Raw genomic sequence first — 63,967 nt, forward strand, 5'->3', positions numbered from 1 at the left:
CAGCTGAACTACAGAACTTCTAATGAAAACCAGGAAAGCTCTTAACTGGCTTATCGGTTAATCCCAGATCTGACGAATGCCAGATCACTTTGCATTTCACTGCTAACTTCATGTGTAAAGCAACCATACGACACTTTTTATTTCTTTACTTGAAATGTTGGTTCATTAGCTAATAGGCAGATCTTAAATTGTACATATTTGGTAACTTTGTCTATTTAACAACTTTTCTTTTTTAAATTGTTCTGTACAGTTTAGGTATTGTTTTGTATTGTTTGTTAACACACTTACTTCTGTAAACTAGTGCTTAGAGAAACAGGAAAGATTTTACAGCTGAAAAAGTAGTAATGGCCAATAATCCACTGACTTCTTCTTGTGCAGTGAGGAGTTAAGCCTGCTATTTTGAATTTTTTTGAATTTTTATTGCTGATACCAATATATACTTTAAATGTGTCACTTGACAGGTTTGTATATATTGTAGGGTTGCTGTCTGATTTGACAAAAGGGGAAAATAATAAAATCTCTTTTGTGGTGAATTTCCAGCATTTTTTTTATCTCGACAGTTACTATATGAGTGGTATAATAATAAACCAGGTGTTTTTATGCTGAATGCCATAAAAAGATCATATCTACACAAGAAATTATCATTTTTCTTGTTGGTTGTACGTATTTGGGATGTTCCATGCCAGCTAACCTAACCCCTAATACGCTCAAGTAAGCCCTAAATGTTTTTAAAGGATCTTGCAAAATCCAGAGGCTCTTCCCCAATCAATTATTATCATTATTTTTATTTCTAGGCAGAACAAACTCACTCATTGCTCATTTTTCCCAAGGTTATGTTGAAATATGCCAAAAATCTGAGGATAATTTTCAACTAGGCAGTTGTTACTTGATGTTTTACAATAATGAAACCAAAAAGCGGTTGCATAGTGGTGCGGTGGTTGGCACTGGGGCCTTAAGTCTTACTAGGGCCTATCTGTGTGGTGTTTGCATGTTCTCCCTGTGATTGGGTGGATTTTCTCTGGATACCCTAGTTTCCTCCCACAGTCCAAAGACATGCATGTTAGGCTAAATAGTGATTCTAAACTGACCATAAGAGTGTGTCTGTGTGTGGGCATGCATGGTTGTTTTTCTCTGTGTTGGCCCTGTGATCGAATGTCAACGTATCCAGGGTGTAACATGCCTCTTATAGGCTTCAGCCCCCCCTACCCTGAATTAGACAGAGCAGGTGTGGAAGATGATGGATGGAAATTAAAAAGTGGGCATGGAATTACCCCTCTAAACCTATTTGCAAGTTGCATTAAATGACTCTGTGTCCATGCCTGTGTGTGTGATAACCCAACACAAAAGAATATTTATTTTAGATCAAAGTAAGTAACAACTTCAATAGAGGACAACATGATTATTATGTTTATTGCAGACATTTTGACTTGTCATGAAGGATAAAATTGGCCGGTATGCTCCCTTGACACAGAGTAGCAGTAAAATAGACCCGTCTTGGTAAAATAAATTATGTGAGTTTGAGTGTGCACAATGGCCGCCTTGTAAATCGCAAGGCTGATTGGCTGTCAAAGTTGATTGGTCAGTAAACCAAGAACACACGTGCCCACAGGAGCGTTTCGTTTAATAGATGGGTCACCTGACACAGCCCAAACCTGACACCATATCATAATTGAAACATTAAAAAAAAAAAAAAAAAAAACAGAATTACATGTTGTTACACTAAGATATATTTCCTGACTGTGGCAGTAATTTTACCACCGAGAAAATGTCAAGAAACGGGTTTATATCTGTAATCCAGAGGACGCTAAACGATGATGAACGGCTGATATCGAGCACGCTGGTAGGTCACCATGTTAGTTTTCGGTTTAGCTAGCTTAGCTCTCTGATGAAATGAGGACTGTTTTGGTGCTAAATGTTAAGACCTTTTAAAAGTGGGTGCCAACAGAGTAGAAATGACGTTAACTCTCTTTGTCAACGGTATGTAAGGTAGAAACATTGCCTGTAATTGCACCGTGGTTAGTTTAGATAATAAAGTTTTCATAAAAAGTTCCCAAATCTGTTAAGTCAGCGGGAACTTTAGAGAGGTGAATTAATTATTTTTTTTATCAGGCTTGTAGTTTCCCCCGTCAGTAGATTCATCTTACTAGCCAGTCGGTTTGCTTTAACAGCATAATATCCCTTTAAACATGTCGTTTAAATAACACACAGTGGTTACATGGGCTCAAAAAGCTACTGAAGTGTACAAGTTTGTGTAGCAGGTAGGCTAAATATTGTAATGTTGAACAGTTGTCAACCAATGCAGCCTCAGGCTTTTCATGCAAATGCCAAAACAAATCGCCAATAAAAGTCAACATTTTTGATTAAAAGAATAATGATGCCATTTGAATTACTGCAAGCAGAGTAAACATGTACTGCTGTGATTCCTAATATTCACTAAACCCTTTTAATAAAAAAAATAGGGTCACCTGACTTTTGAAATATAGGAGAGGTAAGGCCAAACGAAGCAATTGAGATTGTTCATCAGCATCCACATGTTTTGAGACTGAAGGATTTGACTTGACAAACACTGGTATCTGTTGCACTGACCAGCACCTACAGTGTGAGCTCCTAGACTGACTTGAAATTATCCTGGAGTCATTTTCTTGCCATTGTAGAGTCCATTTGAGCAGCTACACCAGCGGATGAATGACGTCTTGGGAGATGGAGGGATCCTGAAGGAGGTGATCCAACCAGGAGAGGGTCCACCTGTGCCTCACAATGCTTCAGTCATAAGTATCTATAAAAACGGATCCCTTACTCAAGCCTTTTTATGACATTCCAAATAGTGTTAAGGATCTCTATTTTTATTATCGTCTGCAGTTCATTACTCTGGTTTCCTGGAGTATTCTGACCAGCCTTTTGAAACCACCGTTAACTTCAAGTATCCCCGGATGATGAAGTTGGGGAGAGGTGAGAATTTAACATTTTTCAGGCTACACAGTCAATTTCCTCTTTTTCCTGACTGGAAAAATCCCCCTTCAAACAGATGTGACGCTAGCTGGACTGGATCTGGGTCTGTTGACCATGAAGAAAGGAGAGTTCTCTCGTTTCCTCCTCCAGCCCCAGTACGCGTACGGAGAGATGGGCTGTCCTCCGTTCATTCCCTCTGCAGCCACAGTTCTGTATGAGGTTCAGATCATTGACTACCTCGACTCGGGACAAGTGGATGACTTTGTTGCAATGAGTCCGGTAGGGAAAGCAGGCCAGAGGGCATTAAAAATCCTGAGCTTGACACATGGCTGTCTCACTTGACAGCAGGAGCTGTGTGTTTATGCTAAGCTTTTAACTTTAGCATGATGTATGTGGTCACAGAAAACCCAATGAATCTTACTTTTTTTTTTTTTCTTTAAATTTACAATAAAATTAGCCTCTGAGAGATTTTGTTTTTATTATTTCCTGCCAGCTTTCTCACTTTTTCTGTCCTCAGGAGGAGCAGAACACCGTTCCTCTGTCCACGCTTCTGGAGGTCGTTGGCACGCTACGCAGCTTTGGCAACCGCTGCTTCAACCAGAGCCGATATGACAATGCCAAAGATCGCTATAAACAGGTACATCTTAAGAGCTTTGAGAGTATGCACTCATTGTATCAGTTAATGGGGTGCCATGCCTCTTTTTTTTTTTTTTTTAATTTCTATGTGCTGGTGAAGGTGAGAGTGCGTTTTGTGACGGTCCCTCTTGTTTTCAAACAGGCGGTAATCCTCCTTGGAAACAGGGAAACCCAGTGCGAGCCAGAGACGGAGAAGATCAAGACGGCTCTGCTTCCTCTCTATCTGAACCTGTCTCTGACTGAGCTCCGTCTGGACAGCCCACACAAAGCCCTGAAATATGGCAGCAAAGCCCTGGAGATGGACTCCACCAACACAAAGGCTCTTTTCCGCTGTGGGCAGGTCAGGCCAGGCTTTTGTTTGTAAGCTGTCGGATAAGAATGCTCACGGGCCTTCGAGTGCAAGAGATTAAATGTTTTTTTTTTTCAACGGATGCTGCAAACAACTCTTCACACTAAAGTCATTTCTCTTAGGCTTACCTGGAGCTGCGTGAGTACGAAAGTGCTCAGGAATGCCTCATAAATGCTCAAGCAAAGAAGCCGTTTGACAGTGACATCAACAACCTCCTGAGAAAAGTGGCCATGTAAGAAGATGATGCGTTTTTAAACTGAGTGTGGTCGAGTTGCCTTTTTTTTATTTTTTTTTGGTGCCCGTTGGAAGTAGAATGCCAGCAACACCTCTTTAAATGTATGCTTGTCTGAAAATTTCCCTAGTTGGAAAGTCGTGCCTGTGTTTTCAGTTGGAGGCAGTTCTTATAAGGGGTATTCATGTATGCAATTTTCTTGTTCCAGATCCTATAAAGACAGCTTAGAGAAAGAGAGAGACATGTACTCAAAGATGTTCCGAGAGCTGAAGGGCCAGTGAAGGACTTGTGTGCATTAACTGTTGATCTCTGTCTGTCTGGAAGGTAAATATAATAAAAGCTCTGCTCAGTCTCTATCATGCAGCATATTGTGCACAGATAAACATTGTTATTGTTATTATTATTGTATGTCAGCTGCATTGTCCTCAGTTTATTTTAAAAGCCATGAAATGACTTCTTCTTCTTCAGGCTTAGTTTCTCACCTGTGTAAATATTCAATGATAGAATTAGTTGTTTAGTGCTGGTTGTTAATCATTTGATACTAACTAGATTTTTGGATTTAAGACTCATGCAGCGTAGTTTATTTATCTGACTAACAGTTTTGATATTTTTTTTTAATTTTTTTTAACATAAATACTTTGCCATTTTGGGATTGATAGTTTTATTCAGCTGAATCTGAGTCACATTATGACTAAACCCAGTCTGACTCAACTGATTACACCCTAACAGTTTAGTTTTTTTTTATTAACACACAGGGCAAAGCTTCAGTTCAGGCAGGCAAAAATAGGCAAAATGATAAATGGATTTAGTATGTAAGATAATGTTTCTCACTTACCTGTCATTGCTGATTAATCAGAACATGATTAACTTGAGTGTTTAGTAGAGCTGACACTTTTTCTTTGATGTTCACAGGTAAACCTGCAGCATTAGTAACCTGTTTAAATAATAATAAAAAAAGACAACTGTAACTGCTTGGGTTCATATGCTACATATACAGATGCCTCAGACAGTTAGATGCAGTTTTCTCCGTGATTAGGGAGGGGAATCCCTAATTCTCAAAGGGAACCGGCTCCAAGTAGTAGTCCGCCTGCCTAACGATCCCGTTTATAGGTTCTGCTAACGTCTGACGCATTTGCGCAATCATGTCATGTGTGCGCTTCGTATTTTGGCTCAGAACGTTTCCAACTTGGCGTCGAGGGAGAAGCGCTCCAAAGTTTGGTTACAATTAACCAAAAAGGACAATACATGGGCCAGTTGCAACACGTGCAGAGCTTTGATCACATCATAGGGGGAAAATACCTTCAACATTTGACCACACAGCATGCAATTACTTTGCTCGAATGTAAAGTCTGTGACGACTCCTCGCGGCTACTCTCGCGAGGGAGCTTGTGGAACAGCGTCTTCCGTCTCAAAAGGGTAGCGTAAAACTTCCAGGTCCTGTTGATTGTAGCAGGGCTCTCAAGTCTCACGCATTGAGCGTGACAGCCACGCTTTTGGGTCTTGTGTCACGCACTCCCGCCACACATTGTATTTCTCACGCTGAAAAAAATTATTATACAAATTTCTCTGGCGCAGCACTATCGCTATGGAAACGGCAGGAAACAAGCATGTCTCCCATGAGTCTGAGCAGAGCAGTTATTAATAACAACAACACAAATAATAATATTATTCATGAAAGACTCCTATTCCTGCGACCCGTCCAACCGGCCCGCCCAAAGAGGAAGGGGTGGGGTATCACATTTGCCTGCGTTCAAAACTTGAGAGCCCTTTTTAACGTAAAACTTCCAGGTCCTGTTGATTGTAATATTACAATACTACATACTTTATAAATAATTTCCATCTGATATTAACATTGAGTTGACAAGGACTGGAAGAGTGAGGCAGGCTCCCGCATACCTGTAGCTACCCCTTTCATCGAGGCAGGGAAAAGTAAAATGACGGAGGCGAAAATAGATCAAATGTTGGTGCATACTTGAAATTAAAGTGTTACTGCAACCAAAACCATTGGTACTATATTTGTACTATATATAAATGGATGAGAATCAATAAGAGAACTGATAAGGAACCGAATCGATATCAATAATGGAATGCTAAATTCTTAACAATTCCCATCCTTATCCGTGATCCAGCAGAGGGCGCTCTACTGTGAGCTGGACCTAATGCATGCCCCGATAATCTCTTGGTTGAAAAAAAAAAAAAAAAAAAAGCTTATGTTTGCTATGTTTCAACAAAAGTTGCATTTATTTTTAAATACATATTGGTTTTAGTTTTTAATTATGGCAAAGTGACGAGGAGCAGCAAAATATCCCCAAAACCACGATGCTCCCTCCACCATGCTTCACAGCTGGGACTCAGAGTAGCTTTCAGAGAAGTCGTTGATGGAGAGCTTCACATAGGATGTAAATTATTATCTCTAGTTGTACAATAAAAATGTAAGCATTTATTTTCTGTTTGTTTGTTTCTGTAGTTTTAGAATTAAATCATTAATTTCAAAGGGTTCACAAACTTTTTTCCATTGAATAATTGAAATGGTTTTAACTTAGTTTGAAAGAAATCCTCAGTGTTATGATTTTAATGATCAAATCTTTGTTTTGCAGGTTTCAAGATCCAACAGCTTATTTTCTTTCTATTGCTGCCAATGTTGAAAGTGTTTTGGTTTTTTTTTTGTTTGTTTTTTTTTGCTCATTTTCTGAAGGGAAACAATTGATGTATTCTTAATTTCTTTAAAAACTATTTTTCCGATGTTTAATGATGTTGCTCAGTGGTTTCCGTTCTCTCCTTGGATTCTCTTTGTAGCTTCTGTGTTTGCATGATTCAAACATGGGCTCTGATCACTCGTCAGGAGGAGATGATGATGAAAATGCAAAGGTTTTAACTTAATATTATCTTTGTTGTTGGCAGACTGGAAAATGTTTGTGATTTTGAATTTGAGTTCGTCTCTATGGTAAAATATTCTATGGTTCGCTGTTTAGTCATTGTTGACCACTGTTGCTGTATCCGTCTCCAGATAAGAACTGATTCCAACCATTTAAATTGGCATCAGAGGGAATTATTTGATTGAGTAAATCTTTATTTCTTTTGTTTTTCTGTCAATAATGTACCTTTTTCATTGGGGTTATAAGATACGAAAATGTTATGTCTTACATTTAATGTTTGAAAATGCACAATTGTTGGAGAATTGTTAAAATATGTGGTTTAATCCTCAAACTGCCAATGGACTTTGTGTCTTTTCTCACAACAAACCAGCCTGCACTCATTCAATCTAATCTTTACAGATGGATGGGGGGAAGTTTGTACCGTAGTAAGTTTGTTTCACTTGACCTAATTACCCTGGAATCAAGCCCTACCGACAGTAGGCGGTGCACTTGAAGATGAGTGTCACAAGTTGTTTAGTGTGCTAACAAACACCAGAGCCGTACACATTAACTACAGCAGCCTGCTCGTTTACAGAATGGTACTCCTGAGTACCTTAGATATTGGTGTTTTTCAAAACTAAACTGGGAAAATGAGAAAAGCCACTGTGAATAATCTCCTTTTAATTTGGATTTATCCTGAGCCACGGATAGCAGCCGTCAGTCTTGTGCTGCAAGCCTGCTGTCCTCTTATTTACAATGTGCAATAAAGATCCGTTGGTGCAGCGTGAACTCTACTGGAAGGTACGTAACTGACTGAGAGCTGATCAAAAGCAGGAGGCCACGTATGGGATCCAGTGAAGCTGGAGAAAGGGAACAGATAGAGGAGTGGGATGACGGGGAAGCAGAGGTGGGGAGGAGCAGGGAAAAAAAACAAAATCTTATTGACCTCACTGGCTAATCCACTTGTCCCAGTGTGTTAGTGTTTCACCATGATCTCCCAGCACATGGCCAGCAGGTCATGCACTGGGAGAGACGGTTACCTGGACACGATGGTCTCCAGAATAGCGGAGTACCTTCATCTCTGGTGAGGAAGTGGGAGGGTGAGAGCTGAACTGTAATTTTGTGCTTTAAAGATGGTGTCATCATATCGTTAGGCATGGAAGTCTTTCACTTTAGGAACTGTGCTCTTTCTGACCCACGTGCTGTGTGTTGCTGTTATTTAGTCCTTTTAGGATTACAGACTATTTGGAAATTTTGTCACAAAGTGTCGATACTGGAGCCATTTCATTTGAAGCCAACATTCCTCTGCTGTGATCATTCGTGTCGAACACTCTAGAGCTGTAATTTCTATGATTATCGTCTTATTTTTCGTTTTGCCTTTTCCTCCCTTCTGAGATTGTCCATAGCCGTACAAGGTAAACATTGTTTTCTGATTCTGTTTGGTATGAAGCATGTTCAAAACTTGAAGACAATTGCCACCTGTGGCATCAACTTCTTCACTGCGAGAGGTTATTCCAGTTAGAAACTTTTTTGTTTAGAAATGGCAGCTCTTTAATATCTACAGTCCTCAATTTTAGGGGCTCGGATGGAACTGGATACTGTTTGTATTTTGGTATAGAACAATGCCCGTAATGCTTTGCCGGGGCTTCACTGCAGCTGCCCTCATATATTGTGAGTTTATGATGTGGCCTTTGCAGGTCATTCCACTAATTTGCCTTCAAAAACACGTCGGTTGCTTTTACAGTATATTTTGGGTCTGTCTGTGCAATGAAATCCCTTGAATTGACTGCCTTAATCTGAGCAGATGGTGTATCCCTGTGTAGCAATCCACTTGCGCCTGTTTTCTGTAAATTAATCCGTACACATGGCTTTGTTTTTGGGGGTTTATAAGAAGAGATGTAACTGCAGTGGTTTTCAAAAAGCTTTTTTTTTTCCCTCATACCTCTGCAGCACATCCCGTCCCTTTCTGTCAGAAATTCTTTACTTGAGCTCTTCTCTCTTCAAGTCTTCCTTCCTGACAGGCCCTGCCAACTCTGAGTGGGCAGCTAATTGGTCGAAAATGGCAGAGTGAGAGGCAGGTGCTCATTCTCTGTTTCAGTCGCACCAAACTAGCTACCAGACAGGCACTACAGTATTGGAAAAGTGTGACATGGGGGTGTTAGGAAGAAGCTGTACTACAGATGAAGTGTTTCAGGCAGTTAAGGGGCTGCATCTTCATTGAAGGAGAACATCACTTGGTTTTGAGGTGTTGACTTCAGGCTTTGTAACTCTGCAGAAGCAACTGGCTTAATCTGCTCTTTTTATTCTTGACACTGATTAATAGTTTGCACCTTGTGGTAAACTTTCTGTATTTGTGCTTGCCTAAAGTCATTCGCTTTATGCTAGACTTGAATAAAAAAAGTCTACCTAGTTCTACCATGAGAAGTTAGGTATACTTATCATTTCTAACATGATTTATTTAAGATAGATAGATAGATAGATAGATACTTTATTGATCCCGAAGGAAATTTAAGCATCCTGTAGCGAGACATAATAAAGCAATAAAAATGTTTATACAATTATAAACACTTTAAAAACAATCTAAGAATTTAAAAAAACAATTTAAAAATATAAAGTGACCAGTGAAATTCAAATTTAAGTGGTCTGTCCAACATTTAAGACTACTCTGCGATATTTAGTATACTCAAAAAAAGGCAGGTTGTATTTGCATGCGTGTAACTTCCCCTGTTTGATATCAGGAAGTCCACCCAACAACCTGTAAACAGCCAGAGGCAGAAATCAATGGGCCAATGTGATCAGAGGGGATTTAGATGTGGAAAATACTGAAAGCTGACCAAAGAATAAGTGGGTATACTCTGTGTACCTGCACTGTAACACTGTGTCTGCCTCCTGGAGGGTGTTCTTCACTTAGTAGGATGCTGTGAGTGGGTTTTTCTTTTCGATGAAAAAGAAGCTGTCACTTCCATCACCGTTACCTTCCTTGAATGTCCAGGTTATTTTAAGTTGACAAACTTGATTGCAGCCTAATAATGGCCTCGTTTGAGCCGAGGCTTCCTCTGACAACATGATTTGGGATTTCAAGAGTTTACAAATATATTAAAGATCTGTAATTCATAAAGTCACCCTTTACTACGGATCTAAATATTCTGACATTAAAGTTGGCAGTACGTATTTTGAAGCAATATTCATGATATTACTATACTGATATATTACAAATAGTCTGTGGCAGGTAGAAATGTACTGATCATCTTAGTAACTTGAGGGTTTTAAGGCCTCGAGCATTTTTAACCACCTATAATCAGTTTTTTAAAAAAATGCATTGTGCTGGAGTTCAAAACTAAAATCAAAGCCTCCATAAAGAAATGCATTTAACTGACATATCCGACAAATGACCCGACCTGCTTAGCTACTTGAAAATGTAGGCAAGGACTCTTTCATCATTTCTTCAGACTTTGGGCAAGGGATTTTTTTTTTTTTTTTTTTTTTTTGCGCCAGGAAATAGTCAGTACCGCTTTAAAACAGCTGAGGTCGCTGCCAGTTTGGAAACTTTGACCTGCGGTTTAGGCCAATCCCTGGGCTGCGTTCCGCGTGTAATCCAGCCCCTGTCCTGCAGTGTTGCGGCTCAGCACTCAGTCAAGCTGAAGAGAAGGACGAGAACGGGAGGAAGAGGGACGTGAGCGAAACTAGGGAGGAGAGTTTGATGCCAGCATGAGTCGGCAGCGTAGTAGTTCAGCGATGGACATAATCCGCAGGTAGGCGCGTGGACTGATAAACTGCCTGTCGATTAGTGTTTGGATGTCAGTCGCGAGTGAAAGAGAAGAAAGAAGAAAAGGAGGAGAAACATGAGCCGACAGCAGCAGTCCCAGGGAGTGGTTTTGACGGGTTACCACAGCAACGCGGAACTGTTGTCGCAAACGGGGCTGTGTGCTCCCAGCTGTCCGCCGGCCCCGGACCCCGAGGCCGCCGTGCCCAGGTGGGGAGTGTCGGGCTGTGTGTGCTCACTTGAACCTTTTTCACCTCTAAATATCTGATCAACAGGAACTAAACGAGGTGTGTGTGTGTGTGTGTGTGTGTGTGTGTGTGTGTGTGTGTGTGTGTGTGTGTGTGTGTGTGTGTGTGTGTGTGTGTGTTTATGAGCAAGGGGCAAAGGTCACAGTGACAGCTGACATAGCAGAAAAGTTGAATAAACCCACTGCTCAGAGTGTGAAAACGTATCTTGCAGTGGCAACAGCTGGCAGGAAGCTATATCTTATTGTGGGGTGAGCTCCACCCTCGGCCTTGGGTTAGGATTTCCTTTACCTCCTTTCTAATCAGCAGGTTCACCTTGCCTTTGTTACACTTGCTCAGATTTTGCAGTGGTGACTGAATCGTAAATCCTCTGCACCACTGGAGATCTAAGAATAAGCTCTTTTCTTTCTTTTGTTGCATAGAGTAACATCACTCCCATTCAGCGCCCAGCAGCTGATGTTAAAGGCAGAGACAGCACTGTTATTTCTCATTGGTGCGTGCTTTTGTATTATGGGAGACTGGATATGAGCTTTTGGACTTTGGCTTCTTTATTTCCTGACCGGCTGATGGATTTGCATCCCTGGAAAAAAAGCTGTCTGTTCAGAGGTGTCAGGGAAACAGCGAGTCTACTGGGTATTTGTTAGCTGTCACAGCTTCCTTTAGCAGAACGACACTATGCCTAATTTGGCTCGCAGAACACATGCAAGAGAAACACAGGGAACATCAAAACACAAGTGTCTGAGATGTTGTAACGTGCAGCCCCAAACATCCAGGACGGGTCCAGGTCTTGGAACAGATTCTCTCGTGTCTTGAGATCCACTGACTGGAAGAAGAACATGTTCAGTCCCAAAGAACTTCCTTGTTTGGGTGTTTTGATGATGGGTGTTGAGAGTGCCAGCAGACTGAAATCTTCCTAAGTTTAGCTAGCTTGAGATCAGGTGATTTATAAACTAAGTTTGTGAAGTTTGTCCATTCATTTTCTCAGTTTTTTTATTTTATTTATGCTTTATGCACCAAATGCCAAGAGACATTTTACCTGGATTACTTCATCAAAGTGAAAGAGTTGGCTTGCCGTCTTTGCATTTGTTTAAGACTCGTTGTTTTCTGTGGCATTACACCCTTGTTTTTAGGCTCTTATAATGTGGTGAAGATCCATTTTCTAAGTCACCATCACAGACACAGTGATGAATGCAAACTTACCTCAAAGTGGGGCCACTGTTTAGTTACACCCTTTTATTTATAACATAGTGGATTTGTGTATTCGTCCAGGCCCAGCTTGCTGTGAGGCCCGTGCAGCAGCAAACGGCTGTGGTGTGCCAAAGGTAAATAACCCATATTGCTTGGCGCTCAGATCTGTGTGTCTGTGTGTGTGTATGGTATGTTGATGCGTGTGTTCCAGATGGCTTGTCCAGCTAGCTAGAAAAGAAAAAAAAAAAGCTAGCATCATATTACAGTCTTCCTTTGTCTCACCTCCAAAAGCAGAGTGTGCATCCTGCCTAGGTTGACTTGTGCAGGCTCGATTTTGTGGACATTGTTCCCCCCGAGTCGGGAAAATGAGAGACACAGACAGATTAACAGACTGTACTCTGCTGGCCTCGTAACCAGAAGGGGACATCTGACCTCAGGAACCCTGGGTTGCGTGTTCGCTGGGAGTCTTGCACACTGCTGTCTTTATATTACAAATGGAAGGAGGTTCAGAGGTTCTGCGGTGTGGGTTTGTTTTCCACACTCCTGTTTGTTGAAAAAAAAAAAAAGAAAAAGCGGGGTTTATACGAAATTGAGCAAACTCACTCCTATTAATTCAGAGACTTTTAGAGCGAATGGGACTCGCAAAAGAAAACTGTCAATGAAATGATGAACAAGCGGACGCTCATGAAATAACATACTCAAGAGAGACGGATGAGGAACACTCCAGCAGACAGCGGCGTACTACATGTTGTTTATTCATAAGAAATAAAGGGCAGATGATATATTCAACCAGTGGGTCATTGTTGAGACCAGTAACTGTGAGAGGGGAAACAGAGGCAGTTTCTGTCTTCACATGGGCCAGCTGACATCTGTAGACCTGAATGGAAATACCACACACACACACATTCACACACATGCACAAACACCTCTCATCCCCTTCCTCCTTTTTTTCGTGATGATTTTAGATTTCTAAGTGGACCCCATTGTTCTCTGTTTTGTTTTAAATTATAGGAAAAATATCTCCATCCTCACCTCCTTGCGTCTTATCCCTCAGCAACGAAACACAGCTCCTAAAATTACTTCCTCACACCACCATGTAAAATGAATCTGAGAAGTCGCTAACGTAAAGAGTTTAATGAGATCTTTAATGTATCAGCTGCATTTTTTTATTGCAGCAAGCCTGGGATATATAACAATACATTATACAAAATTTATTTTCAGAAAGGTTGCTCCTTTTATACCCAATCCTGACACCCCAAAATCTGCACAGTGTAGAATCTTCAAGAATGGTTTTATATTCTGTAAACTTTTCTTCTACCAACTCTTTTTTTTTTCTTTTGAGTTGTGTTGCTGGTCTTTAAAGTGGTTTATATCTTCTAAATGCAGTGAAGATGGCCAGTGAAGACAGTGAAAATCACCTTCTCCTTGGACTTTTGTTTGTTAGAAGAAACGGTTTAAACCAATGAATGAGTCGCAGGTTTAATTTTTTTATTGCATTTTTTGCAAATTTTCCAACTTTTCTGGAAATTGGGTTCGATTTCATATTATGATTGTATGCTTTATGTGTCACATCTCAATCATGATAGGAATATCTGTGCAGGCGAACAGATTAAAGTGGAATGAAAACCATATGCCAACCATATTTCCCTCCTGAAATTGTGCGAATTAGAGAAATAAAGTAATAAGTATAGTTAGATAAAATCCAAGGATTTCCTCCCATGTAGTCTGATCAACAAAAAAATTAGTGCTAACGATTTTGGATGTAAATCCACACTGTCAGCCTATAGTTTGTGTTGTGAAAATGTGTTTTTTCGTCACTGGTGTCATACTCAATGAGCACACGCGCTTACACACGGATCATGTGAGCTCAAATGGTCGAGTCCACTTCCTCAGATGTTGACTCATGCTCACCTCATCTGTGCTGAACTTGCTCTTTGCTGGGTGATACTGTTTCCCTCCATTCCTGTTTGCTCCCTGCAGTGCTGGATTTCTTTTGAGAATCTGTTTTCCGTTCAGACACTCTCATGCTCGACCTCACACCTTCCATCGAGGGTACAAAGAGTAGAACAATTGCACACGACGCTGCCGCTCTCTTTTCCATTAAAAGGTCATCCGTGCCCGCTTGTAAGACGGTGTGTTTGTTTTACTCCTAAGGACAGCCCTCCGGTGTGTGTGGAAGACGGCACGGTCCCAATGTATGCATAAAGCTTTGAGCAAAGCGTTTGCATTATTGTCGTGTGGGTATTATAGCCTTGACTTTCACCATTAGAAACTGGGATAGAGACACGCCTGAACTCATGCTTTTCTCTGATTCTCAGTGAATGTCAGGTTACCTCGATGGTCAATAAAAAAAGACTAATCATTGATGCTGCAAAGCTTAATTTTTAACATGGTTGTAAATCTATTTTCTTACACCACTGGACTGGAATCTCTCTTTTAATCAGAGATCTTAGAACGGGTGACTGCGGCATCATAAGTTGGAAGAAATGTTGTCACATCCCAGCTGGCAACGTTCTGGTCCAAAAACCAGCAACACTGCGCATTGATGTGCTCGCTGAGTAGGCAAGCTGTTATTAGCCAGACGAGTAAACAGTGGTAACAAGCCTTTACTCTGTAATCTCTACCATTTTTGGGTCATTCCATACCAGCTCAGCTGGGCTTCTTGTCCCAACAAACGAAGAAAACACTTAGAACAGCAGTTGTTAGAACCACGGGTCACAGTCTAGGCTTTTGTGGCTTTAAAAGCCCATTTTTCTAAAATGATCATTGAACATTAACACTTAACACAACATTTTGCAACTTTAGACACTATGAACACTGAAGACACACATGCCTTGCGTTGTCCAGAGAGAGGAGTGAGTCGTTACTGATCACCATTAGCTGAGCTTGACTCATGAGCTCCGTTTCTTTAACAAAAAAAAAAAAAAAGCGGTATACTGCAACATTTAGGCATGAAACACTTAGACGTCTCTCAGATATTGCAAGATGTTACCACAATTCAAAACTGAATATTTAACAAATGGAAACAGTGTTGCCCTTCATGATAATTACAAAAGAATGAAATTACATAAAGTCTAGCCGGAAAGACGAGATGATCACCAGATCCTTCAGGACAAATCTTTACAGGCTTATGTTGCGTACGTGTGTATCTCTTGTGTTTGAGTGGAAAACAAGCACTACTTGATGTCTTCAATAAGTTTAATAATCTACATTAACAAACACTGGTTTGCTAATATATGTTTTATAGTTTAGGCGAGCTATTCTTCACTCTACAACTCTTGGTGAGTGTAAATTATTAACTCATCACTGAGTGAGTTCTTTTGTGTCTCCTTAGTTTAGACCAAACCTCCTGAAGTAAATCAGTCAAACGGGGAACATTTTGAGAATTCCACACAATTTAAATCATTTCAGCTGGTGAAGTTTCCAGAGCGCCAATCAGGGGGAGAGTGTACGCTTGCAAATATGAAGACGGGGGAGGGTTTTTCAGTGTCGTCATTGAGCTGAAACTCGCTTACCAAAAGGAGAGGGGGAGAGAAGATGGAAATGCAAAGGGAAAGAATGTGACACTAAGTGTCAGGCAAAGAAGAAATGATAGCCGAAATGCTACGTGAGGTTGTAGGAGGACAGGAGCAGTTAGGAAGATAAGAGGAGATTGAGGGGAGAGAAACTTAAAAAAAAAGAGAGCAGTGGAGGTAATCTGCTTGTGGTGGAAAGCCTGATCAAAGTGTGTGTGTGCCTGCCAGTGTTTTCATTGCTCTGTCAGCATTTACTCAGTGTGTGTGTGTGTGTGTGTGTGTGTGTGTGTGTGTATGGGAGCAAGTCTGCTGTGGTATGTGGCCTTCAGGTTAATGCTCTCTGCTGATAATTCCAAATTAATTAATAAAGTACATCAGGTCAAAGCTGTTCAGTCTGACATGACAGTTGTTCCACTTCATCACATCATGCTTACACGGGTCACTTTGTTCTAATGTTTCTGTAGCAGTGACTCGAGTCTAACTGATGCGTTCAGTTTCAGTTATCCCTGTGTCAGGTCTTTTTACTTTTTCACAGTGTGACTGGCAAGTTTGCAGCTCTGTGAACTTTTTTTTTAATTCTGACGACGTGTTTAGATACGTGAGTTTACACTGATGATTTTGCAGATGGATGGAGAAGACGGCTGAAAGCTACAGTTCAGCAGAAGCTCCTTTCTTTGTCATTTACTCTAAAATTGAAGCGGCTCACTCCGTTATATCTATGTACCTTGAAGTTGGAAAGTAAGACTGAGACAGGTCAAACATTGTCATGTTTGGTCATCTTTTGATTTATGAAGCAAAAGCCTTACTGCTGCAAAGCACTTTGAATTACCTTGTGTACGAATTGTGCTCTATAAATAAAATTGCCTTGCCTTGCCTTGCCATTGGGGGTGTGATGATTTAATCAGAGTGCTTGCTTTCACTCTTTCCGGGATTGTAATGATTGGGGGACAAGGAGGGAAGTTACATCTGCAACTTTTTCTCTTATCTCTTTCTATTTCAAGCCTCACAAGAGTTGCCTTAGAAATAAACTTTTTTTTTTTAAGTGTTTGTCCACGACAGCCAACCAAAATTGATGGCTTATTCACCACACAGGAAGCAGAATCATATCATCTTATCAGCGACCGCTCCATGTATTGACACCAAACGTGCTGCGTGGACTTGGCACACTATCTTGGGACGGTCAGAGAATATACATAATTTCACAAACCTACTTATGGCCACATTTTTACCATGATAAGATCCAATTGCAGCGGAAATTAAAGACCTGCTGAACTACTTAGACCACCATTGCTATTTGCAGCTATATGACAGTATAGTATTTGCAGTATTTGCAGCGGTAGTATCACTTCATGATGCCTATCAGCACTCTGGCCATGACTCGGTGTGTGTGTCTTTTTTTGTGGGATTGAAACGCAGGTTGTACTCTAGAAAAAAAAAAGTAAATATCAGAATATATCACATCATTTCAGAATTAGTCATTATTACTGGTATTAATTGATACTGGTTTGCCTATAAAATGTACTTTCACTGTTTTCCCCAGTTGAGTTTACCTGAAACTGCTATCTTGCATTTGTGCCCTCTTAGTTTTAGAAGTACATCATGGCTGCACAGACCCGTATTACGCTGTTTACTGTCATGCAGTCATGTGGTCAGAAGAATGTATACTTAGACTATTATACTTACTGAATGAAGTCATTCCCTGTTAGTCAAACAGCACTGATATGCCGCCATGAACTGTGTTAAAAGTGTTTATCTCGCAAAGTGAAGTTCAAAGTGCAAGAGAGCTGCTATTCTTAGTCCCGGCAGATGTTGCCCTCATTAGCCGACTGGTTGGGAATTCAACATGCTGCTGGCCTGTCTTTAGTTAGAGTCTTTGGCCAACTTGTGTCTGTCTGACTCACACTCACATACTTGTGTCATGTCCCACTTGTGCTGCTATTAAAAGCCATTTAAATATTACTGTATTGTAAACCGCTCTCAGGCAGTATTTATAATCCAGGAAGAGATTTATGATAACTTTATGCACAAGACACCAATCACAATGTCACGTTATAAGTTAAACTAGTAGTTCAGTTTCAGTTAAAGACCTGAATATCTCTTGGGAAAAGTTGCTTGAACTTGTGGGGATGGTGACAAATACTAAACCGTCTGATTGACCTCTCATTGTGTCTCTTCTTAAGCCGTAGAACGGGCCACTACACTATTCAACAGAACCAGAACACACGACATGGAGACGGATGTGATTCATCCTCGGCTGCCAGTACTCCAAAAACCAGCGGCTTTTCATCACTTCCCAATATCAAGTCCAGGCCATCGCCCACATCTATGCGCAGCAATTCTCAGGTAATCTCTGAAGGATGTGATGGAGAATGGTTGGACCTCACTTGTGACCAGATTTTTCTTTATGATCAGCTACTGTGATGTCAGCTAGCCAGTGCACGCTCTACTGTGATGTTGTTTCTTATCTGTCTTTCTCTCTCTTTTTTTTTAATTTTCTGACATGTTTCGCTGTTATTTTTTATATATATGACACATAAGACAACAATAACAATGAGCAGCTGAAGCGTGAAACAAAAATGCTTTTTTTTTTTTTTTTTTTTTTTTTTTTTGGAAAATACTGATGAACATAAACTGCAGGCCAGTACAGAATCAAGAATGAGGACATGAAAATGCAATTGAATCGATCCCAAACATGTTGCAGGACTCTCTGGATGACCTGGAGATGGTTTTCTGGAAGGAAGTGGAGAATATCAAGAGTGAAGGAGGAGAAGCAGGCAGGGGAGAAGGAGAATCTCAAGAAGAGGAGCAGCAGAAACCTCCTGAAGGTGGGATACCCTGCATCTATGGAAAGATCCTCCTTTACACGTCAGTCTTGATTCAGAGTGTAGTATTTAGAAAGATGTCTGCAGTAGCAGAAGTCGGACATGTGTGTGGGGTTTGTAGTCTGTCAGCCCCGCTTAGTGAACAAACACAACGCGGCTGAACGCTCGTATGTCGGACCCTCGGGTGTCATTCACGGACATTTTGGATTTGCTTTGCCACTCTTAAATTTTTGTGAAGCTGAGAAGTTTGACTGCTCGCAACATGTAAATGCAGTTTATTAGTTTATCAGAAAAATCACAGCCAGCTAACACTTGAGAAAACTGTCTCCATTCCATTGCACATTTAGAATGCAATTGCTGTGTACGTTATTTTAAAGTTATTTTTAGCCTGTCTGTAAAGGCTATTGTTCTCTGGCGTAAACATGCTCTTCCTGTATAATCTTTGTGTCCACTTTTGTGTGTAGTCCCCCATCCCCCTTTTCCTTTTGCTGCACCTGAAGAATTATTTAAGTGTCTCGCTTGGGGACAAACAGAGGTTCAAACAGAGATCGGCTTTCCTTCCTTTTATACCACAAACTGGGCTTTTGATCCATCATCTCAGCAGCTAAATATGAAAATAATCTTCTTTGCTTGTCAGTCATGTTCTTTTGTTTGTTTCTTTCAGAAGGAGAGCACGAGGAGGCGTGGCTTACAGAGGCAGGGCTAGCGCGGCTGTTTGATGATTCATTGCCCGCTGATGACCAGGACCAGGTAAAAACTTGAATTCAGGTGGAAACATAACATAAGAAAATTTACTGATTACCTTCTCTGAAATGATAGATTAATGGAAAAAACAAGACATTAGATGGACAAATAAATAGATACACGACCAAGCTATCGCTTCATGTCTGATTCTGATCGGTTGACAGGAAGAAGACAGCGCAGTGTTCCTGTCCACCCTCACAAGAGCGCAGGCCGCAGCTGTGGAGCGCCGAGTGACAACAGTGCAACAGACGCAACGGCGACGCAACCGCCAACACTTGCCTGATGTTCGAGATATATTTAGACCTCCTGAAAAGGTGCGGAGATGAACACAAACTAATTAACACTCATTTGTTTTTATTACTGTACCAGTTTCATCAGAACTGTTTTTCGCTCCTTTGGGTTTTATGAACGATCAATACAAATGGAAAAAAAGAAAAAAAAAAAGTGCCAACTGGTGAGTCTGAGAAATAGCTGCATAAACTATAATACGCTCAGATTTCTGACCACATTTCTACCTCAAATTAGCCTGGGAATTCCCATGCTGCTTTGCGCGCAATTTCATTCACACTGCAAAGGCACCATCTCATCGAGATGTGGACGCGTCAGCCAGGCTAACCTCAAATATCAAAGTTCACCACAATCCCTCCAGGTTTTAATAACGTCCCTAATCCAAATGTAGTAGAACTTTTAGCAACGTCTTTTGTTGTTTTGTTTGCCTGATGCAGGCCAATGATTTGACTACTCTGAAGCATGTAAGATCGTTTCTATGACCACAGGATGGGCTTTCTGACATGGTTGTGTAAGAGATGAGAGGTTAAACAACTTGTTCCCACCCGAGACCCTGACTTGGATTAATGGATGGCTCTCATCTAATTTCCTGGTTAAATCCGAGCAGTGAATTAGTTTTTTCCTTCTTCTTTCGCCCATCAGTGTAGTTTTAATCGCAGTCCGTCACAGAATGTACTGTAAGTAAGCGGTCCGTTATAACTTGTTGGATGGCTTACACAACAAAGAACATTGGGGCATTGATTCTGACATTCGTATTTTCTGGCTGCTTTTATAACTTAAATTTAACAGCCCTCCAGAACAACCTCGACATTTCACTTTTTTTCCTTCCCGCAAAGGAAGTCGTCAGAACTCTGTATTCACTTCAGTAACAGTCTGTTTTCAGGAACCAGTTACTGAGCTTTACGTATTAAGCCACTAAGTTCCATGTCATTACTGCAAAATCATGTCTCATCGATATGTTTCATTTCACGACTTGACATGCATTTAATAGATCAAAAATGTTTTTACTTGTGTTTTATTATTTGAGTAGATTTAAGTGTAACACTGCCTGTCCAAACTCCTTGAGCAAAGAGTCTTTCACTCAAACACACTGTTGTCCACTAATTAACACATAAGATGATATTTAACGAGGTATTCTGTAAATTTGTGACTTATTGGACTCTCTCTGCATTTTGTTGTTTATTACAGGTTGAAGAGCCTCACAAATTTGATGGGGGAAGCAAGGACAGACAACAAGATTCGTCCCCAGCCCCAGCCGGTATGTGCGAACTGTTTAGTTTGATATGATGGTGGTATACACCACAAATGAAACAACACAGCAACAGGAGTTTTTGCAGAATTTTAGAGGAAGTAAGTTGGTAGGTAAATCCTAAAAATGTGGGTTCATTCACCAACGGATTAGTTACATGAGCAAAAAAACTCCACAGTCTCCTCTGACTTCCCTTTTCTGCAGCAGTGACGAATACGTTGTGGGACTAACCAACAGTAAAACTCATGTATCTGTCATTTTCTTTATGCTGTACTTGCACTTTGCCAGCACCCGAATGGCTTCAGCCGCACTACCTGCAGTGTCATATTTCATTGACTATGTTTGTCTCTGCAGAAACGGAGACGGAACTGGACGTTGAAGTGGCGTTTTCAGAGCAGGCGCTCTCTTATTGGGACAACCATCAAAGGTTAAAGGTCACCTCCAGCTCTAATACATCAGACGACAAGCTCCCAGTGAGTCACACGTACATAAAGGCCTCGCTGTATGCACATTTATGGCGTTACACTTTGAGCATGCCTGTGCACGAGCAAGGAAACAATAAACAGAGGTGTGGTGAACAAAGTAAATGCCCTGATTTTATACATTCTCATGCAAAAATGTTTTGAAGCCATTTTGATTTGCTGTCTTCGGAATGGTTGCAGTCAGTTATTGTCAGAAATAGGAAGGGGATACATGCAGCAGTAAGAAAAAAACAGCACTGTTTGTTTTTTTCACTGGTCCACAATCAGAATGTCTTTATATTGTCATTACAGTTTGGAAAATTTGGTTTACAGCCTGTGTTTGTAGGCTGTGTTTTACGTCATAGTTTGGTGGAAAATTTGGTTGTTTAATTTTTCAACAAATATAATCATAAAAAAAAGCCTTTTGGCCTCGTAAAAAATATCCGGAATGCAATATTTAGATTAAACAGACCTCAGAAATGTACCTCATGGTTTATTAGCAGAGAGAGAATTTGTTTGTGTTTGTGGTTTGGGAGAAGTGATGATCTGTAGTGACATCTAGTGGTATGAGCTGGTATAACGGATGAGTGCCACAGCTCCTTGCATTTTTCAAAAGTACTAAAATCTGCATCTCACGTAATGCAATTTATATTTCTGTAGGCTGCACAGTTTGATTGAAATGTGTACAGAAAAGAATCTGTTGTAGTGCTGAATTGAACTGTTTTCTCCCATCATCACTGACAGCCCTCTGCCCTTCTCCTGCTCTATTTTTCTTTTGTAGAATTTTAAGGTCCATCGAGATAAAACAGGTCAGACCAGAGTAGGAGATCTGTCACCTTTGGATATGAAAAAGGTAAAGTTCTGTGACAAGACATTTTGTAGATGTCAATGTGCAAACCTACACTATAAGAGATATGTTGGTTTTGTTCACAAAACTATTTACTATTTCGTGTCATTTTGTGTACAGTTTTTGACTGGTTTTAACAACTGTTTAGGTGCGTAGAGTCATGCTTGTGGAGATGACTGCTCTGTTTGACACTGCTGGAATCGACCTGAAGTCGCATAAAGCTGTCAAAGTTAAAACCAAAGGTAGTCAAACACGAAATGAAAACAAGAGCATTTACACGCATATACAAACCAAACACACAAAGCAAAAATGGCTCAAACTAGGACAAACAGAATTTTTACAGATGTATCTTTTTTTCACACTTTGATATTAGTTTCATGAAGTGTGTGAAGACATCTCTGTTTTACTCAGTACCTTTATGTGTGCAGAAAGCGGTCTGTTTGGCGTTCCACTTGCCACCTTATTGGATCTAGACCAGAGACGGGCTCCTAGTACCAAAGTGCCATTTATACTGCACAGGGTGAGCACAGCAGCCAGTCACTTAGTCATTTTGAGACGTCGGACAATATCAAAGTCCAAGTGCAGATGAAGGGGGATCTTGTAAAAATAACTGATCCAAAATCAGCCATATGCTGAATTAGTGCTTTATGTACTTTGCAGTTTGGTTTGCACGCTGTGCGATCATGCGACTGACAGTTGCTACCACTATGTGTGACTTTGTCATAGTTACGCTTTCTGCTTGTTGAGTTATACCTAACCTCAGTCTATGCCTCTGATCGTCACAGCTCATTAGTCATATTGAGGAGGAGGGATTAGAAACAGAGGGGTTGCTACGGATCCCTGGAGCAGCCACTAGAGTGAAGGTATGTCCCCCAAACACTCACTGTGAAGCAGTAAAACGGATAAGCTGATAACAGCTCCTGAAACATGCTGGCCTTTGTGAATCTGCTCCCCATCCAGTCACTGTGCCAGGAGCTCGAGACCTCTTTCTACGATGGGATGTTTCCATGGCAACAGTTGAAGCAGCACGATGCTGCTAGCCTTTTGAAGCTGTTCATCAGGGAGCTGCCCCATCCACTGCTAACTGTGGAGTACCTCAATGCATTCATTGCTGTCAACAGTATGTGTATGATCTGTTTCATGGGGTTTTTAATGTTTAATATAACGGAAACATTATGAGACAGCGAGCTGAGCTCTTACTTTGCTTTTCTGTGTGCGTAATGACAGAGCTCCCCACAAAAAAACAGCAGCTACAGGCTTTGAACCTGCTGGTCCTTTTGTTACCCGAAGCCAATCGGGACACTTTGAAGGTAGCTGCGCATTCCCTTTGATATGCGTTCCATTTCTTTCGTCAGTAAATCATTGCCCTGTAAAACTGCCGATCATTTTTGTTTTACCTGAAATCTCTGTTTGCAGGCATTGGTGGAGTTTTTCCAGCGCGTGATTGACCATCAGGCCAAAAATAAAATGACTCTGAACAATATCTCTGTTGTCATGGCACCCAACATCTTCATGTTCAAAGGTTTTCGGTCCAAGGTTACAGAGCAGCAGGAGTTCTCCATGGCAACCAGAACGGCCAACATTGTCCGGCTGCTGATTAGATACCAGAATCTTCTGTGGACAGTAAGATCAAAAAGTTGTCTCTCCCCTTGAGATATTATATAAACTTATTTGTAATCAGTGGAAGACACTTTTTCTGAATCTGTCCTGGTTAATCACCAAACCATAATGTTTTTTTCCAGGGAACATGGTGAATGGCATATGTACTAAATGTGTCTGTGCGGTGTCTGTCACCATCTCATCTAGATCCCCAAGTTCATTTTGATCCAGGTCAGACATCAAAACATGGAAAATCAGCGGAAACAAAATAAAGAGAGAGCTGTAAGGAAGCTGTTGAAGAAGATAACCACTGACAAAGCAACGGATAAGCCTGTCTCTGAGGTAAGGGGAGGCTTCATTTTCAGATTGAGCAATGGTCAGTGACCTGTTTTGGGAAATTGTGGTTGATAATACATCAACCCATTTTCAATAAACGTTTTTAGGTTGTGTAAAATGTGGGTGAACTCAGACTGCAGTCATATAATCCTCATTTTTAATTGAAAACAGCACAAATACAACATCAAATATTAAAACTTTCTGCTTGATTTAAATGTGATGCAAAGCAACAAGTTTTTTAAAAAGTTGAAAAAGGGACAATAGATTCTGCAAGTGTTGTGAGATGCTTAAAAAAACAGTGATGCATCTCACTATTTATTTTTCAACAGGTCACTGAGATGATAGTGAGCATTTGTGAGCTTTTCTGAAGTAAAGATGTGGAGGGGTTCACCCTTTTTTAGCACCTGAGATTTGATTGAAGGCAAGAATGGGGAAAACATTGTACTCTTGAAAATGCAGCGAGTGAATGTACCCACATGCTTACAGGGCGCAGTTAAAAGAATAACTGATGTGACCTCATTTCCAGCATTGCTAAAAGATGTTTGTGGGCATCAAGTCAAAAATGAGCAGATGTTTTTTTTTTCTAAAGCAACAACATTTCTCAGTCCCAGCATTTAATATTTAGTCTTAAATCGTTTATATGAGTGTATACAAATACAGGCTGTTTTCTAGCAAGCGACTCTACTTCAACTCCTAGATCATCAGTAAACACCCTGTGCAGGTGTAAGCTGTCAGAGCAGAGAAAACGGCTCCTCACGTCTTTTATTAATCATATCATATCAATCACATATGGCACCATTACGTTATAGTAAATCACAGTATGTTCTCAATTTGATTGCAGCAGATCTTTCCACTGTGGTCACTTTTTTTAAACACTCCACAATATATTCAGTCTGTTGAGGAAAGGGGACACCTAGTGGTGCTGTGTAAGAATACATTTAAGAATGTGTACATATTGTGAAGTGATTTGCACTATTCTTAAACATCCAGAAAGGCCCGAAACTTTCGTACACTTGGAAAAATTGTGATTATTTTTCTTCTAAACAGGACAGGCATCTCATTAGCAGCCTGCTTGTTGTCCTCTCAAGTGTCTGACATGAGTGTAATATGGTTGTTTGATCGCCAACAGAGGAATACTTTGAAGGATATTTTACTTTTTTTTTTGTTTAATATACTGAGAGACCATGTTATAGAGAGAGTCAGCATCCTGAAATGCATCTGTTCCTCTTAAAAGATTATTGGCGAATGAGTAACTACAGCAACACTCGACCCCAGCGCTGTGAGGCCAGACAGTGACTTGAGTTTATTAAACAGATGAGCTGCTTTATTCAAGTGCACATTCTTTAGTTGCTCTAAGTCCAGCTTTAATGTGAGTGTGTGTGTGTTGATGATGACAGTGTTCAGGATGATGACCTTGTTTGACTGACTGTTTTTCTCGCCTCTCTGGGTCCGCACGCTTGTGTTTACAAGCAGGAGAATTCGCAGGGATTTATTCGAGTCCAAGCACCTCAGTTCAGCAAAGTTTCCATGGCAGTTCAGCTTACCGAAGAGTTACAAGCTGCTGATGTATTAACACGCTTCCTCAGCCAAGACAGGTAATGCTGACATGCATACGCAAATGTCTCGACTATATTAAGACTTGTTAGCCGGCCATGTCTCCCTGACTCTTTCTCTTTCTGTATTCACCCCCGTTCTTTCTCTCTTTGTCGTCACAGTTCGCTGACAGTGAAGAAAGAAGATTTGTGTCTCTATGAGATTGGTGGAAACATCAGTAAGTCCCCTCCACAAAAAGTGAATCTACACCGTTAAGATTTTGAATCCTCTACTTGTAGAAAGCCAAAAAATCCTTCATAGTCATTATAACTACAGCTCATGATAAGCATCTGTTAAATGTCTCTCTCTTTCTCCTCTTTCCTGTCCTCTTTCTCTCCAAGAGGAGAGATGCCTAGACGGAGAAACGTATATGAAAGACCTCTTTCAGCTGAACCCTACAGCGGAATGGGTCATCAAAGCTGTACAGCAATAATCTCCCATCATGCACCGCTGGATCTTAGACTGCTCCAAATGTTCGACACTGTGTCCCGCCGAGATGACACGACAGCTGGTTCTCTGTGCTCTCTGCTGGATCTGGATGCATTTGGACTGTTTAAAGTGTGGCAAACATACAATTACTGTTTCCTGAAATCTTATCAGAAAATGCAAGTAGTCCAAAAGGAGGTTATAACGACTTTAATTGATGCAAGGCAAGTTTATCTCTGTCTAGTGCATTGCATTACTTGAATTCCAAGGTGAGAGAAAAAGAGAATTAGGAGGATATGTACAAAACCAACATGGTATAATACGAATTTAGTCAACTTTGCTCAAGCTGCCCTATGCCGCTTATTGGAATTTTGAGCCTCAAGTACAGCATGCCTAAAGAACAGTCCAGTGAGGTCGTCTGGCAAAAGAAAACCACTTCTTCAAGGACTTTTTCATCTCCGTGCACTGGTGGAAAAACTCTCCTTGTTTTAAAACTGTGATTTACCGCATTTAATCACTTTAATATGTCTGCAATTAGATTAAAATATAGTGTTGTGCAATGAAATATAACAATTATCAAATGCCTAATCAGTCACATAAATCCATCTGTTCATATTTTTATTAAAAATCCTAAAAGGAGAATATATGGCCACATTATTTCATCTGAAGTTTAACTGTTCATAAACCAATCAGCTTGGTCTCCCTGGTTTTTGTGATCATGCTGTCACCAATGTGGGCACATGATGATGACACCGATTGTTTTTGGGTACATTCGTGTTCTGTACGTCAAGAGTTTTTTTAAACAATGGATGTTTGAGTGTTGTAATGAGTGAATACATCTACGAAAATTGCTCCATACCACTGTACAAATGTTAACAAACGTCACATCTTTTTTTTTTATACATATACAGTAGTAGCGGGCGCACAAACACAAACTACAGAATAAATTGAGTAGTTCTGTGCCAGTGTATTCATTGTAAAGATTAAGTTGGACTTCAAGTATTAAAGTACACATTTCAAATAAATAAACTGCTGACTTTATAAATGGCCTTAAGAGATTATACTTTTGCACATACGGAGTTCAAAAACCATCTGGACATCAATCCTTTTGGCTTTTTTTTTTTTTTGTTGTTGTTTTTATTTTATTTTTTATCAGCATTCCTTCACAAACTGGGCATATGTTGATAGTACTTTGGCAAAAGTTGCTTTTAGCCAGAGGAAGAAAATCTACTTTTTTTCTTTCTTTTTGGCTCATATTTGCTTCTTTCAATAAAAACTTAACAGATCCTGTCGAGGACGTCATCTGCACTGCAAAGTTAAGCTTCACAAATGTTTCTCTTTGAAAAGGCTCTGGAGCGTTAACTGCAAATTACTGTTGAATTCTTTTTAATATTCAAATTGTTTTTGAACAGGCACTGTCATTTCCTGTCCTGTCTTGTATTGTTTTGTTTACTGTGATTTTTCCAAATAACAATATCTTTGTCTGGCTGCCTGTGAAATGACCACTAAAACTGCCTGTAAATAAACATGCAGTTATTAATGACCACATCTACTGGTACGTGGTTTATGTATGCATACGAGCCGACACAGAGTGTGCACACTGTAAAACACTCACTTGTACTTATGTTTTAACAAGATCTGATTGTAATGTTGCTGCAGTCATTCAGAAATAGTTACACAGGGCTTCAGCCAGAGAATACTGCTCAGATACAGATACCAAACCTAACTGAGACACCACTTCATGTGGCAGAATGTGAAGTTTTCAGTAATGCCCAACAATGATACAGCTTGGTTCAGTACAGGAAACAAACTCTTAACATCCACTGTAAATCTCTATATTAATTATTAAATACTTTTGCAGAATATCAATTTAAATAATGCATAAGAAAAGTCAACTGGTGTATATCCTTATGCAATATGTTTTCTGGCTTCAAACAGCCCTTACCGAAGCCTTCTCAATTAAACGATTTAACTGTTTTTTTTTTTTTTTTTAAAGTTCAGGACTCAGCACTGTAGTTAAGTGTTATTGTAAAATGTTATGCTGGAGTTATGTAATTATGCAGCCAATGTGCAATTCCTCTTTGCACCTGGCCCAGGTTCAAGCCTGAACCTGTGCGGCACTTTGATGCATGTTATGACACCCTCTCCCTCCCTACAAAAACAGCCAAACCATGCCAAAGCAGTCTTTAAACAAAAAAGAAATGCTTTACTTGAGGAGAATTTGAACAGTATTTTTTCTCAATCCAGTAAAAATGTTTACATTCTCTGCATTAATGCTACTAATAGTAATAACCCCCAGATTTTATAAGACCCAGTGTATGGAAAAAGTAATACATTAATAGAAACCATGCTTCACTTCATACATCGTTTGTTGTATCAGTAAAGCATTTATTGTATACATTTCTGGGATATCATTCAAGTTTGCAAGCAGTGCATTTTGTACTTAAGTGTTTTAAATTTACTTGTGTATCTACAAAAAAACAACATGACAAAGAAGCAACCACCTTGCAGATCACTGTCATCTTTTGCATGTTTAGGTGTCGTGGACAAGCCCATCAACTGCAAATATAATTGTGTATGCATCTGATTCGCTGAAGGATATTTGGTTCACTCTCATTGGTTCCTGTCACGTTGAGCGCGCTGTGATTGGTACAGATGCTAGAGTAGGAAGTGTCTATCAGTAGTGAGAGCTTAACATGGTTAGCTACGTTAAGTAGTGAGTGGGTAATATCACATCAAAATCTAGATCGTCAGAATCTCGTCCATTGAGTCAAACGTCTTAACGTACCCGCAATTTATCGTAAATTGTATTTTTAGACCAAGGAATTGCTACTTTGGTGGATATCGCGCCATATTGTTGGTCTTATATGTGGTTGTGTAAAACTAGCTTGTTAGCTTTACGTCATTTCAGCTGTTCTACACTGCTAGCTTAGTTTTGCACTGGAATTTGTTAGCTTGTTTGACAGCTACATTTGCTAATATTAACCAAGTTGGTATCCAGAGCGAATTTTGCTCCGTTTGGTCGCGCTTGCGTGTGTGAGTTTGTTAATGCTACTTTTCGTAGTGTGACCAGACTGTAACTTAATGTGTGGTAATAGAAATAGCATCAGCTGCAGCTAGCAAATGGTTAGCTTGGAAACATCAACAATGAACTGTAAGAGAGGTTTGAAGACGTCAAGAAAGCTTTATTTTGTGGCCATTCTCCTCGTATTCCTCAAAGGATTATCAGCAGGTAAGTGTGAAATGTCGTTGTTGTTGCATTGCTTTCTTACAGCAGGGCTTACATTTGTAGCGGTGTATTGAACTGATGCAAGCAGCTGTTCCTACTTGGTGAACATTTTTGTTCATTTCAAGTTAGCAGTGTCTTTTCTGCTACAATATTATTTGTTTTATTTTTTCCAGATGAAGAGCAACACCAGGACAACGGACCAGAGTTGAAGGTGCGTCATGAGATATTGATAAAAGTATCATTTTTTTAAAAACAGAAAGTTTAATTCGGTTCATTCATTTGCGTTTCTTTGCCTTGCAGTGTTTCGTGTTACTAGTTTAACCTAGTTCACAGTTAAATGTGTCCACATGCTACGTTTACAGTAGAGCTGCACAATACTAGAAAAAGCAGACATGACTGTATTTTTTTTCTACAAAACATACAAGAATGAATCTAAATTAGATCTACTTTGGAAGAATCACTATGAAGGCATGATGGTATTTTTTTTTGTTTTCTAGAGGACTGTAGCTCCATGGAAGCTTTAAAATAATTTTAAAAGCTAAAACCTATTTTAAGTGTGGTTTGATACAATACAGAGTACCTGCTTCATCCTTTCAGTTGCTAAAACATTTCCATACAGCTGACTTTGCTTTTCTAATTTCTGCTAAATCTGAGCAACAAACTCCATGATTTGTAAATTATTTTGTATCAGAGAGCCTTCTTTCCATCATAGAGTATTCATGGACATTTGGGAAGTATTGGTGTTCTTTTGTGTAAAGTAGCAAACTACAGTGTGACATAGACTTTGGTGCTCAGTTGACATTGTCAACGTGACTATTGCACATGCACACACGATTTTTGTTGCTGAAGATTTGTTGCTGTGGATTCATTTGACCAGTGTTTTCTAAGTTGTTTCCCTCTTCCTTCTTTGCCAAATCTGTCACATTTGCTGCATAGTCTTTTCAATAAACGTGTGTAAACTTGAAGGTGTTGTACCTGGTTAATTCAGAGGAACTTTGTGCTCCTGCAGGTGGCCTGTGGAAAGTCCCTTACTTGGAAATTACTTAACAAAAGTAACACCAATGACGGAGGATTGGCTTGGTTACATTTGTAGCATATTTGTCATCTCGTTCACTTCTGCAATGTATTTTCTTGCTAAGTCGATAAACAAAAGGACAACACATATCAAGATTGCAAGAAAGTTACCCATAGTTTTGCATCCTGTGCGTGTATTCAGTAGATTTTTTTAGTAAAAGTACTATGCCAGTTCACTCAGTCACCTATTCCTTCACAATAACCTTCTTGTTTATTTGCAGTCCTACCATGATCCTGAATCTGAAGAGGAAGATGTTCGTATTGCATCAGAAATTGTGGCAGGTGCCTCGGTGACTCGCCACAAAGTCTCCCGGCAAGAAGAGGCGACACAGTCGCCTCTGGAAGGAGAGGACAAGGAGGACCTCCCTGAGCAGCCTCCTCCTGTTGAGGAGAAAGCTAAAGAGGGTAAGTAGAAAGGTTTCATTTGTTTTAGATTTTATTTGAATTTTTCTTTCTACGCACTACAGTAAACAAAATGTATCATTTGACTAAATAAAATATTCAAATGGATTTATAACAGGTTCATTAAAAATGTGGGGAGAAAAGGGAAATCGGGCACCACAAGAATAGTATTTGTAGAAGTACTTTATAATACAAAAAAAGGGGGATTTGAGGTTAAGGTTTGTACTTTGGCCCTTTTAGAGTAGGTGTTGTAAGTAATTTAAATGTTTTGTGGTTTAGCTCTATGTAACTCATAGAAGTACACATTTCAGTGTGTTAAATGGTTGGAAGTTTTAGAGATTTCTTTCAAAGATATCTAGTCTGAAGATACAAAAATAAGAAAAGCTAAGTTTATAGTTGGCTACAGTTAGCAGAAAGCGTACTCCAGCAGTAGCAGTGACAATCCGTTATGTGCTTTACTGACTCAACAGGTTTTCACTTCATCTTTGATCATAACTTTCTTCTCTTATGTTGTAAGCTTAGGTGATTCCCGACGTTGAGCTGCTTTCTCTTTTGTACAACTCTGAGCCAAGGCTCATGTGGTCACAGTGCAGTGGGGTTTCATTGGGTTAACGGTTAAACCTCATGAGAGATTAGCAGCGTCTTACACCTGTGGCTTCTCTTGCAGTCGGTTACATCACTTTACTCAGACCAGCGTTGTCTTGTATGAAGATGGAGAAGCATTGAAACAAATAAAACCTGTGTATGCACTTTTAAATCCAACAGTATTGTTTTTATCGGAGAAAAAAGATCAAAGTTGAGTACTTTGTTGTTTTTACTTGGCTTTTTTTCTTTTCTTTTTTTAATGGTTTCTTTCTTTCTTTTTTTTGTTAAATTATTTTCAGTTCCTGTGGTGAATGGAGGCACAGCCCATGGAGAGCCCTGCCTCTTCCCATTCTTATTCCAGGGGAGGGAGTATTTGGACTGTACCACTGACGGACGGGGGGATGGTCGGCTGTGGTGCGCTACAGCCTATGACTATGACCATGATAAGCGATGGGGTTTCTGTGAGAGTAAGTGTTCAGCTTTGTTATCTGGCATTTCATTAAACTAAGCACTTGTCCAACGCAACAGTATGTCATTTGAAAGCCAAAAATAGAGACAAACTGGATGATCTGTCTCCAGCTAAAGATTAAAAAGTATGTAATCATAGGGAGTAATGTGTATATTACTTTTTGGATTTAAGTATTTTATGGATCTCGCTTATCAACTTAATAATACGAACAAAAAGACAGATGATGAGACGAAAAAGAAATACCTAAACAAACGTAAAGATGCACTCTCACTGTACTTTGAATTTGTAAAACTGATGAAAACCAGCATGGAAATGCATCATGAGTTCATATCCAGAATTGGTTTCACCCGCAATGTCTGCCAGTGTTCTGAAATCTTTATTTCCTGTCAATGTTTTTTTTTTTTTTTTTTGTCGTCGTCTTTCCCTCAGCGGAGGAGCAGGCACAGCAGAGACTGCAGGCTGAGGAGGTTGAGGAGCAGTATCAGAACATCCTGCGCATGCTCAATGCCACCACCAGGAAGACTCAGAAAAAAGAGTGAGCTTCTAACTTCTGCTTTATTTTCTTGACTCTTGCCATCCTGCTTTCAGATTCCTGTCAAGAAGATGCCTCTTTAGTCGGAGAGTACTTCAATGTCGTTGTTGGCGTGTTTTCTTTATTTTATTTCTTTATGTGATAAAGTCACACAAACTTGATAATTGACCTTAAATCTTGAGCAATTTCCACGTATGACAGTCCACTTATCTTGCAGCTTACATGCTGGTGTTTACCTCACAGGCAGTATCTGATATGACAGTAAATGTGGCTTCAGTATGGCAGCATACTTCCATCTGCATTTTTATTACCAGCCGGTGCTCATGTGACGCTGCTTTGCACATCCTTATTTGCTTTAGACATTGGAGCACTCTTTGCCATTCTATTAATCATGCGTTTGTAAGTCCAGCTTCCCTTGTGCTGTTTCTCTTTCAGAATATATGAAAAGCTGCTGAAAGTAGCAGAGAAAGGCCACCAGAAAGCCATTGAGAAGGTGGCGTACGCCATGTTGTTTGGAGACTACATGAACCAAAATGTCACAAAGGCCAAAGAAATGTTTGAGAAACTTGCCACGGAGGGTTCACCTAAAGCTCAGATGGTAAAGATCTTCCTTAGAATTGTAATGTCACTTGAGAAAAAACATTGGAAGCCCTGTTGATCTGACGTCTTATTAAACACGCAGGTTAGTTGCGTGCAGAAAATCAGCTGTGTGTTATTTTTCCTTAGGCTCTTGGCTTTCTGTACGCAGCAGGGCTCGGAGTCAACTCAAGTCAAGCTAAGGTATTTTTTATTTTTTTTTCTCTCACTGTTACAGTCTCGCAGTAAATGCGCTGATTGTTCAGTCAATCAAAATGTTACGCACGTCTGCTTTCCCAGTGACTTTTCAGATCATACCATGTTCTCTGATTCACAGGCTTTAGTTTACTACACATTCGGTGCACTGGGTGGAAACCTGGTCGCTCATATGATTCTGGTGGGTTTACCTGTTGATGACATTGCTTAACGATAGACGCTTTATTTTTGCAGTATGAATTAATCACATTTCTTTCCTCTTTTTTTTTTTTTATTAGGGATACAGATACTGGGGAGGTGTTGGTGTTCCCCAGAGCTGCGAGTCGGCACTAACACACTATAGACTTGTGGCAAATCACGGTAAGGGATTATGCTTTCGTTATATTTGGTTGCAAAGTTCTCCAGGGCAAATGAATTGTTTAAAGGAAGAAGAAGAAAAAAAAAGGTTATTTCTCCTAATATGTTTTCTCTCTGCGCTCTGTTCTTCACCACATCCAGTGGCCAGTGACGTGTCCCTCACAGGAGGCTCTGCCGTGCAGAGGATCAGACTGCTGGATGAGGTGGAAAACCCCGGCTCCACCAGTGGGATGTTGGAGGAGGACCTCATCCAGTACTACCAGTTTTTGGCTGAGAAAGGAGACGTTCAAGCTCAAGTAAATTATTATTTTTTTTTTACCCTCATTTATAACCTGTAACAGTATTAGGAGAAGATATCACTTTCCCACAGATATACCTGAAAAACATGGATGGTGTAGCTTTAGTTTGAATGTTTGATTTCTCAAACATTCGAAGTTCCTCCTGCGTGGTTGTCATGAGGACTGAATGTAATGTGAAAGTGAATTGTCTCCTTTGTTTTTGTTGACAGGTGGGTCTGGGTCAGCTTCACCTTCACGGAGGACGTGGAGTAGAACAGAATCACCAGGTGACGTTCACCCCATTTTCTTTTTGTTGTATTCCTGAGGTGGTTTAGCTTTACTTGATGTGCTTGTGCTGCCTCCTGTCCAACAGAGGGCGTACGACTACTTCAACCAGGCTGCAAATGCAGGGAACACGCACGCTATGGCTTTCCTTGGAAAGGTGGGGAAGATGAGGTTTATTCATTGTATGATATGTCACAGTTTGCTGTCATACACATTTTTTGTTTGTTTGTTTTTCTTTCCTTTTCCACTTCTCAGCTTGCTGTATACAAGAAGCCCTGCTACATTTCACAAAGAGTTGGATTAGTTGGATTTCTTTTTTTTTTTTTTTTTTAACTTTATAGTTTACAAATATTGTAGACATGTTGTCCATCTGTCATGAAATTGGAGAGCAGAGAGCTGTACTTCAGTGAATCCAAAATAAATAAAGCCAATAACTTGGCATTGCCTGTTCTTCAGAGGCGTTTGAGGCATTCAGTCAAGTTTTTATCTTTGTGAATTTCTTCCCCTCAGATGTATTCAGAGGGCAGTGATTTTCTCCCTCAGAACAATGAGACAGCCCTGCAGTACTTTAAGAAGGCTTCTGATTTGGTAAGTATGAGAAAGTGGCACATTTTCCCAGAATAAGATTTCTGACACCTTTTGCTCTTTCAGCATCGTTTAGCTTCAATTCAAATGATTGTTGAGACACGATTTATTTTCATTTTTGTCCAGGGTAATCCAGTGGGACAGAGCGGCCTGGGCATGGCTTACCTGTACGGAAGGGGCGTCCCAGTGGTAATTAACTTTCTTGACACATTCTGCACAGCTTTTGAAATAATCTCTACATCTTTTCTTTTTTTCTTCTTTGCCTTTTGTAAACACAGCAGCTTCAGCTTTTGAAAATAGGAGTTGAAATAAAGCAATGTAAACGGGTCATTTAGCAGATCCAGCTTTTATTTTCACAGCAGACTAAAAGCTTTCAGTCATGCTGTTATTGGAGCTTTCATTTAAATCATTATTATTATTTTCTTTTGTCTTCAGAACTACGAGCTGGCACTGAAATACTTCCAGAAGGCAGCAGAGCAGGGCTGGGTTGATGGACAGCTCCAGCTGGGCACCATGTATTACAGTGAGTCTTGTGGGCTGGGTGTGTAAGCACCACTGTGAAACAAATTGGGCTTGTTCATACAGTCATCCACCGTCTCATAGCATATGCCATCTAGGACTCCTTTTTTTTTTTTTTTTTTTTTTTTTTGGCAAGCTCATAATCCTCCCCCTCCCACCCCATGATCACAGTTCTGTCCCTCTTCCTCGTTCCCCAGATGGCATTGGTGTGAAGCGAGATTACAAACAGGCACTAAAGTTCTTCAACCTGGCCTCTCAAGCTGGCCACATCCTGGCTTTTTACAACTTGGCTCAGATGCACGCTACTGGTACAGGTGTGATGCGCTCCTGCCACACTGCAGTGGAGGTGAGCCTCTCCCCGAGCTGCTGCTTTTCTCTCTGCATCACATTTAAAATGAGGAGCTGTGAGGAGTTTCCCTTTGTTCTTGTTCAGAAATTATTCAGACATGACGGCTCCTTAACAGCACGTAATCAATTATTTTTCTCTTGTAGTAATCTTTCCTGCAAGTTGAAAAGTGTCATTTAAAGTTTTTAAACCTTTAAAGCGGTTCCAGTTTCATTAGTTTATCACACCGTGCATCTCAATCTTGTTTGCAGCTTTTTAAGAACGTGTGTGAGCGCGGTCGCTGGTCCGAACGTCTGATGGCGGCCTACAGCAGCTTTAAGGAGGGGGAGACGGACGCAGCTCTGGTTCAGTACCTGCTGCTGGCGGAGCAGGGCTACGAGGTGGCTCAGAGCAACGTCGCCTTTATTCTGGATCAGAGTAAGAGAACACATGTTTTCCTCTCAACCAGAGGCTGCAAGACTTTAACTTTGAGGAATGAGTTCATGTGCATCACCTCTAATCATCTTGAATGTTCCCTCTGTCTTTGTGGATCATAACAAGTAGAAGGAGCAAGGATCTTCACTGAGAATGAGACCTACCCTCGAGCTCTTCTTCACTGGACAAGAGCTGCAGCACAAGGTACGTCCATGCGCACTCTTTTCATCCATTTTAAATGTCTGCAGAATGGATTTTTAGCATGTTCACCATCCATTTGAACAATTGGTGTCCTGGTCCAGCTTGTGCTTTAAGCACTGCTCTCTGCTCCTGTTAACATTAGCTATCAAAGACTCATTATGCCACACAGGATTGCTGAAAATGTTGCCTGTGTCCCACAGTTCTTGGATACATCAAACACTTGGTGCACTTGGTGCTGAACCCATTATAAACAGTATACAATAAAACAAAAAAATCATATCATGTTACAGCTCAGTCTCTCTGTCATATGGATCAGAAGGAATGCAAACCATTGTCATGTATATGAGAATGTATTACAAGCTGATGGGGAAAACTAGGTCAGAGATACCATTTCCCACCATGACTCCATCCAAACTCACACATTTACTTGTCCTCCTAAGGTTACACTGTGGCAAGGATAAAACTAGGAGATTATCACTTTTACGGATTTGGAACCGATGTGGACTATGAGACGGCTGTCATTCACTACAGACTGGCATCAGAGCAGCAGAACGGTGCCCAGGCCATGTTTAATTTGGGCTACATGCATGAGAAAGGTCTGGGTATCAAACAGGTGGGTCTGGACTTCTTCTTAGACACTGTATTTCCTGAATGTGCCAGTATATAGTTTTATTCGGTTGCTCTGATTGTCTGTAATTTGAAATGTTTGTGTGTTTTCTGCAGGACATTCATTTAGCCAAGCGTTTCTACGACATGGCCGCTGAAGCCAGTCCCGACGCTCAGGTTCCAGTTTTCCTTGCCCTGTGCAAGCTGGGCCTGGTTTACACTTTACAGTACATGCAGGACCTCAATGTGAGTGCTACAGTTTGTCATCAAAATGGAAGGTTAATCCCCACTTCAGCCTTTATTAAAACTGCATAAAGACAACAATTCTAATAATCATGTGTCTTTGGCTCCTGTCAGCTCAAGGAGCTGATTACTCAGGTAGACCTGGACCAGCTTCTGGGCCCAGAGTGGGACCTCTACCTCATGACCGTCATCGCCCTGCTGCTGGGTACAGTCATCGCTTACCGACAGCGCCAACACCAAATCATAGTGCCACCCCGCCCACCTGCCCCTGCACCTCCTCCCAGACCAGCTCAGGAAGAAGCACAAGCCCAGGCTGAGCCCCAGGCTCAGGAAGAAACGCCAGCCCAGGGCCCTGCCCAGGAGGAAGAGGAGCAGCAGCAGTGAGGAGAAAGCGGAGGGGGTGAGGGCAGTAAAAGACAGACAAGTGGCTCTGCTCGCCCCACTGCATGAAGCAGACGGTGCTTAGTTGAAAACCTGCGACTTTAAGCATCTCTCACACCCTGCCTGCTCCTCTCCACATATTAGAAAACTTTTTTCGGCTGCTGAACTGTTCAGTCTCACAACTTCCTTTCTCCATTCGAAAGGCGACGCAAACAAGACATTGCAGTTGTTTAAAGACACAGAGCAGTTTTGATGACGCAGTGTTGGGACTGGTTAGTCTGAGACTCGGGACACCGCCAGAAGCACCTGTGTCGTCACCATGGAAACGGTCTCGTAGTTGACAGATCAAAGGCGTTTCAGACTCTTCTGATTAGAAGGATGGAATCTGATTTGTGTGAATTTTTTTTTTTTGTGTGTGCTTGGGGAAAATTACTGCTTGAATCCTAATTTACTGCAGTATTTATAAGAGAAAAAAAGAAAAGAATAATAAGGCACAACAATGTGAATTGAAGTAATTTTATTTTCTAGCTCTTATCTAGTTGCTGAAGACAGTCACGATTCTGCTTGTGTTCTCTGATCCTATGCAGACTTTCAGTTAAGGCACTTTTTCAAAGGTGAACAATTTTTGCATTTTTTTTTAATTTTTTTTTTTTATGCAGTTTTTCATTCATTTGTTTTTTGTCTAGTAGACATTTTGTCAGGGCAGTTCCTTTTGCCCACCTGTAATCCATTCGACATCAGTTACAGTGCTACGATATACTAAAACCACGTGCTGTAATAAGTAGAGGAGTGCGAGTTAGTTGGAATTTAAATGGCCGAAAAACTGAACTGGATGATAACTGTAGTTCACTCTGAGCAGGTTGTTTGTTACAGTTCTTAACATAACTGAAGTTGGTTTAAAAAAAAAAAAAAAAAAAAAACTGAGCTGGCACCAAAATTAAATCCTGTTTGAGAATTCTTTCTTTCTTTCTTTTCACTCTAAGGATGCTGAAATCATAATCAACAGCTTTTTTTTAGAAAATCATGAATGACAGACTGGAAACTGCGGTGAAACCAAGTGGAGAGGTTTTTTTTTTTTGTTTTTTTTTTTGTCCTATACTTTCATCAACATGCTTGATTTGAGACTGAATTGTTTTTTTTTTGGGGGGGGGGGGGGACCCAGTAGTTTTTCCTTATCTGTTAGCGAAGGCAGAAAATGGAGCAGTCTTAAAAACATGTAATGAATGTTAAACAACTTCAGCTTTTGTGAAAATTTCCACCCCCGCACCAAAAGGCTAGATTGGAGGTCTGCCCACACTTTTCTGCTCAGATGGCTGTTAATCAGAGTCCGAAATGGAAAAGAAAAAGCCGTGGTTGGGTCATATTGTGTTTATCCAAACAAATTTGAATTTTGAATTTTATTTTTATTTATTTTATTTTTCCCTCACATTTTACTCTCTTAAACCGTTTGTTCAGACCACGACATGGGCTCATTGTTCAAATGTTACATACATCTGCATGACGTGTGTCAACTCACAGGACTGTCGGCAGGATTATAAAAACTTTTTCCTGGATTTGCACAGCGATGCACAGACGACTAATGATCGGATGAAGGTTGAGGAGACTGCATTTTTACCATCCCAAATACAGGTTTATAAAGAAATTAATAAATGATATTTGGATCTTTAACTGTCGTTCTGAATCTTTGAAGTAATCACTGAAATATATGTGTAGAGTTATAGCTGGTAAAAGAATTGAGGAGGTGTGTGTGTGTGTGTGTTTTACTTGCTAACATTAAAGATGAAATAGTACACAGAATGGCTCCCATTGGACCTGCGTGTTGTCACTCAGCTTTTGACGGGGAATGAGGCAAAGTGACAGAGCTGTAAAAACTCAACATCACATTGTGCAGTCTGTGGGGGGTGACCTATCGACTGGTCCATACGCACTACTATGGAGTGGCTTTGGATCGCCGTGGCAACATGTGTGCTCGCGTCCTGCTCTGTCAAAGGTAAGTGCTAGAACAAGCAGGAGGGCAGATCACACCAGGGGCGGGGAATCTGTATTTGTTTTTACAACAGCCTCTGTAACAGCATTTAAAAATAATAATAATAATTCTTTCAAATATTATGAACTTGTCACTGATAGGCATTTATGAAAAATTAAATGTACGCTATAGGACCCAAGTAAAGCCTACTGTGTACTTATGTAACTCAATAAAGGTGAGTTTTAGAAGTGGCTTGTGTGACCATTTAAAGAGCATCAATTGGACGCTTAGAATAAAATCCATCTCTCAAAGGTGACAACTGGTGGTTGGAGTATGAGGAAGGCATACGACACTACAGCCAGGAGGCCCTCAATAAGGTACCGTGCTCCTGGTTTTACTATTTTGAGGTTCTCGTCATGACAGAGGCTAAAAAAAAAAAAAGAAAAAAAAGGATCGAATGCTATTAGCAAACCACAGCTTTGTGATATGATATTTATATTTTGTTAAAAGTTTAAACGGGCCTTGATCGACGTACTGCTTGAAAAGACACAAATGGGCAACAAAAAGCAATATGAATACAGCAGTTAACCCTGTTTGAAGACTGGAAAGAGGCTCACCATGTGGTGACAGCCGAACACACCACATGCAGAAGGCATCCAGACAATGTGCAGAACAAGCATTGTTGTGTTGTCAACATGTGTGTTCTTAGCTCTTAAATAACGACACCGTTTATTGTGGTTCTCTGAACGTTTACTGTCTCAGGTAAATTGATGGCACGTTACAGCGTACATGTCCGGCTTCCAGATAACCCGGAACTACCTAGCATTCACCTGTTCCTGAGGTCGTCGTACTCACAAATACAGTCGCACCACAGCATGATGAACACACTCAAAACTTCAAACGAAACGAGAGTCACTTACTTAGGAACAAAGAAGCGAAATGCGGTATTGAAGTTAAGGAGAAATAAATTGATTATTTTTCATCAAACCTCTCTCATTACCTGTTTAGGAGTTTCCAGAAAAAACTCGTCCTGTGAGCTTCAAACATCCTGAGTTCCAGTGCCCTGATATGAGCCCTTCTCCATCTGTCCCCTCTTCAGGTCTGTCCAGGTCCCACAAAACAACCCAAGTCCATTTATTTGTCCGTGAATTGGAGCTTGACTGGATTCAACTGACTCTGTGTTTGTGTTTCCTTCCCTCCCATTTGTTTTAGTTGAATATGTGAAGGCAGCAGATATAAAAGTCATCGCTGCTTTGGGGGATTCTCTAACAGTGAGTGTTTGATTTTCCTACATTTGAAAGAATTTGAAATGTCCATCTTTTGAATTCTAAATCATTCATTTAAATATGTTTAGTCCCGGAAATAACAAAACTGAAATCATGATCACCAAATGTCGGGGTGACAGAAGTCCAGTCACTATGATTGTTCCCACTTTATTTTGTGCCTTTTTATGACACAAAACGTCTTCAAAACATTAGAGAGAATGTCGGAAATGTGTTGAGGTCAATTAAAGTGATCCGCTGTTGTGACCTTTCTTTTCAGACAGCCATAGGTGCAAATGCTACCACTGTTCTTGGCATCCCTATTGAGTTTCGCCATGTGTCATGGAGGTGAGGGAAGGCTGTTGTAGAGCTCCTGCACGTCAACGGTTCATAATCGTTAAAATATTTTTTTTTTTTTCCTTTTTAAATCTTAGCTTGAATTTCCTCTATTCAACAGGCCTTAAAAGTTTGTTTATGACAAATTACACGCCAAAATTTTGGACATAATGTTATTTTTCTCTCCAATTAAAGTATCGGAGGCTATGGGACATTTCAAGATGTCATAACTTTGGCAAGTAAGATGTCGGCTATTTCTTAACATTATCGTTTCACACAAGTCAGATTTAAACCCTTTTTGCATTTTTTTTCTTTTTTTAAACTTATTCTTTGTTGTTCTTTTTAGATATTGTTAAGTTATTCAACCCCAATCTGCTTGGTGCTGCTCCTGGAAAGACTATTCATGGGATGCAGGCTCATATCAGCGAAACGGGCTTCAATCTGGCTGTGACCGGACACAACACCTTGTAAGATCTGATCGTCTCTCTGATTCAGAAGGATCCCTCACGGCCTTGTTTCACTGGAGGTTTTGTTTGGCTTCAGGCCGGCCAAGAAATCCTGCTGTGTGATTTTTCTGTTGACAAGTGATAGATTTTTGAAAGATCTTGTTCTTTTCTAGCAACCTCCCTAGCCAGACGAGACACTTGATTGACACATTGAGAGGTTATGAGGTGCGGTAGTGCTTCTGAAATGTACAGTCATGATACAGACCTATAAAAAGTGTCGATGGGACTGACTTTTTATGGACTCTCCTATAGAACCCTCTGTTTTCCCCCGTCTTTAGGGTCTGAACTTTGAGGAGGACTGGAAACTTTTGACTATTCTCATGGGCATGAATGACATCTGTGATTACTGCAAAGATAAGGTCAGCGTTCCTCTCTTGTGTGTGCTGATAGAAAAGCTTTCTTTCCCTACCTTTGCTGAGTCTTCATGTTCCTTCTAGGCTCTCTTTTCAGTGGATAACTTCATTCACTATATCACCCTCTCTCTGGAAATTCTCATGAATGAGGTAAAGAAAAAGAAAAAAAGGAACAAAACATTCATGGATTTGCTCACAGCGAGGGTTCATCATACTCCTTAAATTTGCCACTTTGTGGATCTCCATGCTGTAGGTTCCCCGAATGATCGTTAATGTGGTTCAGATTCTGCCAATGCACACTCTGAGGGAGGTGCGGAAACCCACGCCGGGCTGTCTCCTCCAGAGGTGAGCCTGTCTTGGTCAGCATGAACACCAATGTGAGGTTTAAAGGCCTTCCTCCAACCAAAAACTATTGTTGCTTTTAGACTGTTGATATATGTCTAGAGCAGTGGCGGCTGCTGACTTTTAAAACAGGGGAAGCCCATATTACGTGTTCAGGGTTGTAGTGGCTCGTGCCATCCCAAAGCAGAAGATAGCAAAGTTAAAAAGAATTAGTTATAACATAGCTGTGTCTAGTATGACAAGTATGCCCAGCAAATACACAGAAAGAAGGTATAGACTTTGAAAATTCACACAGCAAGGCCAAAATCAAGTATGATCGAATCTAAGGCCTGTAAATGGCTGGATCTGTGGCTGGATCAGAATCTGTGGAGCATTTTTCCCTGTCATAATGAATACTTAGAGTTTGATGGAGCATAGCCGCCATTGTGACAAAACTACTAGCTAACACGACAAACAAGTGCACAACAGGAATATGATTGACAAAACTTCTAAACAACAAGGATGTGTTTCTTATTTACAGAGTAATATTTACAAAAGTGTATGTGTGTGAGGATGGAAATGGAAACGATGGGAAATGAGTGAATCTCCGACAGCACTTTCACAGACAACCAGTCTCTTTATCCGCTTTGGGACTGAAGTTCCAGCGTGCTTCTCCCCGCTTAAAAATTTGGCTGCCACAGAATCTCTCATGATGGACAAACACTAACTCCAATCATCACGACACAGCCCCTCATATTGACACGCCCACGTCTAATCTACCCCCAGAGACGCCGAGCAGCCTCGGAAGTGATGAGTTTTTGTCGATTTAGCCAATGATGACCTAGAATTGTAGAAAAAAACTTGACTCTCCCGCCCCCTCCTCGAAGCTGGGCAGCCCTCGGCTTGGAAGCCTGGCTGTTAGTGGCGGCTTCATAACATGATTTCCTCAGTGAACGGCGGCGATTTCAGAACAAATCCCTTCATTAAGCTACAGGACAACATGTTGTAGTTATGAAAGTAAATGCAGTATTGGGCATATCTTGTGTTTTGTGAATAACTGTTTTATCGTCAATTTATTATTGAAGATGTAGCAATTTCGCCAGAGAATGGGAGAGGCTGTCCGGCTTCCCGTGTTGTCTCTGAATAGCCGCGGCTGGTCTAGTGAGAGGCACATGGCACTGAATGTGTACTGAATGTGTTTTTTGGTGCCAATTATCTTAAAAGGTTTAGTATTATAAAGCATCTTCAACATGTATCTTGCCATGTTCTGATCTCTGAGATCGTGTTAAATTCAAGGTTTTAATTGGTTAGAAGGATTTTAAATCTGTTTTAGGTCTTTCTGCTCATGCCTGATAGAGCCAGTGGCCGAATCTCCTGAGCTGCGGGAGCTGGTGGAGGTCAATCTGGAGTTTCAGGTGCACTTTATTTCTTCCACTTTACAAAACTGTATGTAGTTCTTTAGACTGTTGCATTGATATCCGTTACAAGCTAACTCACTTGGCTGTCCTGGTCAGAATTATTGACCTTCCATCCTAAAGACACAGTAAAGAGTGGCTGAGGACATAAATAAAATTTAACCACTTTTTTTTTTTTTTTTTAATTAACAACATCAACAAAAAGGAATTCAAAAAGTGAAACAAAGAATACAGAGAATGAAATTTCCACTGGGAACAATGAATTGTGCTTCGTTTTTAGTGTTCACAAAAGATGAATTGACAGATAAATGATTCTTTCAATAAATGGTTGTTTATTGTTGGTGGTGTTTGCTCTTATTAGAAATGATTAAAAAGGCAGGCTGATTTGTTTAGATGTTGTTTTCACCTGCAGAGAAGACTTGAGGAGCTGCTCTACAGCAATCGTTTCTTCAAGAGAGACTTTGCCGTTGTTCTCCAGCCCTTTCTGAAACACGCAGACCCTCCTCGCCTCCCGGTAATCTCTCTCTCCGCAGAGGCCTTACACGATCATATCAATGTGGCACAAGTGTCGACTTTCAGGAGATGAATCGGTGTGAAACTTTGCACAGTGAGGATGGATTCATTAGGAATCCCTAGTGTGACAGCTGGAGCCTTTGGCTCTGCTGACACAAGGCTGAGACGCTGAAAAGTCACGTGTCACCAACAACACACTCCATTAGTAAACCTGCAAAGTGTTTGTTTCATCTCTCCAAGCAGAACGGGAAGATTGACATGACCTTTTTCACTCACGACTGCTTCCACTTCACCATAAAGGGTCATGAGGCGCTGGCCAAGGGACTGTGGAACAACATGGTAAACAATTACTTACGCTGACAATTAAAGGCACAGTAGATTAAAGGTCAACAAACTATTCAGAGGAGTTTACTTTGGATAGGGGATCATGTAACTCCAGTGCTCACAAAGGAGTGAAATAGAATGAACTCCTATAGAATGAAAGCATACTAGGAGAACATTTTAAAATCAGGACGTTTTGTTCCGAACCCACATCGTTCAATATTTAAAGCTACGGTAAATATTGTCCCAAACGCTGGAAAACAATGAGTGATTCTGAAAATTGACTTGTTGTTTCTGTGTCCTGCTCACAGTTTCAGCCTGAGGGGGGAAAGATGATTGTGAGCAGTTTCTCTAATCCCATCGCTCTCATCTGTCCACCAGAGGTAAGTCTCAGTAAAGCATAGTAATGTTTTTACTCCAGAGCAGCACATGGAAACAGCATCTTTAAAGCTTTCAGGATGTGATATCGAGTGTAAATTGATGGCTGCTAATCAAGTTAAAGTTATTGCCCCAAAGAATTGTAGTCAAAGAACCCCTACACACACAAAATTACACGTTACAAGTTGCAGTTGTGTTAGAAGGATGAATAAATCGGACTGCAGGTAGGCTTTATTTGCATCATATATCTATATTTTCTTTTCCTAAGAAGTATGTGTGTTAGCGGTGAAAAACCCCATGACTCAGATACAGGGAGTGATCCTGGAGAGTCTCTTTGTTTCTGAACATTCTCCGATGTAGTTGGCTTAGAAAGGAGCAACTGCCAATTTTAGTTATAATATTAAGGATGATATAATTTACCAGACCAAATTGACCAAAAATGTTTTAATTGCGTACCAAATGAGAGCTTTCTGAAAATCTGCCATGTGTCATGCTTTGGAAAATGGTCTGCAGTAGTACACATCGTACTTTTACAGTAATATGTGTTAAGTTGGTTTTCATCGTGTCACAGTGAGGATTCTATGTGCCCCACCTGCAGGAACACCCATACATCTTCACTCGCCCAATTGCAGCCATGTCAGGCCAGCCTCCCCTTCAGTCTGATGCTCCAGCTCTGGCAGCCATCTTCCTGCTGCTTTTGCTCCATTTGGGTCTAGCACACCCTTAGATGCATGCAGCTTTGGCATTGCTCTTCTAATGAACAAGACGACCACTGCTGTATTCTCTGGCTATTGCTGAGGCAGGTAGCGCAGAAGCCACGAGTGAGTAATTTCTCAACTGCGAGTAGCTGTGGCCCAAAATAACCAACACGGAGGCATTCCCTGCTGTTTAAAGATCGGAAGATGTGTAGATGATGTGACGAGGAGCTGCATCCCAAATAGTTCATTTCTAGCAGCTGTCAGAGATGGAGGTGGTGGAAAGTTTTAGTCACTGCTGGTTGCGAGGTGACTGTTTATCTTTAGGAGAAAGTATTACAGTTTGCTTTTGCGATTCAGTGATGCTCCACACATGCGTGATAAAGGGAGGATCATTTGTGCTTCTCTCAAACGTTGGATCCACACTCCTAGCATATATGCATATTTTGATGAAAAGTCTTGCCTTGTGCTGCATAAATTATTTCTATTACTTTACACCGATTTCAGATGTTGTAATCAGCAAAGCAAAAAGAAGCAATTTTGAATTGTTAAATGTAAAATTTGTACATTTGTGAAATAATAAACTATTTCGACCTCAGCCTGAAGCTTAGTGAATGTGATCGGTCTTTCTGCTCGCTGGCACAGTCATTGATCTTTGATTCTTTCCGATACTCTGATCCATTTTTGAGATCTTGTACCTTCTCTTGAACGGCAAAATGCCGTTCGCACACAAGCCCTGGTTCAGAGTCTTAATCAGCTCAGTAAAATTATTTGAATATGGAAATGTGTAACTCATCTCATCCACCGTAGATCTCCCCAGAGGGCTTTGACTTTTTAAGGAGGAGTCGTCTTAGTCACACTTTTGGTCCTCATCTTCAAGCTGCCGCCGGCCCACTTTCACTTCTCTCGCCTCTGGTACTTGCAACAACACGCACCAAGCTCTTTCAAACAGAGAGCCAGCCACTACAATGAGTAGGAGCACATGCTACTAGATGATGAACATTTGAGTCTGTGCCCACATTACATACTCAATTTAAATTGCTGTGGTATTTAACGACCTACTTAGACATGACTGTTCTATTCATTTTCTTTCTGTGTAAACAGAGCACACAGAGCAGAATGTATTAATTTTCCTTAATGGATATGATTGTAGGCAGGTGGAAGCCATTTAAAGCATATCTCGTATTACATGGTTCAGCTCAGAGATTGCACATTAGCTCCTGAATGTAAAAGAAAACCATACATTGTGCCTTTAGCGTGGCAGAGCTGAAATGTAAAGAGAAAAATGGGACGTTTTTCCTTAAAGTAACCATGTCTTACAACAAGAAATGCTTGAAATTTCTTTTGAACACTGACTTTGAATGGTAGAAGCCCCCATTAATTATGCATTTTGTTCAGTAAACCAGAACATTTTTGGTTATCGCTTGATACACTGTGGCATCTAGAATACATTTTTCTTTTGTCCCCGTTTTCTTCCATTGCTGTTGGATGTTTCAGCAAGATGAATTTCTATCGGCCCCTGTGGCTGTCAAATTTCATAACAACCCTATTATAGCATTCAAAGAAAACCCTCTTCATGTTTAAACAAAGCTGTCGCTTGGTTTGTGCTGGACAATATGGATCCGTCTCTGACGCAGATTGGTCTTTATAGTCTCCCTGAAAGCATAATGAGATCTTTGGGATCTCAATGGATGGAGCAGGGCGAAACACGAAGCGGCAAAACAGGCCACCCCCCACCTTGGAAACCTCTTTGTAATTTATTTTAATGAATGTGTCGCTAACAAAAGAGAGAATTGCCTCATAGTCCCTTGTACACCTGTGAGTCAGTGCTTGTAAAGGTACAAGAGGACAAACAATTCTAGATTGCCTCGCAGTTTATACATCTGCTCCTCACAAACAGAGAAGCCCTGATGTAATGATACTGTTTAATTTGATTCAGAAATCTATTCGTATTATTTCATTTAGTGACTTTTAATGAAACTGCTGTTATATTTACTGTACTTATGACCAGGGTGCAAATGCGTGTGATGAAGGATGATGAAAATATTTGCTCCCACCCCCTGGCTTGTAATGGGATACAAATGTGCCATGAATGAAGCTCAGAGGGTCATATAGCCGTTCCCAACTGGGTTCCATGGTTCACATTCATTCATTCATCATCATAATCCTGCAAAATAAGAACATCTGCACCAGATTTTGAGTCAGTCGTTCCTGCTGAGTTTAAACATATTTAACAGAATTAGTGAAACGCTGTGCTGTATGAAAAGTCAATTGTTCACCAATATCAGGAGGGTTCATCTCTGGGCAATGTTCTGTCAGGCTCTCACAGAGCAGGGGTTAGTGTTACCATTTAATAAAGGTTAGAAAATACTTTGATCACATCTTGCTGTTGTTGTGTGTTTTGTGCTTATATTTGAAGTTTTACCTGCACTTTTTTTTTTTTTTTTTTTTATCTCTGCCTTTCCTCAATAATACCTGCAACAAGGCTTTCTAAAATAATGTCATGTCTGCTCGGTAACGGCTTCTTATTAACTAATTATTTTTGAATTATGCTGCTCTCTCATACAAAATGGGCTCTGTGTGATGATAATAATAAGAATAACTTTCAAAGAATTGTCGCTTAGCAACACATGCAGACCATCTAGAGATACAGTTGGATGAATGCAATACGATGACACAGCTTTGTCCTGCATTGAAACGCATCGTGTTGGAGGCAAAGATACGATCTGTGTATTTACTCAGTCTAGCCCATTTGTTGTGAATACACTTTCCTATGATACATACACTTATCTGAAAAAGAATGTACGTAAAAAAAATACCAATAGATATCATATCTCTTTGCAGAACAATGAAGCACACCTTTGTTCACAGGAACCAGCTTTACCCGGAAATGGGCAGAAATTACTTTTTGGAGACATACTATATGATATGCAAAACGTCTTTAGCTCCAGTTTTTATGCAGATTTTCTTACAGATAAGGTCCATTAAAACCGTCTTCAGTATTTCAATGAGATTCAGATCTGGGTTTTGGCCATTTCATGTTCCCTCACTTCTTTTTGATCCACTCCTCTGGGAACTTGTCACTGTGTTAAGGATCATTCACCATTTGTTTTCCCTGGTTATCAGGGAATGAACAATGAAGGCTGACCCAAGAGCTTTTCCTGGCTTCTCTTTCTGATTGTAGACCTGAGACTTTCCATCAACAGCTGCTAAAGTTAGCTGCAGATAGTATGAATAAATTTAGGATTTTACACCAGTCCTGGACAAACAGGCAGCTGTTTGATTTATCTAAAATAATACAGAGATCTAAAGCTCTTTGTAGTCTTAAGTGTTTTTCTGAAAGTCTTGGGAAGCTGTTTGAATCTCAGTGTGATCATGCCATACTCTTAGATGTCAAAAAGGAACATCGGATCTAAAATTGCAGACATGAGCCATTAGGACCTGAGGCAAAGACATACTTATATCATTATTGAGTCTTAATGGACAAGTTCCATCTGCTTCTCCCTCAGCAGGTTCTGAACTTTGATTTATAATCTGAAACTCTGATTAAAATCTTCTAGAATTTCTAGAATTCAAATTTAATTTTGTCTTTTTATGACAGTCAATGCAAAATCTCATCTCATGTGATTTGTATGCATCACATTTATCACCAAATTGTATCAAGTGCTACTGTTTGGGATAACAAAGCCAGCATTTATCATGGAATGGAGTTGGTGTACTCTGAAGTGACTGTTTATGCTGAAGTGACTGTTTATTCTGTAGTTTCAAATTCCACGAATGATAATGTAACCCTAGTTAAACAAATAAACATAAAAACAACTTGTACACAAACATGTAAAAATGACTTGAGAGATCTAACACGGGAATCAAACCTATCCACTTCCTCACCTGAGCTACTTTGAACCTGTACACGCCCTGACAACCACCAACGTTAGATAATAGTAGCAGTAATTTGTCCCAGGATGATGTCATTTCCTCCCCCCCACCTCGCCGTGTAAAAACGGTGCTGATGCGATGAGGTCTTGGTAGAGAGACCGGGGAGAACGAAGGCTGCCGGGTCACTGATGCAGCAGAAGATTTAGCTCTCCAGAAATACCGAAAGGCGGCGAAGTTTTGTTCAGAATGCGCCCATAATCCACCTCTCTCTCTCTCTCTTCAAAAGGGGGGAAATCACACCTTCTGATAAAAGCTTGGCTATTTTTGTTTTATTCCTGGAGAGCTCGATTCGCCTCGTTTCCAAGATGATCGGGAGAGGACTGCTCCTTCTGACTATTTTGTCCAGCTGCGGTAAGAAAACGCCAAACCTTGTCAAAGTTAAGCGCTTTCACGGCACCGACAGCGGGATGAGAAAAAAAAAATCTGCATCAAGAGATGTGACTGCGAAGGTTCAGCACCAAGGACAGCGACACGCACATCTTTCATTTCGGCGAAGGATGGCGTGAATGCACCTGAGCCTTTGGCACATTCAGTTCTGTCACTATCACTTTTAATGAGACGGAAAAAAAAAAGAAATATTAGAGCTGTGGGTGGGTAGGGATTATAAAACAGCAGGCAAACAACGGAAAATTCATGTTTCTCTTTTCTTCCTTCTTAATTTGCAGTTCTTTCATTGCCAGTGACTTCAGGTCAGCTGGAGAATGAAGACGTAGAGGTAAGATTTTCTTTTTTTTAATATCACAACAGAAGAAACAGTAGTTAATATAAGACAAGCTGCTTCTGTTTTATGTCTTTTCCAAATTTGATTAATTAAATACGTTTTTCAAATTGCGGATTTTCTACTTATTGCACACCAGAGGCAAGCTGTGATTAGAAATACTCTATCCTTGCAATTTAGCTCGAAGCATCTTCTCCACTGGGGGGTTGTTTCAGTTTGACTTTGTTCAAATCAATATGCACCAATTTGAGAGCAGCGGAGCTCCTTGACCTCCAGGATTCGGCGCAGCAGGATCCATTTCACAGAACAAGAGACTGTTCTAGAATAAGTAGACAAGCACAGAACGGGGAGATGTGGACAGGCTGTGAAATGAGAACGAGTGAGCGCTTCAAAGGTCTGGCAAGCCGATATCAGAACACTTTTTAAACAGGAGTGAAAAAAAACATTGAGCGTCTGGGATTTGCTGGCTCTGAAGGCACAAAGGAATCAGAACAGATTTTGATCTCTCATCCAAGGAGTTTTCGAATCTTTGAATTAGTTGGCAAATCCATTGAGCTGCGTCCAAAGAGCAGCACAAAAATTTTAATAGTCCAGACGTGTTTCTCATTTGAGTTTCACTGACTTGACTCGAACAGTGAAAGTAATTTGATTCTTTTATTTTCTTATTATTAAGGCAATCGTGGAAAAATTCAGAATGGCACAGGTGGTAATGGTTTTTTAGCTCCTCTCTGCGTTGTCTGTGTCCTCAGGTGATGAAATGCATAGTGGAAGCGTTGGCAGATGTGTTATCGAGGCCACACCTTGTGCCTATCAGTCAGGCGTGCTTGGTCACATTGAAGACAGGTAAGCACCAAGAGGACAGTCTTACGAGATTTACGGACATAAAAAAACAGGTATCGCCTCAGCTAGCATCATGAATATTGCATTTATTCAGTAAAACATCGCTATATAAACCTTGTTCGAAGTTGTCATGCATGATGTAAACATCATAACACTTATACAGAGTTATAGGATGCTTTATGAATGCATTACAATGTCTTATGAATGTGTTTGTGTGTGTACTTGTTACTGAATGTGCCAAATCCACAAAACTCAACAAGATATTACATGCGAAACCTCAAGATAAGGAAACCAAAGGGACCACTATGTCATGAAGCTTGATTGTTTGGCATTTACAGTATGGATTCATTTTAAACAGGCAAATTTAATAGGAATATTTGACCTTACACAGCCAGCTACTGAAACATTTGACTTTGGAGAGACTTTATGCATTAATATTTATCTTCTTTCCAATGAGTCTTCCTTGCCACGTTGCTCTCTGTCTAAAATATTTCAGAGACCAAGATATCTTGGGCAAGCCCTTGAGGACAATACTGACATTTTTCCTCTTTTTATGCTGAAATAGTCCCACTATTCACCTAAAACTACACTCTTGTAATACCTGCAGTACAAAGAAAACATTTAAGCTACAATTTATCGATATTTAGATTGACACTTTGATGTGGATAATACTGATGGCATCCTGTTTGATTAGTTTCCTTTGAGTCTGTACACTTCCACTCATAAATTCTATTAATTCGAGGATATAATCAGATCTAATGACTTTCCTCACTACTGATGCCAAGTGCTTGCTCCTGGGGGAGTTGTTAGATTTCTTTTTATAACACTATAAGCATAAAAACAGCCATTAGTTTTCTTAAAAATTGAAAATTGCGTTTGTACACAGCAAATGTTAAGATTCTTAAAATATTTATTTATCTCTTTATTGCCATTGTCATAGAAACACCATTGTAAAGGCCTCTCCACAGATTGTTACCTTCCTCATCATTATCAGTGTCATGCTGGAATAGAAACTTGAATTGGCACCGTGTTTCAAAAAGAGACCCTCTACACACTGTCATCAAGAGCGCACCATGCTCTCATCATAAGGTTAATGGATTGGTGCAGTGACAGCTGGATAAAAACCTGGTGCAGAGTATTATCTACAGCAGGGTCGGTAGCACTTAGTGAAGACTATTCAGTTACATAGCCATTGTTTTACCTTGATGCTGTCCTTGCTATAAAAAAAAAAAAAGAAAATCAATCAGAGCAGTATTCTTTTAGGGTTTGCTTCTGAGCGGGCGCTCTGGGAGAAAGCGGGAAACTGGACACCATCAGATGGATGGAAGTAAAGGAGAGGGGGAGTAAAGCTTAAAAGAAAATCACAGAATGACAAAAGAGCACAGAACAGTACAGCAGCCGTCTTTTGCCACTGCTCCTACAGTATACAATGCTGTTTGTGGCCTCAGCAGAATGTCCACTGCTCACTGCTGCTGTAACTCACTGGGGATATAGTCTCTATGAGCCAAATGATTCATTTCGCTTTTGCCTTGAAAGCAGTAAATTCCAGAGCAATTAACTCTGATGAAGCAAATCGCTGAGTCCTTTGAAAAACGTGAAGGAGAAAAAGACACGCACCTGTGCTGAAACCCCTGCAGGACCGCTTCATAGCCTTTCTTTCATCTGTTCTTCTTTTAGTGAGCTACTTAGCCGCTTGCATTTCAACGTGTGTTTGTATGTTTGTGCAGATGACAGGCTCGTTAGCATCCTTCGTCATCATAACTTTCTGAAGGAGCTGCAGGAGGTAGCCGTTCAAGGTGAGTCAACGATTACTCAGAGCTGTTTGCGTGCTGAATGTGCAAGGTTAAACGTGCAGATGAAGAAGGCGGGGTGAACAGAAAGCTTGAGCAACTAATTTGCAATTGAAGGTGGTCAAGAGAGAGCCACGCTGCAGAGACCCATTGACACACCAACCCCAACGACACAAGCCCTTCACAGTGCAGATAATGCTGGTGAGTCTTCTCACAAACTTAGATTAATGAGGAACTCTTGACATGTGATATCTAGCCAACATGTTTAAATGCACCAGCTGTCAAAACTCTGTATAATAGTGCTGGAGTTTTTTTCCCAGATGCTCTCTATCCATCAAAAACACACAAATTTGACACAGGATTGGCCCAGTAATAAACTGTTCTGCTTTTCTATAAGCACTGTCTTTTAAAATCAGTGGAAAATCAATGTCTCTGAGTAAATTAAATTCCAGCCCCTCTCTGCTTTCAGATCGATCCATGTTGGAGGCTTTGGGAGGCCCTGGTGAAAGATCCATCCTCTCTGAAAGGAAGCGGACCAGAAATGGAGGCGGAAGCGAAGAGAAGGGAGAGAGCAGGGAAGATGGAGAGTCACAGGAGGACAGTGAATCTGAAGAGGGGCAAGTGAAGAGGGAAAAAGATGAGGACCAGGGCGAGGCTGAAATGAGGGAGGAGGACGAAGAGGAATACAACAAGAGACAAGCACATTCAGAGGGGAATTCAGAAGAGGAAAATGAGACCAAGGATAAGAAAGGCAAGCTGATATTTCTGTCTGTGGTTGAAATGTATCAGTTCGACTTTTTTTTTTAGGAAACGGCAGATGAAACATGCATGCTTAGATTTAGAGCTTGGCTTTTTTAGCACCCACTCAATTCAGATTTATTTTGGTTAAAAAAAAAATAAGGGACGTCTTTTCAAATTTAAAGTTAGAACACTGACTAAAAGTGGAGAGCTGAATCTTTAGATGAGGAGAGTGCATAAAAACTGCCTTGTAAATGGAATCGCCTGCCACCACACAACTGCCTGATTGATGGAAGTACTTCCATCTACATGATGAATTTGTCCCTCCCCAGAGGGAGACTGTAGCCAATATAGCTGGCATACTGACAGCACACTAACAGAAGTGATTAAGTACCTGCTCACCCTGAAATTCAAATGAGCTGGTGCACATGTTTGAATCTGGAAATCATACTTGTATCAAAACTGCAGTAAAGATGGAGCTTCTATATACAGAACTTTCCGTGTACAATGAAATATGCATACCCAGGCTTTATTCTACAAAAAGGAACTTTAGCCAAGTGATCTGATTGCTTCAGTTATGCTGTTAATTCCCATAAAGCACAGCTAGCACTACTGGGGCCAATGCTGCCAGCTGGCAAGAAATAGTTCATTACAAGAAGTGGAATCCTGCTGATGGTGGAGTCTGTTCTGCCCCTGGTCTGGCCTCATTCTTTTATTTTCTATACTTAAAGGTGACGGGTCTGATGAAGAGAGAGATGCTTCCAGAAATAAATCAAACCAGAAGAAGTCTGATGAAGAAGAGGAAGAGGAGAACAACAAAAGATCTGCACTCTTCTCACAAAAACACGAGGGCCACGAGGAAGAGGAGGAGGAGTATGAGGAGGGGATGAAAAGAGGGAGCAGAGACGGCCTAAAGCGGTGGGCCAAGAGGGCCAAGGCTTTGCAACTAAAGAAAAAGGCGGCTGGAAAGGAGGTGGAACAGCTTAGCAGCTCGCATGAAGTGCCTCATCATTCAAAAGAAGTCATAGAGGAAGAGGAGAAGGAGGAGAAAAAGAAAAGAGTTGCTCAGAGAAGTCCAGAAGAAACGGAGCTGCAGATGATTGCTCGTAGGGCACCAGAGGAGAGGAGGGGGATTGAAGAAGAAGGAAGCGCAAGTAGAAAGTCAGAGGTGTGCTTTACATTTCTTATAATAAGTGTGTTGTTATTTTTTAAGTGACTGATTGTTGAGGTCCTATGTGTTCCTGTTTTCCCTAGTTTCATGTAAGACCTAATGGGGACCTGTTCCCACTTGGGCTAGTATATAAATATATGTATATATACATGCACACATTCATATATCCATATGTATGTATGGCTCATGTGAGATCCAAAATGCTGCAGTTTTAGCAGCTATCAAGGAAGGCAGTAATTTGCAAATAATAGCAAATTACTGCCTTCCTTGTATGGAAGCAGCACACACCGTACATGAGATTGTTAGCACTCCTTGTATCTTATTCTTGACATGCTGTCTTCTCATTATATCTGCAGGAGCCTGAAATTGAAAGCCTGGCAGCCATCGAGTCAGAGCTGGAAAATGTTGCCCAGAAACTCCACGAGCTGCGGCGAGGCTGAGAGAGAGTGAGAGAGAGTTTGACATCGCAGCCTTTTCTGCCTCCACGTCCTTCTCTGCTTGACCAGATGCCCGGTTTCCACTGACAGATTGTGTGATTGTGTTACAAGGTTTAATCTTTCGCTCTTTCTCTCGAGGATGCCACAATGCTGCGGCCTCTATTGTGACACTATGTCCCTCACATTGAGTAGAATACATTAGATTGCAGCTAGACTTGCATAGTAACGCCATACTAATGCACCAGGGCAGTGCATTCATGTGTATAGAGAACACACATGTGGATCGCTTAAGAAATATTTCTGTTCTTTGACAATCATCTCTCCATTTCTGCACATGTATCTTGTTTGTTTTTCCAGATTATTTTAACACTAAACATTGATTTAAGTGAAAGGTTGAGGCTAATCCAGGTATATAAACACTCCATCGGGGTGGGCTTGTACAGTAACCGCATGTAAACGTGTACAAAGCTCTTTCTGGGACGCTCACTTACTTATAAAGTTAAAGAAAAAGAAGACATACCGTAGATGCTTGCCTGTTGTGATAGACACAGTTGACTCTCATCAATCTAAGGCAATAAGTGAACATTTTTAGCAGATTAATGACTGGGTTGTAATCTAAAACTACACTGAATTTATGTAAGAAAATAAACAAAGTGTGTCTGGGAATCTCTGTTTTTGGTAAATCATTTTAATCCCTTTAAATCAAGTTATGTTTGTAATAAACTCAGCATACTAATAAACGTACAGTAGTTTAACGAGCCCTTTAACTTGTACGATTTTCTCAGAGTATACACTGTATTGCAACATTATACAGTATACACTCACACAGTCCAGAGTCAAACTAGTGTCTTAGTGGAAAAACACATCTCTTGTGAGTGTAGATGCAGTTTGCACTTGTTAGTGGGCGAGGAAGCTGACAATATGAATCATCGGCATGACACATTTGCTGTTGACACAATCTATTCAGCTCCAAAACGGACTTCATACCATAGTTTTGGAATCAACTTTAAAATTCTCTGGTGTTGGTTATTAGGAGGAAAGGTCACATGTGGATTTCAATCAGAACGCATTGTGTTGACAGTTCTTGTTTTGCCATGACAACTGTGTGAGGAGAGCCTCTGCTCTTGAGCAATGTGGGCAGAAAAGATATCGAAGTGCAAGGGTTCAGCTTAATTTGGCAGCTTGGGTAAATATAGTAACTGTGAGCACAGCTAGAGACTGGTTAAAAATTGAAGACTTTGTCAGTGTTTACTGTATAGGCAGAGGCACAGGCAGATACTGTGAGTCTTAACAAAAAGCTGGAAAATTCAAGCAGCAACACAAGGTAGAAAATGTCAATTTAGCCGGTTTTGTATCACAGCAAATTCAGCACCTTGCATTTGAAGGTGGGTATTTCAGAGTGGACAGTGGACACTTCTATCAAATAGTGGTTGCACTGCTTACAGTTTCGCACACATCTTTAAGCCTTTCAACAAACTATTAAAATACTATATCAAATGGGATCATTAGGTTGTGTAGATGTCAGTTATCTCAAAGATTAGATAAGAATTTATCTTTACTTGAATAAAAAAGGCATGTTTTCAGTGCTGGAGGTGTTGTAAAATATTCATGTTGATGAAATAGAAATGGCACCAGATGGCGACATTAGACCATCGCAGCTCTCTTTTCAAAGAGGAGCTGACTCAGAGCACCAGAGTTGAGTTAGAACTTTTTGTTCTTTGTAACCAAGGTTCAGTATTTTTGTAAAATACAAACGCATACTCAATGTCTATAGCAGTGTTACAATGGATTTGGTCATTGGACACCAGTTGTGTGTAATCTAATAGTTGTTTAATGTACAAGAACTTTTGATTTTCTTTGCTTCGTAATGAATTGTATTACATAAATCCTGAGCACAAACCCTTATACTGAAAGCATTTTTCAGTCAGCTTAAACACAAGGGAAATCAACTTCATGATGAACTTGCTTTGTTGGTCAGCTGTTGGTGAATGAGTGAAGCTGATTTTCCTCTGGGACAGTTCGTGTTTTATTAATTGAAACCTTTAAAATGTCAGGTTAAACATGATGGAACGATGCAGGTATTTGACATGTGCGTACTTTTTTCCCACAGAGTTATAAAATAAGGCAATATAAATACTGCAGTTTTTATTGTAAGTGGGTGTGGGGCTAAATTTCCGTCTTTTATTGCGTGTTTCAAATGTGGGACAGAAAACAGCTTGAAAATCCATTCGTATAAAAATATAAGATTTTATTTCCAGCTACAAACTGAAACATGTAACGCTTTTTGTCACACTTCTCAATAAAATAGTAAAAAATACTGTTGACGAAAAAAAAAACACTATTGATACATTTTTAAGCACAGAACAAACTTGGCTTTTTAAATTAACTTAAGCTGTACAAATATATACACAATTTACATATCAACAATATAAAAGGAATGAAATTACAATTCCTACAGTCTGTTCTTCTACTTTTGTACAAAATAGATGCTTGTTTTTTTTTTTCTTTCTGACCTGAATTGGTAATAGTCAACACACATTTTTTTCTTCTTTTCTCAGTGCCATGGCAAAGCCCACTGTGTTCCATATCTAACCCTAAACTCAGCATGCTGCTTGCTTTCTCATCCACATGTTGGACGGAAACTCTGACCTTTCCTCTACTCTGTGAGCGGAGTGGACAGCATACACACGGACAAGGCCGACATTCAGGCCCGCGCTTTCACTCACACACACACAAACACAAGGACACATTCAGACCTGTTTGGACAGTGAAACACTGGCTCGCTGTGGTCTGCCTTCTCCCTGTTTACAGCTGCTTTGAGTTTACAGGTCTGGTCTTGGACTCAGGGTGGAGGGATTAATTAGACACCTCATTTCGAGAGGAGGTCAACGTTTAGATACGGCGTAAAAAAGAATTTGTACAGTAAAATGGACGAGTTTGCAAAAAAAGGATTTCGAGAGGGAATGGGCAGGAACCTGACAGTAAGTTTGTCAAGATAAAAAAAAAAAAAAAAAAGTTATAGTGCAGGAATCTCTTGGGGCTGCAAAACAACCCTCTGTCTGAGTCTATGTGGCTGATGTGCACCAGCCATAAAAAACACACAGACACTAAGATAAGTGTCTGGGCTACATTTACAATGAGAAAATGACAAACGTAAATACATATATATACTGAGCTGCAAATTGAGATGGAGTTCTGTTTGTTTTCAAGTCATAAGCTCTGATTGTTCCTCAGTGGCTCACGCCATGTCGCCTGTCATCTTCTTGTAATACATGGACTCGAAGATGTCGTTCTCTCCGGGGCAGTTGTAGTGGCAGGCACAGGACTTGATGAACATCATGTGCTTCTTCATGACTTGCCCATCAGGACATTTGAACTCCATGGGCAGAGTGGTGGTCCTGTGGGGGGTGCAGCAGCGGCCATCCAGGCAGACACCGCAGAACTTTGGCCTGTAGGACTTGGTGGTGGTGCAGCCAGAGATCTCAAACTTCATGGGCTTGGAAACTCTGGGGGTACGGATGCACTTTTTTCCTTTCTGCAGGGAGAGGGTAAAGGAAAAAACAATGACTTTAGCAGGCAGTCTTTGATAATTGCAAGCTGTTATTCTATCTTTGCAGTTTCTGAGCAATGTTGATTTCCTAGAACTCACCCTAATGCTTTGCTCCAGCTGGGACTCACATGGTCGCACCATACACAACCGGGTCTGTTTCTCTAGGCGGCAGTCGCGATTATCATTGGTGACCCTTGTAGATATCCCAAGGCCGCAGGTCTTAGAGCAGGCGCTCCATTCAGTAGTCTGAACCAGGCAGTTCTCTCTCATCATATTTGGATCTGGGCCATAGATCTCCTCTTGCCTGAATGCTGTAAATATAGAAAAATGCACATGTTTACTTAAACTATCCTGTTAACATCTCATTTTTATATGAAGAACAAAAGAGAAACTCTCCTTGCTGGTACTAGAGACACACTCACCAGGCAAAGCGGAGCCCATAAAGGTGTTTTTGTAGGGAGAATCACACTCCCACTCCTCGCAGCACTTGCCAGGTACTTTGACTCGTCTCGGCATGGGGCAGTCTGGGCTGGGCAGTCTAATGTCCATGGAACAAAGTGGGACACAGCCCACAGCTCCATCCAGACAGGTACACTGGTACTTGCAGCTGCTCTGGAACGTCTCTCCGCTCTTGTAAACTTTGCCTCCAAACACACAGGTGGCTCCCTCTTGAGCTGTTGGGCACAGATTACAGTTTAGAGGTCACAATTTGGCTCGTACATTGAGTGCGTTTAAGAAAGACATCTATAGTGATGCAGGGTAAACACTAGGAAACTGTCAGCAGCTCACCTGAGCACACGCCTATGCGTCTGTTGCTGGGTGCTCCGAAGTCACAGTAGAGATTCTTGTGTGGGTCACAAACATCTTTCTCAGTGCAGAGCTCCCCCATTTGTTTGGCGCACACCCTACAGCAGCCACAGCCGTCCAGTACCAAGCTCACTCCTGCTGGGCACTGAGGGGGGGTGGAGGGGCACGAACATTGACTGCTGCACTCCTGACCTGCAGCCTAAGAACAGAGGCACACAGAGGCACATGCCTGGGTAAATATAATGCACACATAGTGTACTATAGACATAGATAAACACCAAACACACTGACAACCATGCTATTCAAGAGTAGAAATTATACTACTAAAGACTGAAAGTGTTACCTATAAAATTAGGATGTGATTAAAGCCTGGAACAGGCATAAAAATGAAATATTTTTGGCTTACCATGTATGAGAGCATGACACACAGCAGAGGCAGCAAGATCATTTTCTTCATTCCAGCAGACATCTTTTCTAGTTTTGAGTAATAAATTCAGATTCTTCCAAAACCGTCGTGCAGAAAGTCTTCCTTTAGTCTCAGAGTTTGAGCTTGAGCACTCTTCTGATCAAGTTGATCTCTTGTCTCGTTCGTCTTAGAGTTTCAATCTGCTGCTCCGGTCAGAGTCTTTCTTTTCTGTCTTGGTGAAAGCTAGAGTTTAGCTTCGGTAGATGAGTTGATCTGAGTTCTGACTGCAGAGTCGAGCTCCCTTTATACTCGCTGGTCCTCGCAGCACGTCACTGGGGGCTGAATGGAGAGCCAGCCCTGGACAAACATGGACATAGTTGGCATTCTTTCCTCGCTTCCTGACCCCCACTCCAGACATCCCGCATTCCTGCTGTCTGAAGGCAAGGCTCTGCTGCTTGGCCAAACAACACCGTCTCTCTCTCATAGCAGCTTTCATCTGGAAAGGAAGGTTAAGTCTGGTTAGAGGCCTGGGACCCCACACTGGGAATTCCTGAAGACTGACTTCACAAACAGACAGTCGGTACCTATAAATATTAAAATTAAAAAAAGAATGAAAGAAAAGGAAAAGGCAGCATGGTCTGAAAGTGAAGCTACAAATAACATAAAAGAAAATAAAACAACATGCAGAAGCTCATTAAAATGCACACAATCATAAAATATATGGATTGATGTGTAACAGGTGGTTAAGACTTTAAGCCCACAACAGCATTCCACAGCCTTGGCTTCAAAGGTGAACAGACAGTGTGTACTTTAGTAAATTAACAGTCAGCGGTTAGGAAAAGGAAATTATTAGAGTCATTAACTTGAGCTGGTTATCTATCTATCTATCATTCCAGCACTGAGACTTGGCACTGTTGTCTTGTAATTTTGTATTTTGTTCTTGTGTGGTTGTTTCTGGGAAACTGCGGTTGCATTTTTCTGCACTGACTTTTCCTTATTTAAGCACATTATGAGAACATTATGATCTCTTTAACATGAGAGAAGCATTTTGAGCATGAACGCTTATTAATGAAATGCTCAAGATATTTTGGTTATTTTGTCCCAACTATTTTTTTTATTTTTTTAGAGAAGTATAAAATGAAGAACTATTTAGATTCTTTACTTAAAGATCAGATCTGTGATATGATACTCATAACTATGTTTGCATTTGTATTGGCTCCCATGACAATAAGAGTCATTGTTTTTGCTACAAATGGGTCTTCCTCCATTAGGTCCACAGTGTTTCTGTAGCCAAACACTGACTCTCACATTTTTCATGATCACCAAAGTCTCTCCAACAGGCTTGGAAGGGAAGTAAGAGGGAGGATTCAGTTTGTTGTAATCTGGAAGTTCCCCACTAGGTGCCACTAAATCCTACACTAAACATTGCCCCTTCATGTAACAGTGGCATTACCTCAAAGTAAAACATATTCTATTACAAGTTAAAAGCTTCCACTGCAAATGCTTAAAGTAAAACCTACTAGTTACTTTATGACAGATGCATCAATATACTGTAACACAATACCACGCTGTGCTGCGACAAAGCCATGCTGTTTGTTTGGCTGAAATATGCAAGGCCCTCTCTAAAAAAAGGCACATGGATGGGAGAAAATGTTGCTCTAAAACCTGTTTATACCTTCCAGCATTGATGGTGCCTTTCAAGATGTTAAAATGATCAGTTCAATAGGCACTAATGGAACAGTCTTCAACGTTTCCCCAGTCCATTTTAAATTTTCTTAAATGTTCCAGAGAAGATTATTCTGGTTCACATTCATGTACGGCTTCTTCTTTGCATGATATAGCTGTGCATGGCTCACTCACAATGAATTCTGTAATTGCTTGAATCCATGCAGTGATTGCCATGATTGTATCATGCCTGTTTTTAATGCAGTGAGAGCCTGAGGATCATTGACAGACAGTATCAATCTGCGTTTTGCACAGACATAGCCACATACTTTGGATCTTGTGATGATATTATGTGCGGTTCACGATTAAATAATCAAGTCCTTTTAATTTTTACGTTGAGGAACCTTTTTCTGAAATTGCTCCGCTTTTTGAGGTTTTTGACTCCTGTGCCAACTGAGCCTACCCCAGCTGTTATTGGTCACCACTCCATCACAGGGCCACACAGAGGCAAACAAGACTCCCAATCATGCATGCGCACACTCACTCCAAGGGACAGCTTGGAGTCACCAATTAACCTAACATGCATGCTTTTGGCCAGTGGGAGGAAGCCGAACCCACGCATACATGGGAAGAACATGCAAACTCCATACAGAAAGGCCCCAGTCGGGATTTGAACCTGGAACCTCTCTTGCTGTGAGACAACGGTGCTAACCACCACATCACCTTGCAGTTCTTTTTTTTTTTATTATATGATATACTGTGAATGATACAATACGCAAACCAACAGGTACTGCTTTAAGTACTTCTAGGCTACTTTTTAGTTCACGAAAGTATGCTTTTCGTACATTCTCAGAAAAATTAGCTTTTTTGGACTTTAAGGAGATCTGAACCTAACTTATAAGAACACTAGAAGTACATGTCTACAGTACATGAATGGTAGAATGTCTCATGATTTTGCTGAACTGAATAAGCAGCCCAGCCAAGGTATGTCCAGCACTGCGGTGACCGACTAGAGATGAATGTTTTTAGTTTTCCAAATGATTGCTTGTGATTTGAAAATTAGGCACTTTTTCTTACTTCTCAAAACAAAATTTTTTCCAGAAGGTTCTGTCAAAGGCAAAGACAGGATATCTTATCTCACATCTAAAAGGACATCATGACTCTGTTGAGCCTTGGTCTGAATAAATAATGATTAAAAATTCTGAGTTGACTTCAGTGAAAGTGCAGCCCAACCCATGAAAGCATCTGGGGCAGATATGATGAGAACAAAGTCTACATGTTCTTCGACTTCTCACCTGCCTAATGAGGTTTAGTCTATGATGGACTTGAAAGGCCAGGTGTGCCCTGTCCCTGGGCAGGCTTATTTTACAACATCAAACCCTAAGTGGAGGTTTGGAGGAAAGGGGCTAGACGGAGGTTTGTGTATATTTTTTTTTCTGAAAAAAAGGGGGATCACACACCAGGCTAGACTCTTATGAAAGGCGGCCCTGCTCCTTCTCTAGCCAGCAAATCGGAAATGAAAAACTCCCAGAGAAACCTGGAGCAGAAGGAATGTGAGTGAGAAGCCAGCAGACTGGGCTGTTACTACAGAGGAAGCTTCCCCATATAAGGGTGTACTCTCTTTTCCTAATAAGGATATGTTCTCTCTATGCTGGCTCAGTACAGTAAGAACTCCTGCTTGACCATCTGACCACAGCAGTGAGTGAAAGTGTGGTGTTGGTGTGTGAAGTGCTATGTCTTCCAGAACTGACGAGAAAAAATTTGTGTGTTGTCTGTCATTACGGCCTCATGACCCAAACTTAAGTTCCAGGATATCTAACGGAAACAGCTTGATGGAGGAGCGTGCTCCTGCCACACGGCAAACAACACTCAAACATAGCTGACATTGTTATGTCACATGCCGAGTAAAATACAGTAGCTTCTGTCAGGCTGTTTGAATGGATTCATCTGCCATCACAGGAAAATTCCAGAAGGTTTTTAGTGAATGTCATCTGAAGATAAAGTGGCATCCTGTTGTTTTGTGCAATGGGTAATTCAAAATGTTTTTTCGTAACCCCTTAACAGGCCCGGACAAAATACCACTGGAAAGAGGATTTCATAAAACACAACAACAAAATCAAAAACACAATTTTGTTCTGCTGTTGTATTTTCACGAACGTCATTGTTTTATCTAAAATCAATGTCCTCTCTCTTATATTGTTGTATTTTCTGTGAATGTCACCTTTATGGGTTTGCTGCTGCGCTTTGCACCTCAGACTGTTGATTCTAACAAAGTGAACACCGATTACTTTGAGGTCAATTTTGTCTGCGACGGAAACCTCCGCTTCTGAATTACAAGCTGGCGTTTCCCTGGATGTTGTTGTGATGCTCGTTGTTTTGCTGTCACACTGAATGACTAAGCTTTGCCTGTGAGAGTCAGGCTTTCCTGTGCTGAATATCAGCAGGCGG

At 40.7% G+C, this 63,967-nt stretch overlaps 7 protein-coding genes across 10 annotated transcripts in view; 6 read left to right on the forward strand and 1 right to left on the reverse strand.

Annotated features, from left to right (window-relative positions):
- The window catches only part of tmem244 (transmembrane protein 244), a 4,302-nt gene extending 4,279 nt beyond the window's left edge, over nt 1–23 (forward strand). The window contains exon 6 of the mRNA XM_075459684.1: nt 1–23. This exon is cut by the window's left edge and continues 75 nt beyond it. Within this exon, the coding sequence (XP_075315799.1) occupies nt 1–23 (23 nt within the window).
- A 1,742-nt stretch (nt 24–1,765) lies between these two features.
- Nucleotides 1,766–4,518, forward strand: fkbp6 (FKBP prolyl isomerase 6). Its single transcript, XM_075459506.1, has 8 exons — nt 1,766–1,836; nt 2,657–2,772; nt 2,860–2,949; nt 3,026–3,228; nt 3,467–3,586; nt 3,728–3,925; nt 4,057–4,166; nt 4,375–4,518. The coding sequence occupies exons 1-8, from the start codon at nt 1,766–1,768 to the stop codon at nt 4,445–4,447; spliced, it is 981 nt and encodes a 326-aa protein (XP_075315621.1). The 3' UTR covers nt 4,448–4,518.
- A 6,105-nt stretch (nt 4,519–10,623) lies between these two features.
- Nucleotides 10,624–27,142, forward strand: arhgap18 (Rho GTPase activating protein 18). Of its 3 annotated transcripts, none has more exons than XM_075459189.1 (18): nt 10,624–10,773; nt 17,913–18,075; nt 18,434–18,557; nt 19,219–19,304; nt 19,463–19,612; nt 20,775–20,844; nt 21,190–21,308; nt 22,078–22,149; nt 22,292–22,385; nt 22,572–22,663; nt 22,929–23,006; nt 23,104–23,263; nt 23,371–23,453; nt 23,560–23,766; nt 23,950–24,084; nt 25,549–25,673; nt 25,794–25,849; nt 26,013–27,142. In XM_075459189.1, the coding sequence occupies exons 1-18, from the start codon at nt 10,730–10,732 to the stop codon at nt 26,102–26,104; spliced, it is 1,950 nt and encodes a 649-aa protein (XP_075315304.1). In that variant the 5' UTR covers nt 10,624–10,729; the 3' UTR covers nt 26,105–27,142. The 3 variants fall into 3 exon arrangements, with proteins under 3 accessions (XP_075315304.1, XP_075315302.1, XP_075315303.1); XM_075459187.1 differs by having other exon boundaries at nt 10,660–10,994; XM_075459188.1 differs by having other exon boundaries at nt 10,660–10,994; nt 25,552–25,673.
- A 1,633-nt stretch (nt 27,143–28,775) lies between these two features.
- sel1l (SEL1L adaptor subunit of SYVN1 ubiquitin ligase) lies at nt 28,776–38,538 on the forward strand. 2 transcript variants are annotated; one of them, XM_075459065.1, is made up of 21 exons: nt 28,776–29,329; nt 29,500–29,537; nt 30,622–30,805; nt 31,687–31,854; nt 32,286–32,391; nt 32,824–32,986; nt 33,115–33,168; nt 33,302–33,361; nt 33,459–33,540; nt 33,679–33,833; nt 34,046–34,102; nt 34,189–34,257; nt 34,611–34,688; nt 34,812–34,874; nt 35,121–35,208; nt 35,402–35,550; nt 35,802–35,967; nt 36,091–36,168; nt 36,606–36,778; nt 36,889–37,017; nt 37,129–38,538. In XM_075459065.1, exons 1-21 carry the CDS (start codon nt 29,221–29,223, stop codon nt 37,396–37,398), a joined length of 2,439 nt encoding a protein of 812 aa, XP_075315180.1. In that variant the 5' UTR covers nt 28,776–29,220; the 3' UTR covers nt 37,399–38,538. The 2 variants fall into 2 exon arrangements, with proteins under 2 accessions (XP_075315180.1, XP_075315181.1); XM_075459066.1 differs by having other exon boundaries at nt 36,094–36,168.
- A 991-nt stretch (nt 38,539–39,529) lies between these two features.
- Nucleotides 39,530–46,049, forward strand: LOC142375309 (phospholipase B1, membrane-associated). The gene is made up of 15 exons (XM_075459294.1): nt 39,530–39,738; nt 40,370–40,460; nt 40,574–40,632; nt 40,904–40,971; nt 41,155–41,198; nt 41,306–41,426; nt 41,579–41,630; nt 41,744–41,824; nt 41,903–41,968; nt 42,072–42,163; nt 43,473–43,554; nt 43,967–44,068; nt 44,311–44,406; nt 44,700–44,771; nt 45,365–46,049. The coding sequence occupies exons 2-15, from the start codon at nt 40,430–40,432 to the stop codon at nt 45,491–45,493; spliced, it is 1,095 nt and encodes a 364-aa protein (XP_075315409.1). The 5' UTR covers nt 39,530–39,738; nt 40,370–40,429; the 3' UTR covers nt 45,494–46,049.
- A 3,416-nt stretch (nt 46,050–49,465) lies between these two features.
- chga (chromogranin A) lies at nt 49,466–55,850 on the forward strand. The gene is made up of 8 exons (XM_075458560.1): nt 49,466–49,748; nt 50,063–50,112; nt 50,865–50,958; nt 52,683–52,751; nt 52,863–52,946; nt 53,215–53,496; nt 54,215–54,651; nt 55,011–55,850. The coding sequence occupies exons 1-8, from the start codon at nt 49,703–49,705 to the stop codon at nt 55,092–55,094; spliced, it is 1,146 nt and encodes a 381-aa protein (XP_075314675.1). The 5' UTR covers nt 49,466–49,702; the 3' UTR covers nt 55,095–55,850.
- Nucleotides 55,851–57,318: 1,468 nt separating this feature from the next.
- Nucleotides 57,319–60,128, reverse strand: ccn2a (cellular communication network factor 2a). The gene is made up of 5 exons (XM_075458559.1): nt 59,855–60,128; nt 59,431–59,647; nt 59,064–59,315; nt 58,741–58,952; nt 57,319–58,626 (listed from the first exon to the last, which is right to left on the reverse strand). The coding sequence occupies exons 1-5, from the start codon at nt 59,915–59,917 to the stop codon at nt 58,330–58,332; spliced, it is 1,041 nt and encodes a 346-aa protein (XP_075314674.1). The 5' UTR covers nt 59,918–60,128; the 3' UTR covers nt 57,319–58,329.
- Between the last annotated feature and the right edge of the window lie 3,839 nt (nt 60,129–63,967).

The sequence above is a fragment of the Odontesthes bonariensis genome, chromosome 24 (genome assembly GCF_027942865.1).
Source record: "Odontesthes bonariensis isolate fOdoBon6 chromosome 24, fOdoBon6.hap1, whole genome shotgun sequence".
Taxonomy (NCBI): Eukaryota; Metazoa; Chordata; class Actinopteri; order Atheriniformes; family Atherinopsidae; genus Odontesthes; species Odontesthes bonariensis.

What these genes read in the sequence shown, in the direction of transcription:
- arhgap18 (XM_075459187.1), top strand. Translation starts at nt 10,864, where the DNA reads ATGAGCCGACAGCAGCAGTCCCAGGGAGTGGTTTTGACGGGTTACCAC. An exon ending in CATCAGACGACAAGCTCCCA is followed by an intron (nt 21,309 to 22,077) that starts GTGAGTCACACG and finishes TTTCTTTTGTAG; the next exon opens with AATTTTAAGGTCCATCGAGA. An exon ending in TGCCATTTATACTGCACAGG is followed by an intron (nt 22,664 to 22,928) that starts GTGAGCACAGCA and finishes TGATCGTCACAG; the next exon opens with CTCATTAGTCATATTGAGGA.
- chga (XM_075458560.1), top strand. Translation starts at nt 49,703, where the DNA reads ATGATCGGGAGAGGACTGCTCCTTCTGACTATTTTGTCCAGCTGCG. An exon ending in GCAGGAGGTAGCCGTTCAAG is followed by an intron (nt 52,752 to 52,862) that starts GTGAGTCAACGA and finishes TTGCAATTGAAG; the next exon opens with GTGGTCAAGAGAGAGCCACG. An exon ending in GCGCAAGTAGAAAGTCAGAG is followed by an intron (nt 54,652 to 55,010) that starts GTGTGCTTTACA and finishes TTATATCTGCAG; the next exon opens with GAGCCTGAAATTGAAAGCCT.
- fkbp6 (XM_075459506.1), top strand. Translation starts at nt 1,766, where the DNA reads ATGTCAAGAAACGGGTTTATATCTGTAATCCAGAGGACGCTAAACGAT. An exon ending in TCACAATGCTTCAGTCATAA is followed by an intron (nt 2,773 to 2,859) that starts GTATCTATAAAA and finishes TATCGTCTGCAG; the next exon opens with TTCATTACTCTGGTTTCCTG. An exon ending in ACTTTGTTGCAATGAGTCCG is followed by an intron (nt 3,229 to 3,466) that starts GTAGGGAAAGCA and finishes TTCTGTCCTCAG; the next exon opens with GAGGAGCAGAACACCGTTCC.
- LOC142375309 (XM_075459294.1), top strand. Translation starts at nt 40,430, where the DNA reads ATGAGCCCTTCTCCATCTGTCCCCTCTTCAG. An exon ending in TCCATCTGTCCCCTCTTCAG is followed by an intron (nt 40,461 to 40,573) that starts GTCTGTCCAGGT and finishes CATTTGTTTTAG; the next exon opens with TTGAATATGTGAAGGCAGCA. An exon ending in CTCTCATCTGTCCACCAGAG is followed by an intron (nt 44,772 to 45,364) that starts GTAAGTCTCAGT and finishes CCCCACCTGCAG; the next exon opens with GAACACCCATACATCTTCAC.
- sel1l (XM_075459065.1), top strand. Translation starts at nt 29,221, where the DNA reads ATGGTTAGCTTGGAAACATCAACAATGAACTGTAAGAGAGGTTTGAAG. An exon ending in GCGATGGGGTTTCTGTGAGA is followed by an intron (nt 31,855 to 32,285) that starts GTAAGTGTTCAG and finishes TCTTTCCCTCAG; the next exon opens with CGGAGGAGCAGGCACAGCAG. An exon ending in TCAACTCAAGTCAAGCTAAG is followed by an intron (nt 33,169 to 33,301) that starts GTATTTTTTATT and finishes TCTGATTCACAG; the next exon opens with GCTTTAGTTTACTACACATT.
- ccn2a (XM_075458559.1), bottom strand. Translation starts at nt 59,917, where the DNA reads ATGTCTGCTGGAATGAAGAAAATGATCTTGCTGCCTCTGCTGTGTGTC. An exon ending in TATGGGCTCCGCTTTGCCTG is followed by an intron (nt 58,953 to 59,063) that starts GTGAGTGTGTCT and finishes CTATATTTACAG; the next exon opens with CATTCAGGCAAGAGGAGATC. An exon ending in AGCTGGAGCAAAGCATTAGG is followed by an intron (nt 58,627 to 58,740) that starts GTGAGTTCTAGG and finishes CTCTCCCTGCAG; the next exon opens with AAAGGAAAAAAGTGCATCCG.